Source organism: Arachis hypogaea, chromosome 13 (assembly GCF_003086295.3).
Source record: "Arachis hypogaea cultivar Tifrunner chromosome 13, arahy.Tifrunner.gnm2.J5K5, whole genome shotgun sequence".
Classification (NCBI taxonomy): domain Eukaryota; kingdom Viridiplantae; phylum Streptophyta; class Magnoliopsida; order Fabales; family Fabaceae; genus Arachis; species Arachis hypogaea.
Genome location: NC_092048.1, coordinates 80,307,867 through 80,379,955, shown reverse-complemented (window position 1 = coordinate 80,379,955; position 72,089 = coordinate 80,307,867). Strand labels below are relative to the sequence as shown.

General features: G+C 38.8%; 4 non-coding genes across 4 annotated transcripts; 2 read left to right on the top strand and 2 right to left on the bottom strand.

The window, feature by feature from the left end:
• Positions 1-3,166: 3,166 nt before the first annotated feature.
• On the bottom strand, positions 3,167-3,270 carry LOC112738501 (small nucleolar RNA R71). The gene has a single exon (XR_003169459.1). It is a non-coding gene; the product is annotated as a small nucleolar RNA R71 (small nucleolar RNA).
• Positions 3,271-16,941: 13,671 nt separating this feature from the next.
• On the top strand, positions 16,942-17,049 carry LOC112739157 (small nucleolar RNA R71). The gene has a single exon (XR_003170095.1). It is a non-coding gene; the product is annotated as a small nucleolar RNA R71 (small nucleolar RNA).
• A 25,139-nt stretch (positions 17,050-42,188) lies between these two features.
• Positions 42,189-42,295, top strand: LOC112739244 (small nucleolar RNA R71). The gene has a single exon (XR_003170179.1). It is a non-coding gene; the product is annotated as a small nucleolar RNA R71 (small nucleolar RNA).
• Positions 42,296-49,054: 6,759 nt separating this feature from the next.
• Positions 49,055-49,162, bottom strand: LOC112739621 (small nucleolar RNA R71). The gene has a single exon (XR_003170553.1). It is a non-coding gene; the product is annotated as a small nucleolar RNA R71 (small nucleolar RNA).
• Positions 49,163-72,089: the final 22,927 nt, after the last annotated feature.

Sequence of the window (72,089 nt, the reverse complement as noted above, 5' to 3'; positions counted from 1 at the left end):
TCATTAAAATTTCAAAAATAAAAAAAATATCTTCCCCTTTTTCTCTCTCAAAAATTCAAAAATTAGATTTGACTTTTTCAAAAATTTTTAAAATCCAATTGTTTCTTATGAGTCAAATCAAATTTTCAATTTAAAAATCTTATCTTTTTTAAAATCCTTTTCAAAAATCAAATCTTTTTCATTTTTCTCATTTAATTTCAAAAATTCCAAAAAATATTTTTCAAAAATCTTTTTCTTATCTTTATCTCCTAATTTTCGAAAATAACATCATCAATTAATGTTTTGATTCAAAAATTTAAAGTTTGTTACATGCTTGTTAAGAAAGATTCAAACTTTGAGTTCTTGTGAATCAAGTCATTAATTATGATTTTAAAAATCAAATCTTTTTCAAAACTAATTTCAATCATATCTTTTCAAAAATATCTCTTTATCTTATCTTTTTCAAAATTTGATTTTAAAATATCCTTTCTAACTTCTTATCTTCTTATCTTTTCAAAATTGATTTTCAAATTTGTTTCAACTAACTAACTAACTTTTGTTTGTTTCTTAGCTTTTTCAAAACTACCTAACTAACTCCCTCTCTCTCTAATTTTCGAAAATATCTTCCCTCTTTTTCAAAATTTCTTTTTAATTAACTAATTATTTTAATTTTTTATTTTAATTCTCGAAAATTACTAACCTTTTTCAAAAACTATTTTCGAAAATCACTAACTCTTTTTCAAAAATTATTTTCGAAAATTCTCTCTCTCTTATCTCCTTCTATTTATTTATTCATCTACTAACACTTCATCTCACCCAAATTCGAACCCCCTCTTCCATCTGTGTTCGATTTTTTTCTTCTTTTTTTCTTCTACTCACACAGGGACCTCTATACTGTGGTAAAAAGGACCCCTATTTATTATTATTATTATTATTCTGTCCCTCTTTTTCATATGAGCAGGAGCAAGGACAAGAATATTCTTGTTGAAGCAGATTCAGAACCTGAAAGGACTCTGAAGAGGAAACTAAAAGAAGCTAAATTACAACAATCCAGCAAGCACCTTTCAGAAATTTTTGAACAGGAAGAGGAGATGGCAGCCGAAAATAATAATAATGCAAGGAGGATGCTTGGTGACTTTACTTAACCTAATTCCAATTTACATGGAAGAAGCATCTCCATTCTTGCCATTGGAGCAAACAATTTTGAGCTTAAACCTCAATTAGTTTTTCTGATGCAGCAGAACTGCAAGTTTCATGGACTTCTGATGTTTGAACTTTTGTTGATATAGAATTTTCCTCAAATGAATGAATCCTCGTTGCAAGTATAGTTCTACACCAACAAAGAGTCCTCACATGCAAAAATATTGGTTGTCACATGTAACAAACCCCAATGAAAATTAACCGGAGTATTAAGACTCCGGGTCGTCTCACAAGGAGTTGCAATGAAGTGCTTAATTATTGGCTATGAAAATGCAAGGGGGGTTGATTTGATATTTGACAAGAAAATATAAATGACAAGAAGAGTAAATCAAGCAATTAACTAAAGAAAGCAATTAATAAAGAGAGACATTCATGGCAAGGGTTGAGATCATAGGCTTTCTATCCTAGTCATGCATGATTAACTCGTCTTATTTAGTCAACTCCAACAAATTAGGAGAATGTCAAACAAGATTAACCAATCATGTCATAATAATAAACAAGAATTTATCTCATTACGTCAACTCCAACAAAAAGGGAGAAAGTCTAACGAGACTAGCTAATCTCAATCCAAAAGTCCTAACCAACTTACTAATTAAACTAGCAAAAGATTAGCGTCAATGGAAATAATCTTCCATAAGTCCTAATCAACTCACTAATTAAATTAGCAAAAGATTAGCGTCAATGGAAACAATACTAGCTAACAACTCTAGATCACCAACATGAGTTAGGTTTTCATGACTCAAGATTGCCTAATTACTCTTTCCAAGCCAAGAATGCTCAAAATCTACTCTAACATCCTACCAAGCATTTTATCAAACACTTGGTAGGCATAAAAGTAAAGCATAGTAAATTGATGACAAGAGTAAAATCTAACAATAATTGAATGTAAGAAATCAAAAATAACAATCAAAGGAAATAAGATCTAAATGAATTACTTCAAATTACACTAAAAGAAAATAGGATGAACAAAAGTAGATCTACAAACAAAGTAGAAGAAAGTAATAACAACAATGGAAGTATGATAAATGTTACAACAAGGACTTAAGAAGAAGGAGTAGAAGGAAACATGAATTAAAACTTAGATCTAAGAACTAAACCTAATCCTAATCCTAATTCTAGAGAGAAATGAGAGCTTCTCTCTCTAGAAACTAAACTAAAGCATAACGAAACTAGACTATGAATAAGTGTGTTGACTCCCCTTCAATCCTTGGCTTGAATAGCATCAGAAATGAGTTGGGTTGGGCTCAAAGTGCTTCAGAAATCGCTGGGGGCGATTTCATCTTTAGTGGGCCGAGCAGCATCGGCGCGTGCGCGCCCCTATACTCGAAGCAACATATGGCAAATTTTATATCATTTCAAAGCCCCGGATGTTAGCTTTCCAACGCAACTAAAACCGCCTCATTTGGACCTCTATGGCTCAAGTTATGGTCGTTTGAGTGCGAAGAGGTAAGGCTTGACAGCTTTACGGTTCCTTCATTTCTTCATGAGTTCTCCCACTTTGAATGCTTTTCTCCTCACTTCTTCCATCCAATACTTGCCTTATAAACCTGAAATTACTCAACAAACACATTAAGACATCGAATGGAATTAAAGTGGATTAAAATCATCAATTTTAGGGCCTGAAAAGCATGTTTTCACATTTAAGCACAATTCAAGGGAGAATTACAAAACCATGCTATTTTATTGAATAAATGTGAGAAAAGGTGATAAAATCCCCCAAAATAAGCACAAGATAAATCACAAAATCGGGGTTTATCAACTTCCATCTGAAGATCCTTTTCAGTTCTTAACTGAATTCTTGCAGATATGTGATACTGTTAAGACTAATGGAGTAGATCCTGAAGTCTACAGGCTCATGCTTTTCCCTTTTGCTGTGAGAGACAGAGCTATAATATGGTTGGACTCTCAACCTAAGGATAGCCTGAACTCTTGGGATAAGCTGGTTAAGCCTTTCTTAGCCAAGTTATTTCCTCCTCAAAAGCTGAGTAAGCTTAGAGTGGATGTTCAGACCTTCAGACAGAAAGAAGGTGAATCCCTCTATGAAGCTTGGGAGAGATACAAAGAACTGACCAAAAAGTGTCCTTCTGACATACTTTCAGAATGGACCATCCTGGATATACTTTATGATGGTCTGTCTGAATTGGCTAAAATATCATTGGATACTTATGCAGGTGGATCCATTCACCTAAAGAAAACGCCTGCAGAAGCTCAAGAACTCATTGACATGGTTGCTAATAACCAATTCATGTACACTTCTGAGAGGAATCCTGTGAGTAATGGGACGTCTATGAAGAAGGGAGTTATTGAAATTGATACTCTGAATGCCATATTGGCTCAGAATAAAATATTGACTCAGCAAGTCAATATGATTTCTCAAAGTCTGAATGGAATGCAAGCTGCATCCAACAGTGCTCAAGAGGCATCTTCTGAAGAAGAAGCTTATGATCCAGAGAACCCTGCAATAGTAGAGGTAAATTACTTAGGTGAACCTTATGGAAACACCTATAACTCATCATAGGGAAATCATCCAAATATCTCATGGAAGGATCAAAAGCCTCAACAAGGCTTTAATAATGGTAGAAGAAATAGGTTTAACAATAGTAAACCTTTTCCATCATCCACTCAGCAACAGACAGAGAACTCTGAACAAAATACTTCTAATTTAGCAAATTTAGTCTCTGATCTATCAAAGGCCACTGTGAGTTTCATGAATGAAACAAGGTCCTCTATTAGAAATTCGGAAGCACAAGTGGGCCAGCTGAGTAAAAGGATCACTGAAATCCCTCCTAGCACTCTCCCAAGCAATACAGAAGAAAATCCAAAAGGAGAGTGCAAGGCCATTGATATAACCAAAATGGCCGAACCCAAAGAGGGAGAGGAGGACGTGAATCCCAAGGAAGAAGACCTCCTGGGACGTCCAGTGATCAATAAGGAGCTTCCCTCTGAGGAACCAAAGGAATATGAGGCTCATCTAGAGACCATAGAGATTCTATTAAACCTCTTTATGCCATTCATGAGCTCTGATGAGTATTCCTCTTCTGAAGAGAATGAGGATGTTACTGAAGAGCAAGTTACCAAGTACCTTGGTGCAATCATGAAGCTGAATGCCAAACTATTTGGTATTGAGACTTGGGAAGATGAACCTCCCTTGTTCACTAATGAACTGAGTGATCTGGATCCACTGACATTGCCTCAGAAGAGACAGGATCCTGGAAAGTTCTTAATACCTGTACCATAGGCACCATGACCTTTGAGAAGGCTCTATGTGACCTTGGGTCAGGGATAAACCTCATGCCCCTCTCTGTAATAGAGAAACTGGGAATCTATGGGGTGCAAGCTACTAAAATCTCATTAGAGATGGCAGACAATTCAAGAAAAGGTTGAAGGCCTTTACATCCCTGCTGATTTCATAGTTCTAGATACTGGGAAGGATGAGGATGAATTCATCATCCTTGGAAGACCCTTCCTAGCCACAGCAAGAGCTGTGATTGATGTTGACAGAAGTGAATTAGTCCTTCAATTGAATGGGGACTCCCTTGTGTTTACAACTCAAGGTTATCCTTCTGTAAACATAGAGAGGAAGCATAAAAAGCTTCTCTCAAAACAAAGTCAACCAGAGTCCCCACAGTCAAACTCTAAGTTTGGTGTTGGGAGGTCACAACCAAACTCTAAGTTTGGTGTTGAACTCCCATATCCAAACTCTAAGTTTGGTGTTGGGAAGTCTCAACAATGCTCTGAACATCTGTGAGGCTCCATGAGAGCCCCCTGTCAAGCTATTGACATTAAAGAAGCGTTTGTTGGGAGGCAACCCAATTTTTATTTAATTATATTTTTATTAGTTATATGTCTTTATAGGTACATGATCATGTGGATCCACAAAATAAATAAAAAAATTGAGAACGAAATAAAAAATAGAAGAAGAAAAATCACACCCTGGAGGAAGACCTTACTGGCGTTTAAACGCCAGTAAGAAGTATCTGGCTGGCTTTCAACACCAGAACAGAGCATGGTTCTGGCGCTGAATGCCCAAAATGGGCAGCATCTGGGCGTTTGAACGCCAGAATTGCACCCTGGAGAAGAGCTGGCACTGAACGCCTAGAACAAGCATGGTTCTGGCGTTGAACAACAAATGGGCGTTCAACACCCAGAACAAGCACCAATCTGGCGCTGAACGCCCAGAGTTGTGTGCAAGGGCATTTTGCATGCCTAATTTGGTGCAAGGTTGTAAATCCTTGAACACCTCAGGATCTGTGGACGCCACAGGATCCCCACCTACCTCCACGCACTTCTTCTCACCCCTCTTTCACACAACACAACCCTCTCTTCCCCTTCTTGGCCAAAACACATCTCTCTCTCCCTCTCCTCCATTTCTTCTTCTTCTTTATCTCTTCTTTCTTCTCTTGCTCGAGGGCAAGCAATATTCTAAGTTTGGTGTGGTAAAAGCATAAGCTTTTTGTTTTTCCATTACCATTGATGGCACCCAAGACCGGAGAATCCTCTAGAAAAGGGAAAGGAAAGACAAAATCTTCCACCTCCGAGTCATGGGAGATGGAAAGATTCATCTCCAAAGCTCATCAAGACCACTTCTATGATGTTGTGGCCAAGAAGAAGGTGATCCCCGAGGTCTCTTTCAAGCTCAAGAAGAATGAGTATCCGGAGATCCGACATGAAATCCAAAGAAGAGGTTGGGAAGTTCTAACAAACCCCATCCAACAAGTCGGCATCCTAATGGTTCAAGAGTTCTATGCCAATGCATGGATCACTAGGAACCATGATCAAAGTAAGAATCCAAACCCAAAGAATTATATTACAATGGTTCGGGGGAAATACTTAGATTTTAGTCCGGAAAATGTGAGGTTGGCTTTTAACTTGATTATGATGCAAGGAGATGCACGCCCCTACACTAGAAGGGTCAACTTTAATCAAAGGTTGGACCAAGTCCTCATGGACATATGTGTGGAAGGAGCTCAATGGAAGATTGACTCCAAAGGCAAGCCGGTTCAACTAAGAAGACTGGACCTCAAGCCTGTGGCTAGAGGATGGTTGGAGTTCATCCAACGCTCCATCATCCCCACTAGCAACCGATCTGAAGTTACTGTGGATCGGGCCATCAAGATCCATAGCATCATGATTGGAGAGGAAGTAGAAGTTCATGAAGTCATCTCCCTTGAACTCTACAAAATAGCCGAAAAGCCCTCTCCTTGGGCAAGGCTAGCTTTTCCTCATCTTATTTGCCATGTATGTTACTCAGCTGGAGCTTCCATAGAAGGAGACATTCCCATTGAGGAAGAGAAGCCCATCACTAAGAAAAGGATGGAGCAAGCAAGAGAGCCCATTCATGGATCTCAAGAGACGCATGAAGCTCATCACCATGAGATCCCGGAGATGCGTCAAATGCATTTTCCTCAACAAAACTATTGGGAGCAAATCAACACCTCCCTAGGAGAATTAAGTTCCAACATGGGACAACTAAGGGTGGAACATCAAGAGCACTCCATCATCCTTCATGAAATAAGAGAATATCAAAAAGCAATGAGGGAGGAGCAACAAAGACAAGGAAGAGACATAGAAGAGCTCAAGGACATCATTGGTTCCTCAAGAAGGAAACGCCACCATCACTAAGGTGGACTCATTCCTTGTTCTTACATTCTCTGTTTTTCGTTTTCTCTATGTTAAGTGCTTATCCATGTTTGTGTCTTCATTACATGATCATTAGTATTTAGTAACTTTGTCTTAAAGTTATGAATGTCCTATGAATCCATCACCTCTCTTAAATAAAACTGTTTTAATTCAAAAGAACAAGAAGTACATGAGTTTCGAATTTATCCTTGAACTTAGTTTAGTTATATTAATGTGGTGACAATGCTTCTTGTTTTCTGAATGAATGCCTGAACAGTGCATATGTCTTTTGAAGTTGTTGTTTTAGAATGTTAAATATGTTGGCTCTTGAAAGAATGATGACAAGGAGACATGTTATTTGATAATTTGAAAAATCATAAAAATGATTCTTGAAGCAAGAAAAAGCAGCAAAGAACAAAGCTTGCAGAAAAAAAAAAGAAAAAAAATGGCAAAAAAAAAAATATAGAAAAAGAAAAAGCAAGCAGAAAAAGCCAAAAGCTCTTAAAACCAAGAGGCAAGAGCAAAAAGCCAGTAACCCTTAAAACCAAAAGGCAAGGGTACTAAAAAGGATCCCAAGGCTTTGAGCATCAGTGGATAGGAGGGCCTAAAGGAATAAAATCCTGGCCTAAGCGGCTAAACCAAGCTGTCCCTAACCATGTGCTTGTGGCGTGAAGGTGTCAAGTGAAAACTTGAGACTGAGCGGTTAAAGTCAAGGTCCAAAGAAAAAGAAGAGTGTGCTTAAGAACCCTGGACACCTCTAATTGGGGACTTTAGCAAAGCTGAGTCACAATCTGAAAAGGTTCACCCAATTATGTGTCTGTGGCATTTATGTATCCGGTGGTAACACTAGAAAACAAAGTGCTTAGGGCCACGGCCAAGACTCATAAAACAGCTGTGTTCAAGAATCATCATACTGAACTAGGAGAATCAATAACACTATCTGAACTCTGAGTTCCTATAGATGCCAATCATTCTGAACTTCAATGGATAAAGTGAGATGCCAAAACTATTCAAGAGGCAAAAAGCTACAAGTCCCGCTCATTTAATTGGAGCTATGTTTCATTGATAGTTTGGAATTTATAGTATATTCTCTTCTTTTTATCCTATTTGATTTTCAGTTGCTTGGGGACAAGCAACAATTTAAGTTTGGTGTTGTGATGAGCGGATAATTTATACGCTTTTTGGCATTGTTTTTAGTATGTTTTTAGTAGAATCTGGTTACTTTTAGGGATGTTTTCATTAGTTTTTATGTTAAATTCACATTTTTGGACTTTACTATGAGTTTGTGTGTTTTTCTGTGATTTCAGGTATTTTTTGGTTGAAATTGAGGGACTTGAGCAAAAATCAGATTCAGAGGTAGAAGAAGGATTGCTGATGCTGTTGGATTCTGACCTCCCTGCACTGAAAGTGGATTTTCTAGAGCTACAGAACTCAAAATGGCACGCTTCCAATTGCGTTGGAAATCAGACATTCAGGGCTTTCCAGCAATGTATAATGGTCCATACTTTGGCCGAGTTTAAATGATGTAAAAGGGCGTTGAACGCCAGTTCTACGCTGCTGTCTGGAGTTAAACGTCAGAAACAAGTCACAAACTAGAGTTGAACGCCAGAAATACGTTACAACCTGGCGTTCAACTTCAGAAAGAGCCTTTGCACGTGTAACATTCAAGCTCAGCCCAAGCACACACCAAGTGGGCCCCGGAAGTGGATTTATGCATCAATTACTTACTTCTGTAAACCCTAGTAACTAGTTTAGTATAAATAGGACTGTTTACTATTGTATTAGACATCTTGGGACGTCTGGTTCTTAGATCATGTTGCTGGCCATTCGGCCATGCCTGAACCTTTCACTTATGTATTTTCAACGGTAGAGTTTCTACACTTCATAGATTAAGGTGTGGAGCTCTGCTGTTCCTCAAAGATTAATGCAAAGTACTACTATTTTTCTATTCAATTCAACTTATTTCGCTTCTAAGATATTCATTCGCACTTCAACCTGAATGTGATGAACGTGACAATCATCATCATTCCCTATGAACGCATACCTGACAACCACTTCCGTTCTACCTTAGATTGAATGAGTATCTCTTGGATCTCTTAATCAGAGTCTTCGTGGTATAAGCTAGATTGATGGCAGCATTCATGAGAGTCCGGAAAGTCTAAACCTTGTCTGTGGTATTCCGAGTAGGACTCTAGGATTGAATGACTCTGACGAACTTCAAACTCGCGAGTGCTGGGCGTAGTGACAGACGCAAAAGGAGGGTGAATCCTATTCCAGTATGATCGAGAACCTCAGATGATTAGCCGTGCTGTGACAGAGCATTTGGTCCATTTTCACAAGAGGATGGGATGCAGCCATTGACAAGGGTGATGCGTCCAGACGATTAGCCATGCAGTGACAGCGCATCGGACCATTTTCCAGAGAGAATTAAAAGTAGCCATTGACAACGGTGATTGATGGACGGAAAACTGTCTCTCAACAAATCTCCCTTCGGCAAGTGTACCGAATTTGTCGTCAAGTAAAAACTCACAATAGAGTGAGGTCGAATCCCACAGGGATTGATTGATCAAGCAACTTTAATTAGAAGAATGTTCTAGTTGAGCGAATCCAGAATTTGGGTTGAGAGTTGCAGAAAATAAAATGGCGGGAATGTAAATAACAGAAAAGTAAATGCTAGAATTAAAGGACTGGAAGTAAATGACTGAAAATAAATTGGAGAATTGTAAATGGGAATAGGAGATTTGCTCATAAAAGTAAATGGCAGAAATTAAAGAGAATGGGTAAGATCAGAGATGGGGAGTTCATTGGGCTTAGGAGATGTTGCAATTCTCCGGATCAAGTTCATTTTCATCTCTTCCTCAATCAATGCACTCATTGATCTCCTTGGCAATCTTAATTGATTGAATTACAATTTCTTGTAATTCAATCTCTCAAATCTTGATCAATAGCCAATTCCTTGGTCAATTGCTCATGAAAAGAGATGAAGTATGGTCACTGATTATACCACATGCATTTCCCAAATCAAGTATTGAGAGGGTTATAGTCACATACCCATCCAAACCCAATTTGGTCCAGCATGAGAAAGCATTTCTAGCTTGATCTCTTCATTCCTCTTTCAAGGTTCAGAAGAGATCGAAGTTTGAATAGCTTCTTTTCCAAGATAACTACTCAATTGGATGAAGATCGAAAGCTTTCAAGTGAAATCAAGAGAAAAGATAGAAGAAGAATAATGAAAAATCCATCAAATTGCAATAGAGCTTCCTAACCCAATGAAAGGGGTTTAGTTGTTCATAGCTCTAGAAAATGAAAACAAAGATGGAGAATACATCATAAGACTAGAAATTGCAGAGAAGGTAAAATACAGAGAGTAGTTCTCTTTTCCAACTTTCAGAACCCCCCCCCTTTTAACAATTCAAAGCTACTCCTATATATATTACTTCTCTCAGCTTCTAGTTGGCTCTTCAAGTCTTGGGCCTTTGGATCTTGAGTTTGAAGCAGTTCTCTTCTTTATTTGGGCTTGGCTTTACTTGCAGAGAGAAAATGTGAAGTGGGCAGAGACTTTAGCTCAGGACGTTAGGGGTGTTAACGTTTAGTGAAAATAGAAGTTCGAGAACGTTAGTGACAATCAACTTTCTCACTAACGTTACTAAGTAAAAGCCACGTTAACTTCAACGTTAGTGGCATAAACGTTGCCAATAACTTTGAAAAGCCCCCTTTGTTCCCACGTTAGAGCCCACGTTAACTTAGTTAACGTGGCTTTTTAACGTGGGCTTGCCATCCTTCGAGAACGTTAGTGACACTCAACATTGTCACTAACGTTCCAAGGTGCCCCTATGTCTCACGTTAGAGTCCATGTTAACTAGGTTAACGTGGCTTCTAACGTGGCCATGCTTAGCCATCCCCAATGTTAGTGACAATGTTTAGTGTTACTAACGTTGGCCATTCTTTCACTCATCAACGTTAGCTTCCACGTTGACTAAGTTAACGTGGAAGTTAACGTGGCTCCTTGGGGGGTTATGTGGTTGCTTCCAACGTTAGTGACAATGTTGGGTGTCACTAACGTTGTCGACCACTCTTGCTTCTTACGTGGTATATTTCTCCTTAGGCCAATGTTAGTGACAATGTTGAATGTCACTAACGCTAGCGTTCCTTCCCCTTTTTAACATTAGAGGCCACGTTAACTAAGTTAACGTGGACTCTAACGTGGCCACTTATGAGCATTTGCCAACGTTAGTGACAATGTTCAGTGTCACTAACGTTGGCTCAACTTCCCTTCTCCACGTTAGAGTTCACATTAACATAGTTAACGTGACTCTTAACGTGGTCAATGATGGCTTTGAGAGCGTTATTGGCAATCACTTTTCTCATTAACTTTACAAGTTACCTCCCATTCCTTGCTTCCTTTGGTCCTGAAATCAAGCAATAGAGCGCATCAAAGTTCTAGTCCAAGTCATGGGCAATGCAACATACAATTTGTCACTAAACTTATGCAAAACCCTCATGAAATAATGTAAAATGCACAATGTATGCTTGAATCAAGGTGTAAGTGAATATCTACCCAAAACTAGCTTATTTCCTAAGAAAATGCATGAAACTAACCTAAAAACAGTAAAGAAAAGGTCAGTGAAACTGGCCAAGATGCCCTGGCATCACAACACCAAACTTAAAGCTTGCTTGTCCCTAAGCAAGTACTGGAACAAGAGAATGATGAATGGAATGCCAAGAGCAATGAGTCATTCTTGTGGAAGTCATATCACTGATTTTATGGTGGTTTCATGCATAGCAACTTAGGTTCATTCCTGGCTTTCAGACCTTTATCATGTCTTAAAACACTCACTTTGCTTACATCCCATGAGACTTTTATTCATTGATCCCTTTATTGTCATTTTAGAGGTTATTGGTGTTCTTAGGCTAACTGCTCTGTAAGGGGGCAACTTTTTAAGATAAGCTTTCAGCCAACACTCCCGAACCAGTTGGTTCAAGGTGCTAGGTGTTGAAGCACCCCTAAGGACTTACTCCCTCAAGTCTCTCCCCCATACATACACACCATAGGCATATAGTTCATTTATTTTCCTTCTTGAGACCTTAGTGTCCAGCACCTCTTTGGGTTACTAAATGCTCTGTGGTGAGGGTTACTCTTGATAATGGACTTTCAGCTGATAATCCCGGGTTAGTTAACCCAAGTTACCAGGTGATAAAGCACCCCTAAGAGCTTATTCATCCAAGTAGATCCCTCACACAGGAACACCACAGACACATATCTTAAGATCAAAACCATTGGTGCCTAGCCTTATTGCTTACTCTTTTTCTTTTGTTTTTCCACTTTCATTATTCTTTTCTCTTTCTCTTATTAGGATCTTGTCATATACTTAGTCTCATGAGTATATTCAAAGTAAATTATTCAGGCCAGATAGTTGTCATCCCACCTTATGGTTGAACCAACTTAGCTAACTTATGATCATACCACAAACTCATGAATGTACTCCATAGTGTGAACTCCACTCTGGTCTTTTGAAACATAAACATTCTCTCTTCATTTGATTAAAAGGGACAAGCATACAAGTAAGTAAAGTAAGGATGCAGTGACATAAAGACTAGCACACAGAGACTTTCTTCAATAGCAAAAACTTAAAAGACATAATTGAAAAAGGTTTAAACATAACATGGAAGCAAGTTCTATTTCATACAAGATCTTCCTTATTTAAAGCATAGAAAACATGGACCAAAAAGAACTCCACCACCTGTCATTCATGTGGATGCCCATGCTCCCATCCTTGCTTGTCCTCATTGTGTCTCTCTTGAGTGCTTGTACTTCCACTTCCCTTGCCTTTTCCAAGCAGCTTCTTCCAGAAACCACCATCTTCCATCTTCTTCTTGAGTGTCTCCTTTTGCTGTTTCACTTTCCTCTCTTCTTGTTCTACAAAATCTTTTTGGACCTCATCATATGTAGGGATGGCATAGTGTAGCTGATGCATATTACTGGTCATGTAGTTCAACTTGGCTTGAGTGTTCACATAGAACTCCTCCCTATGTAGTTTCCTTCCTTCATTGAGTACACTGAACTCATTGAAAGTTTTCATTTGGGCTATCTGCCACTGGTTGAGTTCTTGCAAGTGCTTCTCTTGAAGCTCTTTCCTCTCATTCACTTGGTTGATGGCTTGAGTGAGCCGGGAGTAGTGTTCCTGCTGCTGCTCCATTTGTTGTTTTTGCCATGCTTCCTGTTGGCTCAGCCAGTTGGTTTGAAGGTTCAGTATTTGCTCTTGTCCTTCCATATGTCTCATCCCCAGATCCTCAATGGCTCTTAGAAGGTGATTCATGTTCAAGTTAGCTGGATCATAATACTCTCCTTGTTGATATTCCTCCTGATGAAGTTCCTCTTGGTGAACTCTTTCTTTTGCTTTTGGTTTCCTTATTTGTGGCCTTCTTTGTTGCTGAGTAGGTGTAGTATAAACCAATCACTCGAGTGTAACTGGCCTCCTTGGGTTCACCCAGTCTGGGTTGCTGTCCTCAAATACTACCTTGGCCTTGTTGCATAAGCGGAAAATGGTGCTGGGGTACCAAAGCCTGGCACCTGAATCAACCTTCTCAGCCGAATCTTGAATCCCCTCGGCGATGAGCTCATTCACATTGATTTCCCCACCTTGTATTAAGCAATGCACCATAGTATCTCGATTGATGTTTACCTCTGAATTATTTGCAGCTGGTAGAATGGACCTCCTTACGAGTTCAAACCACCCCTTGGCTTCAGGGCTCAAGTTTCCCCTCTTGATGAACTTGGGTCTCCCATCTGTGTACCTCTCCCAGTCAGCTGCTATAACATAGATGTCTGACACTATCTCTGAGAGCTCATCATTATCAGGGCTTCTACTTATCCTTGCCTGATAACTGTCCTCATCAAAATGAGGTGATTTCAGGTGAAGAACTCTTGTTATGGCATTTGGGCTGAAGTCCACCTCCTTTCCTCTCACGTAACTTTTGAAGGTTGGGGCCTTGGTTTTATCTTCTCTTACTACATTTGCATAAAATTCTTTGATGAGGTTTCCATTGATCTTCCCCTCTGGACTTGTGAGCAATTGCCACCCCCTCTATTCGATTTTCTCTAGAATTTGTGGTAACTCATTTGCATTGATTTGGAAGATTAACTCTGGCAATATCTTTCTGGCCCTTATCCGTTCGAATTCACGTTCATGAAAGGAAGTTTTGAATTTCTTCTCATCGAAAGGAACACTCTCCATGGGTTCCTTCCTCTTTTGCCTCTTTGAGCTTGATGATGCCATGAATTTAGTTGCTGTTTTGAGGGGGGGTTGGAGGATACGGATAGATGAGGAATAGGTTGGCTAGGACAGAGTGTGATGAAGGGGGTTGAGCAAGCCGAAAGTATGAAGTGTGGAGAGTGGGAATTTGAGTGTGAGGAATGACCATATACTAAGGTTCACTTATATAGGGAGATCATGAGTGGATGGAAGGTGTGGATTGTAAGGATTTTTGCTTGATGGACGGTCGGGGTTGTGTATGAAGGAAGGACAAGGATCATCACTTAATGAGAGTGATTGGTTCGGTCTTCAAGGATCTTCCTTCTCCAATGTTGCAAGGCAACGTTTCCCCATGCGTTCCCTCTTGAGACATGTGTGTAGTGCTCTTTATTAAGTGGCGGACTCTCCCACCATTTAATTGTCCAATCCATCCCTTTTTATGCTTCTTTTCTTTTCCTATAATGATTTAAAATAAGGAAATTAATATCATAAAAATCAAACTCTACGGCTAGAATAATAAAGAGAAGAAAAAGAGTTTGTTTATTTATGAATTTCAACTAACTAACTACTTGTGTATCCTTATGCATTTTGGTGGCACCATGGGGTGACACCAAACTTAGTTTGAAGCAATGTGATGAAAAGTTTTGTTCAAAGCTCCCAAGACTAGCATGCATCTTGGTTTGCTTTGAACACCAAACTTGTTCTTCACTATATACTGCATGATAAAGATTTCACCAAGTGTTTGTCAAGTTTGAGTTGAAATTCATAAACATTGATTTATCCATTATTTTAAAAACATATAAAACATGGGTTGCCTCCCATGAAGTGCTTCTTTAGTGTCACTAGCTTGACGTTTTTCCCTCATCAGGGTGGTTGGTAGTGCTTAAAGTCCTCCCCCCTTGCTGTGGACTTATATCCATTGGTTGGATCAATGATCTCCACATGTTCCAGGGAAAGAACTCTGTTGATAGTGAAGACCTTAGGTAACTATGATGGTACAGTGGGGAGATTAGGGGGAATATCTGGGAAGTAGGCTGAGACAACTCTATCCCCTGGAGAGAAGTCTTCTGTAGGGATATTCTTGTTCCTCCACCTCCTTGGTACCTTCTTCTTTGTTTCTTTTGAGGTTGCCTTCCCCTTGGTGACCTCTTTTTCTAAAGGAGTTATGATGCTGTCTTTACCTGCCTCTAGAGGTTTAGGTTCCTCCAATTTTTTCTTGAGCTGTGGCAATTACTGTTTTTCTTGTTTATCAATTAAGGAGATCTCAGAATGAACTGGCTGTGCTTCAGTGCTTGTCTCCTCCTTCAGTGTCTCATTATCATTTGTGCTTAGTTCCTTGTCCTCTTGATCTGTTTCTTGTGAGAGTTTGAAAACATTGAAGCTGAGTCGTTCATCATGGATTCTCAATATTAGCTCCCCTTTCTCTACATCGATAAGTGCTCTGGCCGTAGCTAGGAATGGTCTTCCCAATATGATTGGGTGAGTGTGACTCACTTCCATATCCAGGATGACAAAGTCTGTTGGGAGAAAGTATTTCCCAGCCTTTAGCAAAACATTTTCCACCACTCCTATTGGTTGCTTTTGAGTTTTGTCAGCCAGTCTGATGATTACATCTGTGGGCATCATCTCATTGATCTGCAGCCTCTTCACCAGGGATAAGGGCAGTAAGTTGATGCTGGCCCCCAAATCACAAAGTGCTTTATCGAACATAATTTCACCTATGGCACAAGGGATGTGAAAACTCCCTGGGTCTCTTCTTTTTGTAGGCAACTCAGGTTGAATAAGGGCACTACATTCCTTGTTCATCACTATAGTCTGGCCTCCTTTGAGTGAGCTTTTCCTGGGAAGAAGTTCCTTCATATACTTGATGAATGCAGGCATTTGTTGAATTGCCTTGATGAATGGTATGTTTACATGCAGAGATGCAAACAAGTCTAGGAACCTTGAGTATATTCTCTTTCCTACAGCACCATTGAGCAGTTGAGGGAAGGGAGCATAGAGCTTCAGCAACTCTTGTTGTGAAATTTCTGGTCCTTGGTGATTTCTATCCTCCTCCTTTGTTGAGTTGTCTTCAGGTTGTTTGCAAAGTTTTCCTTGCTTGTCTTCAGTCTCTTGATCACTCGTAGTGACCATTTTGCAATCTTCCCATCTTACTTTCTTTGCTTCTCCCTTGGGGTTTTTCTCCGTGTCACTTGGGAAGCTATCGGTGGGTTTAGAAATCTTCTCAGCTAAATATCCCACCTGGAATTCCAGCTTCCTAATGGTCTCTCCCTGGTTCTTAATATTGGCTCACACTTCCTCTTTGAACATCTTATTTTCTTGAATCTCTTGGCATATTCCTTCAAGTAGGGCTTCAATCTTAGAGAGCTTGTCATCAATTGATGGATGATTCGGAGCAGATGTGTTATTTTGGTTTTGATAAGCATATGAAGAAGTGTTGTTGTGGGGGTGGGTGTTGAGACGTCCTCTGTGTTATTTTGCTTCTCTGTGTGGAGTATGGATCATAGTTTTTCCTTGGTGAATTCCCAATGTAGTTGGCCTGCTCCTGACTCCCCTCTGCTTCTTCATTCACTCCTTCTTGGGTTGTTGCTGAAGTTGAGATTGCTGCTACTTGGTTCATCTCCATCTTCTTGGTGAGGTTAGCCAGCTGCTAGGTAATGAGATTATTTTGGGCCAACAGAGCATCTACATTGTTTAGCTCCATTACTCCTCTTGTGTTCCCTCTTTCGGAAGCATAGAAGTAGTCGTTCTCTGCTACTGTTTCAATAACATCTATGGCTTCCTCAATAGTCTTCTTTTTGTTCAAAGATCCTCCGGATGAATGGTCTACGGCCTTCTTTGACTCATAAGAGAGCCCTTCATAGAAAATGTGCAGCTGCACCCATTCGTTAAACATGTCTGGTGGGCACCTCCTTGTTAGGTCTTTAAACCTCTCCCATGCTTCATATAGAGTCTCACCATCTTGTTGCCTGAAATTTTGGACCTCAGCTCTCAGCCTATTGATTCGTTGAGGAGGGTAAAATCTTGCTAGGAATTTGTTCACCACGTCTTCCCATGCTGTCAAGCTTTCCCTTGGGAAAGATTCCAACCACTTGGCTGCCTTGTTCCTAAGTGAGAATCGAAATAAGAGCAGTCTATAGGCGTCAGGATGAACACCATTAGACTTCACTGTGTCACATATTCTCAGGAAGGTGGTTAAATATTGATTGGGGTCTTCTTGAACACCTCCTCCAAACGAACAGTTGTTCTGAACAAGGGTGATGAGCTATGGTTTAAGTTCAAAGTTGTTGGCATGGATTGTTGGCTTTTGGATGCTACTTCCACAATTGCCTGGGTTTGGATTGATGTAAGAGCCCAAAACTCTTCTATCCTTCCCAGCATGATTTGCTATACCTCCTCCCCCATGGTTGTGATCCTCTTCTTCATGATGGTTTTCCATGTTGTCTTCCATGTTTGGTTCAAATAATTCCTCTTCTTCCATAGCACCAACCACTTTCTTTCCTCTTGCCTCCCTCCTTAATCTAAGGAAGGTCCTCTCAGGTTCAGAATCGAAGGAAGTTGAAGCCCCGCTTCTTCTCTCTGTCATACAACCATCAAGTGCAAGCAAGAAAAGATAGGTGCAGAAAGTATTTTTGTTAGAATTACTGTTAGTTGTGGGTAATGCAATATATCAAACAGTTAGTGGGTTAGCAAACAGAATTAAAAATAACAAAGAAAAACAAAAGAGTAGATGGGGAAGGGAAGAAGTTTAACTAAAACAGAAAGTAAATCACTCAAACAAAAAATGAAATTCACAAAATAAAAATGCTCAATCTAGTGATCTTCCAATTTAATCATTGTTGATGCACAATCAATCCCCGACAACGGCGCCATAAACTTGATGTACGGAAAACTGTCTCTCAACAAATCTCCCTTCGGCAAGTGTACCAAATTTGTCGTCAAGTAAAAACTCACAATAGAGTGAGGTCGAATCCCACAGGGATTGATTGATCAAGCAACTTTAATTAGAAGAATGTTCTAGTTGAGCGAACCCAGAATTTGGGTTGAGAGTTGCAGAAAATAAAATGGCGGGAATGTAAATAACAGAAAAGTAAATGCTAGAATTAAAGGACTGGAAGTAAATGACTGAAAATAAATTGCAGAATTGTAAATGGGAATGGGGGATTTGCTCATAAAAGTAAATGGCAAAAATTAAAGAGAATGGGTAAGATCAGAGATGGGGAGTTCATTGGGCTTAGGAGATGTTGCAATTCTCCGGATCAAGTTCATTTTCATCTCATCCTCAATCAATGCACTCATTGATCTCCTTGGCAATCTTAATTGATTGAATTACAATTTCTTGCAATTCAATCTCTCAAATCTTGATCAATAGCCAATTCCTTGGTTAATTGCTCATGAGAAGAGATGAAGTATGGTCACTGATTATACCACATGCATTTCCCAAATCAAGTATTGAGAGGGTTATAGTCACATACCCATCCAAACCCAATTTGGTCCAGCATGAGAAAGTATTTCTAGCTTGATCTCTTCATTCCTCTTTCAAGGTTCAGAAGAGATCCAAGTTTGAATAGCTTCTTTTCCAAGATAACTACTCAATTGGATGAAGATCGAAAGCTTTCAAGTGAAATCAAGAGAAAAGATAGAAGAAGAATAATGAAAAATCCATCAAATTGCAACAGAGCTTCCTAACCCAATGAAAGGGGTTTAGTTGTTCATAGCTCTAGAAAATGAAAACAAAGATGGAGAATACATCAGCTTTTGAGGAGGAAAGAACTTGGCTAAGAAAGCCGTGACCAGCTTATCCCAAGAGTTCAGGCTATCTTTGGGTTGAGAGTCCAACCACACTCTAGCTCTGTCTCTCACAGCAAATAGGAAAAGCATAAGCCTGTAGACCTCAGGATCAACCCTATTGGTCTTAACAGTATCACAGATCTGCAGAAATTCAGTTAAAAACTGAAAAGGATCTTCGGATGGATGTCCATGAAACTTGTAGTTCTATTGCATCAGAGAAACTAATTGAGGTTTATGCTCAAAATTGTTTGCTCCAATGGCAGGAATTGAGATGCTTCTTCCATGTAAATTGGAATTAGGTGCAGTAAAGTCACCAAGCATCCTCCTTGCATTATTATTATTTTCGGCTGCCATCTCCTCTTCCTGTTCGAAAATTCCTGTAAGGTTGTCTCTGGATTGTTGTATTTTAGCTTCTCTTAGTTTCCTTTTCAGAGTCCTATCAGGTTCAGGATCTGCTTCAACAAGAATCTTCTTGTCCTTGCTCCTGCTCATATGAAAAAGAAGAAAATAGAAAATAATAGGGATCCTCTTTGCCACAGTAGAGAGAGGTTCCTTTGTGTGAGTAGAAGAAGAAAAGAATGTAATGTAAAGAAGAGAAGAGGAAAAATTCGAACACAGAGAGGGAGGTGGTGTTCAAATTTTTGGATGGGAGAGAAGTTCGAAATTTAATTAAAATAAAAATTAAAATTGAAAGTTAGATTTCGAAAATTAAAGTTGAAATTAAATTAAAATTAAAATAATTAGTTAATTAAAAAGAAATTTTGAAAAAGGAGAGAGGAAATTTTCGAAAATAAGAGAGAGATGATTAGTTAGGTAGTTTTGAAAAAGATATGATTGAAACAAAAAGATAAGATTGATTGAAAAAGTTTTGAAATTTGTTTTTGAAAAAGATATGATTGAAATTTAAAAAGATATAATTGAAAGAAAAAGATAAGATTTGAAAATCAATTTTAAAAAGATAAGAAGTTAGAAAAGATTTTGAAATTGAATTTGAAAAAGATATGACTGAAATTTTAATTTGAAAAAGATTTGAAAAGAAAATTAAAAAGATTTGATTTTGAAAATTAAAGTTGATTACTTGAGTAACAAGAAACTAAAAGATATGATTCTAGAGTTTAAAGATTGAATTTTTCTTAATAAGCAAGTAACAACTTGAAATTTTTCAATCAATCATATTAAATGTTAGTAAAGATTTTGAAAATTAAGAAATAAAATAAAAAAGATTTTGAAAATCAAATTTAAAAAGTTTTTGAAAATATGAAGGTAAAATGAAAAAGATTTGATTTTTGAAAAAGATTTTGAAAAGATAAGATTTTTAAATTGAAAATTTGATTTGATTCATAAGAAACAATTAAATTTAAAAACTTTTTGACTAAATCAAATCATATTTTCGAAAATTTTGAGTAAAATAAGGAAAAGATATATATTTTTTTTATTTTTGAATTTTTAATGAAGAAAGAGAAAAACATGAAAAAGACTCATAACATAAAAATTATGAATCAAAACACACAATGCCTGCAAGAACACTATGATTGTCAAGATGAACACCAAGAACACTTTGAAGATCAAGATGAACATCAAGACTTATTTTTGAAAATTTTTAATGAAAGAAAAACATGCAAGACACCAAACTTAGAAATTTTCAAACTTTAGAAACTAACAACACTACAAGAAAACACGTTTTTTGCCACGCTTTTAAAGCGTGGCGAAAAGCTTAAAAAAGCGTGGCGATAGCTTTTCGCCACGCTTTTTGAGCTACCGCCACCCTTATGAAAGGGTGACCTATCAAAGGGTGGCGGTTGCTCTATCGCCACGCTTTTTGCAGCCTATTGCCACGTTTTTTGTTTGCCACACTTTTTTACAAACTGCCACTTGTAAAAGCGTGGCTATGGGTGGGAAATACGGCCACGCTTTTAAAGCGTGGCGATAGGCATAGATATGGCCACGCTGTAAAAGCGTGGCAATAGGGTAGATCTGGCCACGCTTTTCAAGCGTGACAGTAGACCAGATATGGCCACGCTATAAAAGCGTGGCGATAGGGTAGATTTGGCCACGCTTTTCAAGCGTGACAGTAGACCAGATATGGCCACGCTTTTAAAGCGTGGCGAAAGCGTGGTAGTAGAGGAGATTTGGCCACGCTTGAAAAACGTGGCGAAAAAGCTTAGATATAGCCACGCTTTCTAAGCGTGGCAATAAACAGAGATATGGCCATATATGGCCTCATTTTTAAAGGGTGGCGAAAAAGATGGCCAGTAACCTAATTCCCTTTTTAATCTCCATAAATATATAAAACCTAGTATGAATTCATAGATAATTTTATAATTTAGTCAATAACCAATTATCAAGTAATCCAACTTCCATAAAATTGTCACCAAAATAAGTGTGTGATCACATAACAACATACACTAACAAAATACCAAAAGTGAAAATCATAACTACTCATGAATTCCTAATACATGAATTAGAATTCCTAACAACATACACTAAAAATGCATATGAAAAACAAGAAAAGACACAAAACAAGAAAATATAAAGATCAAACAAGAATACTGGCCAAGAACAACTTGAAGATCATGAAGAATGCAATGCATGAAATTTTCGAAGATAATTTTTAGAAAATTATAAAGAAGCAATTGACACCAAACTTAAAACTTGACTCAAGACTCAAACAAGAGACACAAAAATATTTTTGATTTTAAAATTTTGTAAAGTTTTCTTTTTTTTTTGAAAATTAATTGGGAAAAATGAAAAGGAAGAATTTTTTTTTGTATTTTTCGAAAATAAGAAATAAAAAGCATAAAAATAAAATAAAATTACCTAACCTGAGCAACAAGATGAACCGTCAGTTGTCCAAACTCGAACAATCCCCGGCAACGGCGCCAAAAACTTGGTGTGCGAAATCGTGATCATTCCATTCCTTGGTAACGGCGCTAAAAACTCAATACGCACGTTCATGATCTTATATCTGTTTCACAACTTCGTACAACTAACCAGCAAGTGCACTGGGTCGTCCAAGTAAGAAACCTTACGTGAGTAAGGGTCGATCCCACAGAGATTGTCGGCTTGAAGCAAGCTATGGTCACCTTGTAAATCTCAGTCAGGTGGATTACATTGTATTAAGAAATTATAGTGGATGAAAATAAATAAAATATAAAATAGGATCGTGGTACTTATGTAATTCATTGGTGAGAATTTTAGATAAGTGTGTAGAGATGCTTTCGTTGCTCTGATCTCTGCTTTCCTGCTGTCTTCATCCAATCCTTCCTACTCCTTTCCATGGCAAGCTTTATGTACGGCATCACCATTGTCAATGGCTACATCCCATCCTCCTGTGAAAATGGTCCAATGCGCTGTCACTGCATGGCTAATCATCTGGAGGTTCTCGATCATACTAGAATAGGATTCACCCTCCTTTTGTGTCTGTCACTACGCCCAATACTCGCGAGTTTGAAGTTCGTCACAGCCATCCCTTCCCGGATCCTACTCGGAATACAACAGACAAGATTTAGACTTTCTGGATCTCAGGAATGGCCATCCATGGGTTCTAACTTATACCACGAAGACACTAGTAACTCGGACTCGTCCCCTATATTAGATATCCAAGAGATATCCATTCAGTCTAAGGTAGAACGGAAGTGGTTGTCAGGCACGCGTTCATAAGTTGAGAATGATGATGACTGTCACAATCATCACATCCATCATATTGAAGTGCGAATGAATATCTTAGAAGCGGAATACGTTGAATTGAATAGAAAAACAGTAGTACTTTGCATTAATTCTTGAGGAACAGCAGAGCTCCACACCTTAAGCTATGGTGTGTAGAAACTCTACCATTTAAAATACATAAGTGATAAGGTCCAGGCATGGCCGAATGGCCAGCCACCCTAAAGGTCTAAGATAGCATAAAACTAATCAAAGATCCTCTACAAAGATAGTAAAAAGTCTTATTTATACTAAACTAGTTACTAGGGTTTACAGAAATGAGTAAATGATGCAGAAATCTACTTCCAGGGCCCACTTGGTGTGTGCTTGGGCTGAGCTTAAAGTTTACACGTGGAGAGGTCATTCTTGGAGTTGAACGCTAGTTTGTAACGTGTTTCTGGCGTTGAACTCCACTTTGCAACTTGTTTCTGGCGCTGAACGCCAGACTACAACATGGAACTGGAGTTCAACGCCAGTTTGCGTCATCTAAACTCAGGCAAAGTATGGACTATTATATATTTCTGGAAAGCTCTGGATGTCTACTTTCCAACTTAATTGAAAGCGTGCCATTTGGAGTTCTGTAGCTCCAGAAAATCTACTTTGAGTGCAGGGAGGTCAGAATCCATCAACATCTGCAGTCCTTCTTCAACCTCTGAATATGATTTTTGCTCAGGTCCCTCAATTTCAGCCAGAAAATACCTCAAATCACAGAAAAACACACAAACTCATAGTAAAGTCCAGAAATGTGAATTTTAATTAAAAACTAATAAAAATATAATGAAAACTAATCAAATCATACTAAAAACATACTAAAAACAATGCCAAAAAGCGTATAAATTATCCGCTCATCATCATCTCTGCGTGTTCCCTGGCTCTAATATGCTTTTTTGGGCCGAATACTGGGTCAAAACAAGGCCCAAAATCACCCCCAGCGAATTCCACAGATTCTGCAGATCGCGTACGTCACGCGATCGCGTTATCCAGCGTTTTGCCTTGCCACGCGTGCGCGTCGTCCTCGCCTTCACGTCACTTGTGCAGTTTCCAATCCGCACGGTCGCGTGAGCCATGCGTCCGCGTCACTTCTCGCTGGTCATCTCCTTAATTTCTTGTGTTCCTTCCATTTTTGCAAGCTTCCTTTCTAATCTCCAAGTCATTTATGCCCTATAAAGCCTGAAACACTTAACACACAGATCACGGCATCGAATGGAATAAAGGAAAATTAAAATACAAAACTAAAAGTCTCTATGAAGGAAGTTTTCACCCATGAAGTATTTTTAGGGAGGAATTATAAATGCATGCTAATCATATGAATAAGTGGGTAAAGATTTGATAAAACCGCACAATTAAGCACAATATAAACCATAAAATAATGGTTTATCAACCTCCCCACACTTAGATATTAGCATGTCCTCATGCTTAGTTGAAGGAGATTAAATAAATGAGAAGGAACATGTAAAACTCATGCAATGCAATGCAACCTATATTTGTGAATGCAACTATATGATTTTTGTCCACTTGGTCAAAAGTAAATAAGCTCTTCAAGACAGTCACGGATCAAATTCCACTAATTCAATTCTTATACAGTAAGAACAGATAAAAATGCAATAAGGTAGCTCATGAAAGCAGGGAACATAGAATTTAAGCATTGAACCCTCACTGATGATGTATGTATGTTCTAATCTCTCTAGTGTATAGGGTAATCACTCTATCCTTCTCTAATCATGCTTTCTAGTTTTTGTTTTTCACCTAACCAATCAACAACATTTAATATACCAATGGAAACATCATGAGGTGTTTTCAAGGTTGTAACGGGGCCAAGGTAAGGGTACGGGCATATATATGGCTAAGTAAGATTATAAATTGAATCTTTAATTAACCCAAGCTTTCACCTAACACACATATATAAATTCTATATAACTTAAATTTCATACCTAGCTACCCAAAATTTCTCTTTCACATTCCATGCTCATGTATCAACTTTTATTTTAAGGTTATCATATATGCATTGATCCTTGAATTTTTAACTTAGCATTGGGGTAATTTTGTCCCCTTATTTATTTATTGACTATTTTTGGATTTTTTTTAAACATAAACATAAAAATAAACATAGGTTATCAATGCACATAGATTTTTTATTCTTATAGTTTCACATGAGTAGGTACCCAAATTTCCATTATATCATCATGACACATTCCCTCATTATCTTTTGTTCCCACAATTTCTCATACTTAATTAACACACACAATTCTATCTTAAGCCAACCAAGGATTCAATTGGGATATATAATTGTTTTTCCGCTTAAGGCTAGTAATGTGGTAAAATGCAGAACAAATGGGATTTAAAGGCTCAAAGTGGCTAATAAAGGTAATTGAAAGGGTAGCTTAATTTGGATAAGTGAGCTAAACAAATAATGGCCTCAATCATATGGCAGGCATATAAATATATTAAACATTGGACATATAGGATGAAACAAAATTTAGATTACAATCATAGAGAAGTAAACACACAAAAATAAAATAATTATGGTTAAATAATGTAACCATGTATAAAGGCTCAAATCTCACAGGTTGTGTGTTCTTTAGCTCAAAAACCATGTTCCAAATATAACATCAAGCAAATTTAATATAAAAGTTTAGATTAAAATTAGTGAAATTTGTTCTAAAAATAGGGTCTTAGAAGAAATTACTGTCTTTTCAATCAAGTAGAACATGCATGTAACTAATCTATTACTATGCAATTTATCTTATTCTATAAAAGAAAAACTAACTAAATATCCTATTTTATTGGTGTTAGGGAAGAGAAATTACCTCCGGAAGTCAGGTACTGACCGACCTCCCCACACATAAGGCTGGTAGCAGTATCTCCACAGTCGGGACCGTCATGGCTCCATGTGCTGGTAAAGGAAGTGGAGTCCGGGGTGTGTGAGTCCTTGAAATTTTCCATAATCAGCTCCTTGAGGTATGTGAATTGGCACTTGTTACGGCACTCTCTAAGCTTTGCTTTCTGTTCCTGCCGATCCAACCTTTCAAGAATCTGATGGAGCAGTTGGTTGGTTGTAGGTGCTTGTAGTGTTGAAGGAGGAATGTCTTCAGCCGGTTCAGTAGGCTGGCTTGTAGTGACTGCTGGAGGTCTGATATATTTCCCGTTAGGGACATACTGATCATCCCGTGGAAGCATGGCTTTGGTGTCCCCAGCTCTGTAGGAGATTCTGGCTACTGAGACAAGATCTGAGACCAGGGCGGGAAAGGGTAAGTTGCCCGCAATTTGTACGTGTCCCATAGCATTCTGGATGTGTCTTGGTAGGTTCAGAGGTTGATCTGTAAGGATGCACCATAGTAGAACGGCCATGTCTGCAGTAAAGGAGGACTCGTGAGTGCTCGGAAAGACGTAATGGGACATAATCTGTGCCCATGCGTGAGCCTCCAAGGTAAGTGCAGAAGCCAATATTCCCTTAGGATGGGAACGATGGTATCCGTAGATCCATCTGCTGCCAGGTAGGGCGATAACTCTGAGAACAGCGTCCCAGTCAAATTGGTACATCTGGCGCTTGAGTGCGGCTTCTTGAAATGCGTCCAATCCTTCTGGAGCAGGGGGAAGATCTAAAGCTCATTGAATGGCCTCCTCTGTAATGGGGACTTGCTTCTGTCGGACATAGACAGACTGCAGGGTTGGCAGGTGGAAATTGGAGTAGAACTCAACTACCCAGGAAAGATTAACCTGCCGTGGTTATCTCTGTAGGAAACCCCATTGTCTTCGTTCGATTTGCGGCTCAACAAAGGTAGCAATATTGGGCGGGAGGATAAGAAGGTATTCGTTGTTGTAACTCTGTTCTGCCAGGATGGGGAACATCTGCTCACAGTAGCGATTGGGAAATCGCGCAGTGTCCTTTGCTGGGAAGGCTTTCTCTTTTTCATCAACCTTTATAATCCTCTTAATTCTTTTTGTTGAGGGCTTTACTACAGTTGAAGAAGGCTCTACCACTAATGCTCTTTTTGTTCCTCTCCTTGCTGGTGGTTTGGGAGTAGCTTTCTCTTTTCCTTTCTTGGTGGCCATCCTGAAAAGGGAAAAAAGAAAGTAACTTTGAATTCAAAGGGATAGAGTAAGGAAGAGGATGGTATAGGTGATAATCAATGCACAGGAAAGAAGGATGTCGTTAACACAAGGTCATGACTACATGTGAAAAGTTCATCAAATGAAATAAAGTAAGTGCATTTTTTTGGTAATTAGATGCAAGATGTTTATTGGCATGCTGGCAAAGGCATGAGTAGCATAGATCAAGAATTAATTACTTAAATATGTTATCACTCGTAAAAAACTGGCCATCACATTTGTATTGACAATTATCTTCAATGAATAAAATATGAAAGGGTTTTGTGAAAAACAGGCATTAGAATAGTAGAATGGAATAATCTAGAAAAATGCATAATGCCATATGGGTTTTTTCACAAACATATAGCATGCATGATGAATAAGCTATTGAAATTGTTAAATTGAACATGCAAGCAACCCTTAAAAGTTAATATATAATTGCCAAACAATTTTGCAACAATCCACAAGCATATAATAAAAACAATGACCCAAATAAATTTCTAAAACCAATTAAAAGAAAAAGAAAGAAAAAGAAAACATGGATAAGGAAAGTAAAAAGAAAAAAAAAAGTAGAAAACATTAAAATAAGAAGGATAATAAAAAAGTAAGGAAGGAAGAAGAAAAGAAAAACCTTGATAATGGTGGTGAGAGAGAAAGTAGAAAGTGAGAAAGAAGGAAGTAGGAAGGAAAGGGGAAGAAAATAATGAGGAGGGAAAAGAAAAAGTAGGATTTGGGGAAGAGAAAGATGATATTTGGCAAATTAGGATAAGCTGTGCGGCACAAGCGACGCGGACGTGTGGGGTACGCGTTCGCACGGATGGCGCTTAAATGAATCGACGCGGTCGCGTCGGTCACGCAGACGCGTGACACGTTTTGTGCTACTGGCGCGAGGGCAGCCTCGCGCTCGCACAACTCTCTGTTCAGAACTCGTTATTTCCAAATTCCAAGGTGACGCAGTCACGTGGTTGACGCGATCGCGTGAGTGGCTATTATTGGGATATGACGCAGACCATGCGTCCGCGTGGTAAGGCTTGTGCGTCTAGCACCAGTCCAGCACCACTTTAGCACAACTTTCGGTCGTGCACCCTTTCTTACGTCAATTTTCAGGCCACGCGTCCGCGTGGGTGATGCGGACGCGTGGGAGGCATGTTTCCCATGTGACACGGACGCGTCAGCAACGCAGTCACGTGGGGTGATTTGTGCCAAAGGCACGCCTCCAGCCACGCTCCTGCGTGATTCTCTTTTCGATTTATTTGCTTTCGTACTATCCTGCGACGCGGACGCGTCGGCGACGCTGTCGCGTCGCGACCCAATCTTTCTTTTTTTTTATGCAAAATGCAGATGAAGATGCAAACTAAATGTGCTAATATCGAGAAGAGTTATTGAAAAACAAAACTTAAGAAGAAGGAAAGGAACGATCATACCATGGTGGGTTGTCTCCCACCTAGCACTTTGCTTTAACGTCCGTAAGTTGGACGCTCCACTAGCTCAGTCTTCAGCTATAGGTGGATCTTCCAAGAGGAAGAACTCGAGTTCCTTGTTTTTCTTCAGCTTCTCGCCATGATATAGCTTTAAATGATGTCCATTAACTTTGATGAATTCAGAGCTTGAAGGATGACTTAGGTGAAAAACTCCGTACGACTCAGCCTTCTCTACTCTATATAGACCTTCCTATCTTGATCTCAACTTGCCTGGCATTAGCCTCAGTCTAGATTTGTAAAGGAGGACTAAGTTCCCAGGTTGGAACTCTCTCCTCTTGATGAGCTTATCATGTACAGCCTTCATCTTTTCCTTGTACAACCTTGAGTTCTCATAAGCTTCTAAGCGAAGGCTTTCCAATTCTTGCAGTAGTTGCAACTTCTTTCAGCTCCGGCTTTCTCAAATCCCATGTTGCAGTCCTTTACTGCCCAAAAGGCTTTGTGCTCTACTTCAACTGGGAGGTGACAGGCTTTTCCATAAACTAAGCAGAAGGGGCTCATCCCAATGGGTGTCTTGTATGCAGTTCTGTATGCCCAGAGTGGATCTTGTAGCCTGGTGCTCCAGTCTCTTCAATGAGGTTTGACTATCTTCTGCAATATACGCTTTATCTCTCTGTTTGACACCTCGGCTTGCCCATTAGTCTGAGGGTGGTAGGCTGTTGCTACTTTATGAATTATCCCATGCTTCTTCAGTAATCCTGTTAGTCTCCTGTTACAAAAATGGGTGCCTTGATCGCTCACGATTGCTCGTGGTGATCCAAAGCGACAAATAATATGGTTTCTAACAAAGGAAACAATAGTGTTAGCATCATCAGTGTGGGTAGGAATTGCTTCCACCCATTTAGAAACGTAATCTACCGCTAACAATATATAAAAGTAACCATTAGAATTTGGAAATGGACCCATGAAGTTAATGCCCCAAACATCAAAAATTTCACAGAAAAGCATAATTTGTTGAGGCATCTCATCCCTCTTAGATATATTACCAAATTTTTGGCATGGAAAACAAGATTTACAAAATTCAGTAGTGTCTCTAAAGAGAGTAGGCCACCAGAATCCACAGTCTAAAATTTTTCTAGCTATTCTTTGAGGGCCAAAATGTCCTCCACTCTCAGATGAGTGGCAGGCCTGCAAAATGGACTGGAATTCTGATTGAGGCACACACCGTCTAGTTACCTGGTCAGCGCCATATCTCCATAAATACGGTTCAACCCATATATAATATTTAAACTCGCTTTTCAGCTTGTCTCTTTGATGCTTAGTAAAGTTTGGAGGAAAAGTGCGGCTAACTAGATAATTAGCTACAAGTGCATACCAAGGGACTACCTCAGGTACTTCTTGTAGGTTATCAAAAGGGAAATTATCAGCTATAGGAGTGGAGTTATCCGTAATGTGCTCAAGGCGACTCAAGTGGTCTGCCACTAGATTCTGGTTACCACTCCTATCCTTAATTTCTAAATCAAATTCTTGTAGTAGCAGTATCCAACGTATAAGACTTGGTTTGGATTCTTTTTTAGCTAATAAATACTTTAGAGCTGCGTGGTCCGAGTACACTACTACTTTCGTACCAAGTAAATAGGCTCGGAATTTATCCAGAGCAAAAACAATAGCAAGAAGCTCTTTCTCAGTAGTAGTGAAATTAGACTGAGCGGTGTCTAAAGTCTTAGACGCATAAGCAATTACAAAGGGGTCCTCACCTTCACGTTGAGCCAGCGCTGCTCCTACTGCATGGTTGGAAGCATCGCACATGATCTCAAATGGCTGGCTCCAGTCAGGTCCTCTCAGAATTGGAGCTTGAGTCAGGGCAGTCTTCAGCTTATCAAACATGTGTTTGCAATCCTCACTGAACTCGAACTCAATATCTTTCTGCAGTAGTCTGGATAAGGGAAGTGCTACCTTACTAAAGTCCTTAATGAGTCTCCGGTAAAAACCTGCATGGCCAAGGAACGAACAGACTTCCCTCACAGAGGAGGGGTAAGGTAAACTAGAAATAACATCCACCTTTGCCGGATCTACAGAAATTCCAGTATTGGACACAACATGTCCTAGTACAATACCTTGTCTTACCATAAAGTGACACTTTTTAAAATTCAATACAAGGTTTGTACTGACACATCTATCTAATACTCTAGATAAACTATCCAAGCAAAGGCTAAATGAATCACCATAAACGCTAAAATCATCCATAAAAACCTCCATACAGTCCTCAATAAGGTTAGAGAAAGGACTCATCATACACCTTTGGAAAGTAGCTGGTGCATTGCACAAGCCAAAGGGCATTCTCTTGTAAGCATAAGTCACAAAAGGACATGTAAAAGTGGTCTTCTCATGAACTTCAGGAGCTATATGAATCTGGAAATAACCTGTGTAACCATGTAAAAAGAAATATTGTGATTTACCTGACAGGCGATCCAGCATTTGATCAATGAATGGAAGAGGATATTGGTCCTTACGAGTGGCCTGGTTTAGGCGCCTGTAATCAATGCAGACCCTCCAGGCGTTCTGTACTCTGGTTACTATGAGCTTCCATGCTCATTCTTCACTGTAGTGACTCCAGAATTCTTGGGCACCATTTGTACTGGGCTTACCCATTCACTGTCTGAGATGGGGTAGATGATATTTGCCTCCAGTAGTCTGGTCACTTCCTTCTTAACAACCTCTAAGAGAGTGGGGTTCAGTCTTCTCTGGGGTTGACGAACAGGCCTTGCTCCCTCTTCTAAAAATATTCTATGTTCACAAACTTGAGGGTTGATGCCTACTATGTCTGCCAAACTCCACCCAATTGCCTTCTTGTGCCTCCTCAGCACACTGAATAACTGCTCTTCTTGTTGAGAAGTGAGTTCCCTTGCAATGATAACTGAAAACTTCTTCTTGTCCTCAAGGTAAGCATATTTGAGGTGTGGAGGGAGGGGTTTCAATTCTAACTTCTGCTCATGGTCAGGCTCTAGATTGTTTGGAGCTGGTGACAATGGTAAAGTACTTTCATTGTCCCTAGAAAGTGTCCCCACACTCGGACCTTGTCCTATGTACTTCTCTTCGAACTCCTCCTGGTGAACTTCAGCCACAGTTTCATCTATGATGTCACACTGGAAGATAGAATGATCTTCCGGAGGGTGCTTCATAACTCTATTTAGATTGAAGCTTACTACTCAGCCGTCTATTTCAAAAGAGTATGTTCCTGAAAAAGCATCCAATTTGAACTTCGAGGTCCTCAGGAATGGTCTTCCGAGTAGGATTGATGATGGCTTCTCTGAGTCATTTTGGGGCATCTCTATGATATAAAAATCAATGGGAAATATGAGCCCCTCAATGCCCACTAATACATCTTCAGCAACTCCAACCACTGTAATAATGCTTTTATCTACTAACACAAAACGAGCTGCCGACCTTTTTAAGGGAGGGAGCCTCAAAATATCACATATAGACAAAGGCATTATACTCACACATGCTCCTAAATCACACATGCAGTCAGAAAATACCACACCACCAATAGTACAATTAATCATACATGGACCTGGATCACTACACTTTTCAGGTATACCTCCCATTAAAGTAGATATAGAACTACCTAAAGGAATGGTTTCTAATTCATTAATTTTGTCTTTATGTATACATAAATCTTTTAGAAACTTTGCGTATTTAGGTACCTGCTGAATAACATCAAAAAGGGGAACAGTTACCTCAACCTTTTTGAATATTTCTACCATTTTGGGATCAGGTTCCAACTGCCTCCTGGGCTTCCTTGCATGTTGTGAAAATGGAATAGGAATAGCGTTTTCTGCAGTGTCTGCGCCCTTTGGTGCTTCTTCCTGTGATTGAGCTTCTTCTTCTTCAGCCATGTCCTGTATGTCCTCTTCCTCCTCAACATCTTCTATTTCCACTACCTCTTCAGCTGAGGCGTGTTCTGGTTGGTTTGGCTCCTCCTGATTCCTCTCTTGCAATGTGGTTCCGGACCTTAGGGTGATGGCATTGATGCCACCCTTTGGATTGGGTAATGGTTGAGAGGTGATTCCACTGGAGCTCAAAGGCTGGTTATTGGAGTTATTCAGTGATCCAATCTGTGAGACAAGAGCTTGCAAGGTAGAGTTTAGACCATTTAGAGTAGAAGTAAGGTTGTTTTCCATGGCCTGCTGTCTCTGATCAATAGATTGTAGTAACTCATCATTAGAAGATGAAGAGGGATAAGTGATCTGAGAGGTCTGCTGTTGGTTATTCTGTGGTCTTTGGGATTGCCTCAGGTGAGGTGCTCTGTAAGGCTGGTTCTGGTTCTCCTGCCTATTGTTGTTATTATTCCACCTCTGATTTTCCAGATTATCTCTGCCTCCTCTGTTATAGTTGTCCCTCCAACTCTGATTAGAATTATCTCTACAACCTTGGTTGGAATTGTCCTGCCATCCTTGGTTGTAACTGCCACCTTGATTGTATCCTTGATTGGGGCGGTCATAGAAGTTATGAGTGGCTGCCACAATGTTGTCTTCCTTCTGAAGCTTCGGACATTCATCAGTATAATTGCTATAATCAGCACAGATCCCGTATACTCTTTGTGGAACCAACTATTGGCTTTGTTGTGGTGGAGAAGGTTGAGCTTGCTGAGCTTGTTGTTGATTCAACTGCATCTGCCTCAGTAAGTTGGTCATCCCGCATAAACTCTGAGTCAGAGAAGTAGTCTCTTTGTTAGAAGATACCTCTGCAACAGCTTTTGACCAGCTTTGTTTCTGCCTGTGATTCCGAGTATATTCAGCTAAGTCGCTGATCAATTGCCATGCCTCATCAGTGGTCTTGTACTTTTTCATAGACCCATTGCTGACACTTTCCAATGTGGTCTTATCTTGAGGCCTCATGCCCTGTGTGACGTAGCCGAGCAATACTATCTTGTCAATCATATGGTGTGGGCATGCTTCCAGAAGATTGTTAAAGCGCTCCTAATATTCATAGAGAGTCTCGAATTCGTCCTGGACAATCATGGAAATGTCTTTCCTCAGTTTATCAGCAACTTTAGCTGGAAAGAAATTTTCCAAAAATTCTCTTCTAAGTGTATCCCAGTCAAAAACAGTTGCTGCGGGTTGAGTGTAGTACCACTCTCTCACCTTTCCCTCAAGAGAGAACGGAAAAGCTTTCAACAAAATAGAAGTTTCATCTGCACCATCACGCCTGACAGTAGAACAGGCTGCTTGGAAATCTCTAAGGTGCTTGATAGGCTTTTGAGCAGGTAAGCCATGAAACTTAGGCATCAAGTTGAGCAGTGCAGTCTTTATTTCAAAATCTGTAGCCACCGCTGGGTGATGCGCTTGAAACGGTTGCATTGTGAAATCAGGGGCTCCAGCCTCCTGGATAGTAATTCTCCTAGGTGCTACCATGTCACCTGCATGTAAATCAACCGAATCAGCAGAAAGGGAGCTTGTTTCTTCCTCAAGTGACGCTTCAGATTCGCCCTCAGAGAAGACTAATCGACACCAAGCTTGTGATGCACAGAAACTTGTCTCTCAACAAATTTTCTTCGGCAAGTATACCAAATTGTCGTCAAGTAAAAACTCAAAGTAGAATGAGGTCGAATCCCACAGGGATTGATTGGTCAAGCAACTTTAATTGGAAGAATGTTCTAGTTGAGCTAAGCAGAAAGTCAGTTGAGAATTGCAGGAAATTAAATGGCAGGAAAGTAAATAGCAGAAAATAAATGACGGGAAGTAAATTGAAGAATCTTAAATGGAAAGGGAAGTTTAGCAAGAAAGTAAATGGCAATAAGTAAAGAAAATGGGTAAGATCAGAAATGGGGAATTCATTGGGCTTAGGAGATGTTGCATTCTCCGGATCAAGTTCAATTTCATCTCTTCCTCAATCAATGCATTCATTGATCTCCTTGGCAATCTTAAGTGATTGAATTCCAATTCCTTAGTAATTCAATCTCTCAAATCAGATCAATAGCCAATTCCTTGGTCTAATTGCTCATGAGAAGAGATGAAGTGTGGTCACTGATTATACCACATGTATTTCCAAATCAAAGTATTGGGAGAATTATATGTCACCATATCCGCCCAAACCCCAATTTGGTCCAACATGAGAAAACATTTCTAGCATGATCTCTTCATCCCTTTTCCAAGGTTCAGAAGAGATCCAAGTATGAATAGCTTCTTTTCCAAGATAACTACTCAATTGGATGAAGATTGAAAGCTTTCTAGTAAAATAAAGAGAAAAGAAAGAAGAAGGATTATGAAAACTATTATTGATCCATCAAATTACAACAGAGCTCCCTAACCCAATGAAAGGGGTTTAGTTGTTCATAGCTCTGGGAATGGAAAGCAAAGATGGAGAGTACATTCTGAATGTTAAACTAGAAGTGCAGAGAAAGTAAAATACAGAGAGTAATTCTAATAATGCCAAAAGCTCTCTTTTCTAGTTCAAAGCTCTCCCTATTTATACTACTCTTCTGATCTTCTAGTTGGCTCTTCAAGTCTTGGATATGGGCCTTTGGATCTTGAGTTGAAGCAGTTATCTTCTTCAAAGGGCTCAGCTTTACATGCAGAGAAAGTGTGAAGTAGGCAAGGACTTTAGCTTAGGCCGTTAGTGGTGTTAACGTTAAGTGAAAATGTGGGGTTGAGAACGTTAACTTCAACGTTAGTAGCACTAACGTGACCACTAACGTTGACCCTTGGCCCTTCGCAAATGTTACTGGGGTTTACCTTTTTCAATAACGTTGAGAGTACCCCTTTCTCCCTACGTTAGAGTTCACGTTAGAATAGTTAACGTGGCCTTTAACGTAGGCTTGCCAAATCTTCGAGAGTGTTAGTGACACTTACCTTTGTCACTAACGCTTCAGAATGCCCCTACTTTCCACGTTAGAGTTCACGTTAACTAATTTAACGTGACTTCTAACGTGGTATTGATAGCCATCTCCAACGTTAGTTACAAAGGTGAGTGTCACTAACGTTGGCTCATCATCCCTCTTCTCCACGTTAGCTTCCACGTTAATGTAATTAATGTGGCAACTAACGTGGCTCATAATGGCTCAATCCAACGTTAGTGACAAAGGTGAGTGTCACTAACGTTGGTGATTCTTTCTCCCTCCACGTTAGAGTCCACGTTAACTAGGTTAACGTGGCTTTTAACGTAGCCAATATGGGCTTAGTCCAATGTTAGTGAAAAAGGTGAGTGTCACTAACCTTGGCATCATCTTCTTCTTCCACGTTAGAGCTCACGTTAACTAAGTTAACGTGGCTCTTAACGTGGCCAATTGCCCCTTTTGGAACGTTAGTGGCACTTACTTTTACCACTAACGTTGGAGTTCTACTTCTCTTCCACGTTAGCTTCCATGTTAACATAGTTAACGTGGAAACTAACATGGGCTATGATGGCTCACGAAGGCGTTATTGGCAATCACTTTTCTCATTAACGTTGCAAACTAGCCTTCATTCCACGTTAGTGGTCACGTTAGCTAGACTAACATGGCTACTAACGTGGTTCTTCCTTGCTTCCTTTATCCTGAAATCAAGCAATAAATTGCATCAAAACTCTGATCCATGTTGTGAGACATGCATCATTCAATTTGTCCTTTAATTCATGCATAATTCTCATGAAATCATGTAAAATTCACAATGTTTGCTTGAATCAAGATGTAAGTGATTATTTACCCAAAACATGCTTATTTCCTAATAAAATGCATGAAACTACCTTAAAACCATAAAGAAAAGGTCAGTGAAAGTGGCCAAAATGCCCTGGCATCACAACACCAAACTTAAAGCTTGCTTGTTCCTAAGCAAGTACTGGAACAAGAGAATGATGAATGAAATGACAAGAGGAATGAATCATTATTGTGGAAGTCATGTTCTTGGTTTTATGGGGTTTCATGCATAGCAACTTAGGTTCATTCCTTTACTGGCTTTCAGACCTTTATCATGCCTTGGAATACTCACTTGATTTCACCCTTTGAGACTTTTATTTATTGATCCCTTTGTCTTTCCAAGGTTTATTTCTTCCTTAGGCTAAGTGTTCTGTGAGGGGGCGACTCTTTAAGATAAGCTTTCAGCCAACACTCCCGAACCAGTTGGTTCAAGGTGCTAGGTGTTGAAACACCCCTAAGGACTTAATCCCTCAAGTCTCTCTCCCCCCATACATGCACACCACAGGCACATGATTTGTTATTTTCTTTCCTTGAGGTCTTGGTGTCCAGCACCTCTTTGGGTTACTAAATGTTCTATAGCAAGGTTGCTCTTGATAGTGGATTTTCAGTTGATAATCTCGGGTTAGTTAACCCAAGTTACCAAGTGATGAAGCACTCCTAAGAACTTATTCATCCAAGCAGATCCTTGGTACAAGAGCACCACAGACACATCCCTCAAGATTCAAGCCCTTGGTGCCTAGCCTTATTCTTTATTAACTTTTCTTTCTTTTTCAACTCTTATTGTTCTTTTCCTTTTTCTTATTAGGATCTTATTATTTAGCTAGTCTCATGGGGTGTGTTTCAAGCATATGATTCAAGATAGATAGTTGCCTTCCCACCTTGTTGGTGAACCAACTTAGCTAAGTGATTACTACACCACAAATTTAAGGACCTACTCCACAACTTGAACATCACTCTGGTCTTTCATAACATCTCTTTTTATTGGACTTAAAAGGACAAGCATACAATAAGCAAGATGAAAATGAAAAAAGGCAACTTGACTAGCAAGCATAAACCTAAGCAAAAACAAACATCAAATTCTAGTCCATTAAGCTTAAAGAGTGACTATTAATCAAGGGCACATTCAGACTTCCAAATTGATTATTTCCAAGCATATGGAATCAAGTAACAATACAACCTTTTGGTGATGCCTTCCAGCTACCCATTTGTTGTCATCCTCCATAGCTTCTGCATCTTTCCTCGCTTCCTTGGATGATGGTGCACTATTTTTCCAAAAGATTGATTGAATCCCTGCAAAGTTATTGGAAGTTGCTTGTCCCCAAAGCACTTGAGAGATAGTTAGTATGCATGTATGCTTGTGCATTTCAGAACTTAACTTGGTGTGTGAACACCAAACTTAGTTCCTTGCTTAATACAGCAGGTTGAATGCATGCAGAAAATCTCATGTGATGTTATCAGCAAGACAACTAGAAACTAACTACTGTTAAGTGGTTCCCCTGATTGGTTGGATCTAGCAATTTGCCCTTGAAGGAGTGTAGTGTGATTCTAACTGAAATCTTTGGTGGAACACAAACTTAGAATTACACACTCACTCTTGTATTGTTTTGGTGTGTAACACCAAACTTAGCTCCTCACAATACGGGGGAAACTACTTGTGATTTTTATTAAAATGCAAATGAAAAGAGAACTACCTTAGGTTGGGTTGCCTCCCAACGAAGCGCTCTTTTAGCGTCGCTAGCTCGACGATTCCTCCATTACTTGAGGTGATACTTCACTTTGGGGTTTTTCCCCATGTTGCCCATGTAGTGTTTGAGCCTCTGTCCGTTAACAGTGAACTTCCTCTTTGAACTTTCCTCCATGATTTCTAAGTGCCCATACGGCGAGACCTTTGTGACAAGAAAGGGTCTTGACCACCTTGATTTGAGTTTCCCAGGGAAGAGTCTTAATTTGGAATTGTAGAGGAGCACTTTCTGTCCTTCTTCGAAGCTTCTGGGTGTTAAATGGAGGTCATGCCTTCTCTTTGCCTTTTCATTATAAATCTTGGCATTTTCATAGGCTTGAGATCTGAACTCCTCCATTTCTTGTAGCTGCAAGACCCTCTTTTCACCAGCAGCAGTGCTATCAAAATTTAGCAGCTTGAGAGCCTAGAGAGCTTTGTGTTCCAACTCCATTGGTAGATGACAAGCCTTTCCATACACCAGTTGGTATGGGGACATCCCGATTGGTGTTTTGAATGCCGTTCTGTATGCCCAAAGAGCATCATCCAGCTTCTTCGACCAATCCTTCCTTGATGCTTCCACAGTCTTTTCCAGAATCCTTTTTAGCTCTCTGTTAGATATCTCAGTTTGCCCACTTGTTTGGGGGTGGTAAGGCGTGGAAATCTTGTGTTTCACTCTGTATCGTAGGAGGAGAGCTTCTAGTGGTCTGTTACAAAAATGCCTCCCTCCATCACTGATGAGTGCTCGTGGAACTCCGAACCGGCTAAAGATATTCTTTCTGAGGAAGTTCATGACCACCTTGTTATCATTCGTTGGGGTTGCAATAGCCTCTACCCACTTGGAAACGTAATCCACTGCTACCAAGATGTACTTGTTTGAATATGAGGTTGGGAAAGGTCCCATGAAATCGATTCCCCACACATCAAACAGTTCCAGTTCTAAGATGAAATTTTGTGGCATCTCATTTCTTTTGGGTAAGTTTCCAGCTCTTTGACATTCATTACAATTCTTTACCAGTTCTTTGGCATCCTTGAAAAGGGTGGGCCAAAAGAATCCGCTTTGTAATACCTTGGCTGCAGTTCTGTCCCCACTAAAATGGCCTCCATAGCATGAGCTGTGGCAGTTCCACAAGACCTCTCGTCCCTCTTCTTTCGAGATACATCTTCTCAGAATTCCATCTGAACACTTCTTGAAGAGATATGGTTCATCCCAGACAAAATACTTTGCGTCATTGATGAGCTTTCTTTTCTGGTGTTTGTTGATGTCTGGATGTAAAGCCCCAGTTGCCTTAAAATTGGCAATATCTGCAAACCAGGGTGCTCTGTGAATCGTCATCAATTGCTCATCTAGGAAGAACTCATTTACATTTGTATCATGTGTTCCTCCTTTATCATGAGGGATTCTGGATACGTGATCTGCTACCTTGTTCTCCACTCCGTTCTTGTCTTTGATTTCAATATTGAATTCCTGCAACAATAAGATCCATCTTATTAGTCTTGGTTTTGATTCTTGCTTGGCAAACAAATATTTAAGTGCTGTGTGATCTGTGAAGACAATCACTTTGGCACCAATGAGGTATGATCTAAACTTGTCAATTGCAAAAACTATTGCCAGCAACTCCTTTTCAGTAGTGGTATAGTTTCTTTGGGTATCATTGAGGACTTTGCTGGCATAGTATATCACATGGACCAGGTTATCTTTCCTCTGTCCTAACACTGCCCCAATTGCGAAATCAGATGCATCGCACATCAGTTCAAATGGTAGGTTCCAGTCAGGTGGGGAAATGATAGGGGCAGAGGACAACCTCTTTTTCAAGTTTTCAAATGCCAGCATGCACTTTTCATCAAAGATAAATGGTGTATCAGATACAAAGAGATTGCTTAAGGGCTTGGCTATCTTTGAAAAATCCTTAATAAACCTTCTGTAAAAGCCAGCATACCCTAGAAAACTCCTAATTGCCTTGACATCACTTGGTGGAGGTAATTTTTCAATGAGTTCCACCTTGGCTCTGTCCACTTCAATGCCTTGGTTAGAAACCTTATGACCAAGAACTATTCCTCCTGTCACCATAAAGTGACATTTCTCCCAGTTCAAGACCAAATTAGTTTCTTAACATCTTTTTAATACCAGGGCTAGGTGATTTAGGCAACTAGGGAAGGACTTTCCAAATACCGAGAAATCATTCATAAAAACTTCAATGAATTTCTCTATCATATCTGATATGATAGAAAGCATGCAGCATTGGAAAGTCGCAGGTGCATTACATAGCCTAAATGGCATGCGCCTGTAGGCGAACACTCCATATGGGCATGTGAATGAGGTTTTCTCTTGGTCTCTCGGATCAACCACTATTTGATTGTATCCTGAATAACCATCGAGAAAACAGTAATATACGTGTCCTGCAAGTCTTTCCAGCATCTGATCCATGAATGGAAGGGGGAAATGATCTTTTCTTGTAGCTTCATTCAGTTCTCTGTAGTCTATGCACATCCGCCATCCTGTGACGGTCTTGGTGGGGATCAGTTCGTTCTTCTCATTGGGGACTACAGTGATTCCTCCCTTTATTGGCACAACATGCACGGGGCTGACCTAGGGGCTGTCTGAGATCGGGTAGATTACCCCTTCCTGCCATAGCTTCATAACTTCTTTCTGTACCACTTCCTTCATGACTGGATTCAGCCTCCTTTGGGGTTGAATGGATGGTTTGGCATCATCTTCCAACAATATCTTATGTATGCATATAGCCGAACTGATTCCTTTCAGGTCAGCGAGGGTCCATCCAATGGCATCCTTATGCTTTCGCAACACTTGGAGTAGTTCCTCTTCCTGCCTGTGGCTGAGGGCTGAGTTAATGATCACTGGGTAACTTTCATTCTCCCCTAAGTATGCATATTTGAGGGTGGGTGGCAGGGTTTTGAGTTCAAGTTTAGGTGCTTCCTTTCCTTCACTCTTCCCTTCTAATGTGCCTTGAATGTGAACCTCTGCTGCTGTAACCTCTTCGCTTGAAGCTGACTCTTCTTCTGTCAACCCCTCAAATTCTTCCTCTACGAGAGTATCTTGTGCTAAATCTTCTAGTGAATCCAACCTCATACACTCTCCCATTGGTTCTTGTGGGTAACTCATGGCTTTGAATACATTGAATATCATCTTCTCATTGTGTAACCTCATTGTCAGTTCACCTTTCTGGACATCAATGATAGCTCCAGCAGTGGCTAGGAATGGTCTGCTCAGAATGATAGAAGCTTTGGCTCCTTCCTTCATATCCAACACCACAAAGTCTGCTGGGAAGATAAAGTCTCCTACCTTCACTAGCAAGTCTTCTACTATGCCGTGAGGAAACTTGAATGATCGATCTGCCAGTTGTAGGGCCATTTTTGTTGGCTTGGCCTCCTCAATTTTCATTTTTTTCATCATGGCTACTGACATCAAATTTATGCTGGCTCCTAAATCACACGGAGCCTTCTCCACCGTGATCTCTCCTATAATACAGGGGATCTGAAAGCTCCCAGGATCCTTCAATTTCTCGGGTAGCTTGTGCTGAATGATGGCACTACATTCCTCGGTTAGTATCACCGTTTCGTTGTTCTTCCAACTTATCTTTTTGGTCATCAATTCCTTCAAGAACTTGGCATAGAGCGGCATTTGCTCTATTACTTCAGCAAAGGGTATGTTAATCTGTAGTTTCTTGAAGATTTCTAGAAACCTTGAGAATTGGCTGTCATCCCCCTTTTTCCTCAATTGCTGAGGATATGGGACTCTTGGAACATATGGCTTCAGCTCTTCTCCCTTTTTACGTGAATTGGAGATGGGAACTTGAACTTCCTCTTATTCCTCCTTCCTTTCATTTGGGTCCTCCTCTTGTGGTTTCTTGGAGGTCTCCTTCAACTCCTTACCACTTCTGAGGGTGATAGCTTGACACTCCTTCCTTGGGTTTGGCTCAATGTTGCTACCAAGGTTATGAACAGGAGTTTGCTGGAGTAGGTAACCAACTTGTGTCTCAAGTTTCTTGATGGCAGCCTCTTGATTCTGCATGTTGGATCGCACCTCTTCTCGGAACATCTTACTTTCTTGAATCTCCTTACATATGCTCCCGACTAGGGTCTCAATCTTTGAGAGTCTATCCTCGGATGGTGATGGTGAGTTGAGATTGGAGGGATGAGAATGGCTAGTTTGGTTTTGATATGGATGTTAAAAAGGGTTGTTAGGTGGGTGCTGATATAGTCTCTGTGTGGCATGTTGGTGAGCTGTGTTGTTGGGGTCGGGACGTCTCTGATCTTGGCCTTGGTCTTGTTGATTTCCCCACCCAAAGTTTGGGTGGTTTCTCCAACCAGGATTATATGTTTTGGAGTATGGGTCATGGTTCTGCCTAGGTGAACTCCCAATGTAGTTGGCTTGTTCCTGATCACCCTCTGCTTCTTCATTCACTCCTTCTTGGGTTGCTGCTGAAGTGGTGATTGCTGCTACTTGATTCCTCTCCATCTTCTTGGTGAGGTCAGCTAATTGCTTGGTAATCATCTTATTTTGAGCTAGCAGTGCATCCACATTGTTCAGCTCCATCACTCTTCTAGTATTGCCTCTTTCAGAAGCATAGAAGTAGTCATTCTCTGCTACAGTCTCAATGACATCTATGGCTTCTTCAATGGTCTTCTTCTTGTTCAGAGATCCCCCGGATCAGTGGTCTACTGCCTTCTTTGATTCATACGAAAGGCCTTCATAGAAAATGTGCAACTGCACCCATTCATTGAACATATCTGGCGGGCATCTTCTTGTCAAGTCTTTAAACCTCTCCCATGCTTTATATAGAGTCTCACCATCCTGCTGCCTGAATGTTTGTACCTCAACTCTCAACCTGTTGATCCGTTGAGGAGGATAGAATCTTGCCAAGAACTTGTTCACCACATCTTCCCAGGTTGCTAAACTCTCCTTTGGAAAGGATTCCAGCCATTTAGATGCTTTGTCCTTGAGTGAGAAGAGAAACAGAAGTAGTCTATAGGTGTCAGGATGAACACCATTAGACTTCACAGTATCGCATATCCTCAGGAAGGTGGTTAGATGTTGATTGGGGTCTTCTTGGACACTTCCTCCGAATGAACAATTGTTCTGAACAAGGGTGATGTGCTGTGGCTTTAGTTCAAAGTTGTTGGCATGTATGGTTGGCCTTTGGATGCTACTTCCACAGTTTCCTGGGTTTCGGTTGATGTAAGAACCCAGAACTCTTCTCTCTTGTCCAGCCTGATGCGCTGGACCTTCTCTACCATGGTTGTGAGCCTCTTCTTCATGATGGTTCTCCATATTCTCCTCCATGTCTGGTTCAAAGTACTCTTCCTCTTCTTCAGTACCAACTACTCTCTTTCCTCTTGCTTCCCTCCTTAATCTAAGGAAGGTCCTCTTAGGTTCAGAATCAAAGGAAGTTGAAGCCCCGCTTCTTCTACCTGTCATACAACCAACAAAGTAAAAGCAAGAGAGATAGATGCAGACAAAGCAAAAGCAAGGGTTTAGGGTTTAGGGTTTAGGATTTAGTGTGAGTGATGCAATATATCAAACAGTTAGTGGGTTAGTGACTGAATTGTAAACAACTAAGAAAATGGGTAGGGGAAAGGGAAGGAAATAGCTAAACAGAAAGTAAATTACTCAAATGAACTTAAATCAAACAAAATAAAAACAAATGCTCAATCTAGTTATCCACCAATTTAATCATTGTTGATACAAAATCAATCCCTGGCAACGGCGCCATAAACTTGATGCACGGAAACTTGTCTCTCAACAAATTTCCTTCGGCAAGTATACCGAATTGTCGTCAAGTAAAAACTCACAATAGAGTGAGGTCGAATCCCACAGGGATTGATTGGTCAAGCAACTTTAATTGGAAGAATGTTCTAGTTGAGCTAAGCAGAAAGTGAGTTGAGAATTGCAGGAAATTAAATGGCGGGAAAGTAAATAGCAGAAAATAAATGACGGGAAGTAAATTGTAGAATCTTAAATGGGAAGGGAGGTTTAGCATGAAAGTAAATGGCAATAAGTAAAGAGAATGGGTAAGATCAGAAATGGGGAATTCATTGGGCTTAGGAGATGTTGTATTCTCCGGATCAAGTTCATTTTCATCTCTTCCTCAATCAATGCATTCATTGATCTCCTTGGCAATCTTAAGTGATTGAATTCCAATTCCTTGGTAATTCAATCTTTCAAATCAGATCAATAGCCAATTCCTTGGTCTAATTGCTCATGAGAAGAGATGAAGTGTGGTTACTGATTATACCACATGTATTTCCAAATCAAAGTATTAGGAGAATTATATGTCACCATATCCGCCCAAACCCCAATTCGGTCCAAGATGAGAAAACATTTCTAGCATGATCTCTTCATCCCTTTTCCAAGGTTCAGAAGAGGTCCATGTACGAATAGCTTCTTTTCCAAGATAACTACTCAATTGGATGAAGATTGAAAGCTTTCTAGTAAAATAAAGAGAAAAGAAAGAAGAAGGATTATGAAAACTATTATTGATCCATCAAATTACAACAGAGCTCCCTAACCCAATGAAAGGGGTTTAGTTGTTCATAGCTCTGGGAATGGAAAGCAAAGATGGAGAGCACATTCTGAAAGTTAAACTAGAAGTGTAGAGAAAGTAAAATACAGAGAGTAATTCTAATAATGCCAAAAGCTCTTTTTTCTAGTTCAAAGCTCTCCCTATTTATACTACTCTTCTGATCTTCTAGTTGGCTCTTCAAGTCTTGGATATGGGCCTTTGGATCTTGAGTTAAAGCAGTTATCTTCTTCAGTGGGCTCAGCTTTACTTGCAGAGAAATTGTGAAGTAGGCAGGGACTTTAGCTTAGGGCGTTAGTGGTAGCAACGTTAAGTGAAAATGGGGGGTTGAGAACGTTAACTTCAACGTTAGTGGCACTAATGTTGACCCTTGGCCCTTCGCAAACGTTACTGGGGTTTACCTTTTTCAATAACGTTGAGAGTACCCCTTTCTCCCTACGTTAGAGTTCACGTTAGAATAGTTAACATGGCCTTTAACGTAGGCTTGCCAAATCTTCGAGAGCGTTAGTGACACTTACCTTTGTCACTAACGCTTCAGAACGCCCCTACTTCCCACGTTAAAGTTCACGTTAACTAATTTAACGTGACTTCTAACGTGGCATTGATAGCCATCTCCAACGTTAGTGACAAAGGTGAGTGTCACTTATGTTGGCTCATCATCCCTCTTCTCCACGTTAGCTTCAACGTTAATGTAATTAACGTGGCAACTAACGTGGCTCATAGTGGCTCAATCCAACGTTAGTGACAAAGGTGAGTGTCACTAACGTTGGTGATTCTTGCTCCCTCCACGTTAGAGTCCACGTTAACTAGGTTAACGTGGCTTTTAACGTAGCCAATATGGGCTTAGTCAAATATTAGTGACAAAGGTGAGTGTCACTAACGTTGGCATCATCTTCTTCTTCCACGTTAGAGCTCACGTTAACTAAGTTAACGTGGATCTTAACGTGGCCAATTGCCCCTTTTGGAACGTTAGTGGCACTTACTTTTACCACTAACGTTGGAGTTCTACTTCTCTTCCACGTTAGCTTCCATGTTAACTATAGTTAACGTGGCAACTAACGTAGACTATGATGGCTTACGAAGGCGTTATTGGCAATCACTTTTCTCATTAACGTTGCAAGCTAGCCTTCATTCCATGTTAGTGGTCACGTTAGCTAGACTAACGTGGCTGCTAACGTGGTTCTTCCTTGCTTCCTTTATCCTGAAATCAAGCAATAAAGTGCATCAAAGCTCTGATCCAAGTTATGAGACATGCGTCATTCAATTTGTCCTTTAATTCATGTATAATTCTCACAAAATCATGTAAAATTCACAATGTTTGCTTGAATCAAGATGTAAGTGATTATTTACCCAAAACTTGCTTATTTCCTAAGAAAATGCATGAAACTACCTTAAAACCATAAAGAAAAGGTCAGTGAAACTGGCCAAAATGCCCTGGCATCAGCTTGCCTTATTTGTGAGATAGTTCTTTCAATCTCAGGATAAAAAAAATTTTTTTCTTCTTTTTCGTTTTTCCCAAAATAATTTTCGAAAAAAAAACCAACAAAATTAACAAAATCATAAAAACCAAAAATTTTTATATTTCTTGTTTGAGTTTAGTGTCAATTTTTAAGTTTGGTGTTGACGTGGCAGAAATTGGCGAGTCAAGAAATTTTTATAAGAGATACGTTGCAAGTACAGTTCTTAACCAACCAAAAATCCACTTATCAATTTAGAAGGGTTGTCACAAAATTAAAATTAAAATACTGGGAGTATGAATCCCAGGTCGTCTCCCAACGAGTTGTAGAAAGACGTGCTATTTTATTAATCAGATGTTTTCAAAAATGGTTTGAGTTGATAAACAGGAAATTAAATTAGAGAATTTATGTAATTTTAAGTAAAAACCTTGACCGGGAGTAGATTAGTTGGATGCCCTATTCTTGTTGGAGTACTCTCAAGATTAATTGATGATTGAAGGTTGTTCTGCTTAGTTATCCCTTACTAGGTAGAGGAAAGTCAAGCAAGTTGGAAAGCTATTTCTATTCACAAGTTCCAATCCTCTCCCTTGGAATGGATTAGTGTCAGTGACTAGAGGATAAGCTAACAATAAACCCAATTACAATTTTTCTCTTGAGCATTCCAACTCAAGGTCCTCCTTTCAATCAACTCCCAATCAAGTTATGGAACTACTCGCTCATTATGAATGTAAACTTCACAAAATAATAAAGAGAAATAAAGAAAGACATGATAGATAATAATAAAAAAGATCAATTAAAAATAAAAATAGTTTTTATATTAATAAATTCTAAAAATAATCCAATAGTAATCTAAATAAATTAAGGACATGGAAGAGTAAGAGGCAAATAAGGAAAACAAACTAGAGTAATGAAGTATTGGCGGAGGTAATAACTCTTCTCAATATCCCAGTCCAAGAAGCAAATAAAATCAAAATCCTAAGAACTATGAATGTGTAGAGAGAAAACCTATAGGTGGAGTAAAATCAGATCTAAAACTAAAATTATGCGGAATGAATATTGTCCTCTCGTCTCTGCATGTTCCCTGGCTCAAATCTGCTTTTCTGGGCCGAAAATTGGGTCAAAACAGGGCTAAAAATCGCCCCCAGCGAATTCTGCAGATTCTGCAGATCGCACACGTCACGCGATCGCGTCATTTAGTTCGCGTCATCCAGCATTTTGCCTTGCCACACGTGCCGTCGTCCACGCCTTCACGTCACTTGTGCAGTTTCTAATCCGCGCGGTCGCGTGAGCCATGCGTCCGCGTCACTTCTCGCTGGTCATCTCCTTAATTTCTTGTGTTCCTTCCATTTTTTCAAGTTTCCTTTCTAATCTCCAAGTCATTTATGCTTATAAAGCCTGAAACACTTAACACACAGATCACGGCATCGAATGGAATAAAGGAGAATTAAAATACAAAATTAAAAGTCTCTAGGAAGCAAGTTTTCACCCAAGAAGTATTTTTAGGGAGGAATTATAAATGCATGCTAATCATATGAATAAGTGGGTAAAGATTTGATAAAACCGCACAATTAAGCACAATATAAACCATAAAATAATGGTTTATCAGGTGTCAATTGCATTCTTTTATTTTTCTTAAAAATTTTCGAAAAATTAATGCATGGTGTTCTTCATGATCTTCAGGTTGTTCTTGATGATTTTCCTTATTTGATTTTTGCATTTTTATGTTTTGTGTCTTTTCTTGTTTTTCATATGCATTTTAGAATCATTGGTGTCTAAATATTGAAAACTTCTAAGTTTGGTGTCTTGCATATTTTTCTTTTCTTAAAAATTTTCAAAAATAAGTTCTTGATATTCATCTTGATCTTCAAAGTATTCTTGGTATTCATCTTAACATTCAAAGTGTTCTTGCATGCATTTTTTGTTTGGATTCATAATTTTTATGTCTTGTGTCATTTGTGTGTTTTTCTCTCTCATCATTAAAAATTCAAAAATAAAAAATATGTTTCCCTTATTTCACTTATAAATTTCGAATATTTGAGTTGACTTTTTCAAAAAATTTTCAAAATTTAGTTGTTTCTTATGAGTCAATTAAAATTTTCAATTTAAAAATCCTATCTTTGCAAATCTTTTTCAAAATCAAATCTTTTTTAATTTCCTTTTTATATTTTCGAATTCTTGCTTAAATTTTTTCAAAATCTTTTTCATTTTTCCTTTAATTCTTTTCAAAAATTTTAAAAATTAATTTCCAAATTCTTTTCCTTATTTTGCTTCATAATTATCGAAATTACTACTAGCATTTAATGTTTTGATTCAAAAATTTTTTCAAGTTGTTACTTGCCTATTAAGAAAGGTTCAATATTTAAATTTTAAAATCATATCTTTTAGTTTCTTATTAGTCAAGTAATCAACTTTAATTTTCAAAATCAAATCTTTTTAATTTCCTCTTCAATCATATCTTTTAAATCATATCTTTTTTCAAATTAATTGCAATCATATCTTCTCAATCATATCTTTTTCAAAATAATTTTCAATCATATCTTTTTGATTGCTAATTTCAAAATCTTTTTAAAAATCAAATCTTTTTAATTTCCTTTTCAAATCTTTTTCAAAATAATTTCAATCATTTCAATCATATCTTTTTCAAAAATCCATTTTCAAAATCTTTTCTAACTTCCTATCTTTTCAAATTTGATTTTCAAATCTTTTTTTTCAATTAACTACCTGACTTTTTGTTTGATTTTAAAAATTTTCTATTTCAATCATATCTTTTTCAAAACTACCTAACTAATTTTCTCTCTCTAATTTTCGAAAACTCCTTCCCCCTTTTTCAAAATTCTTTTTAATTAACTAATTGTTTTAAATTTTAATTTAATTTAATTGTTCTTTTTTAATCTTTGAATTCTAATTAATATTTAAAATAAAAACAAAAATATTTTTATTTTATTTTAATTAATTTTCAAATTTTTCTCTTCTCCTTCTTCTATTCTCCTCTTCTGCTACTCACATAAGGGAATCTCTATATTGTGACATAGAGGATTCCATACTTTCTTGTTCTCTTCTCTTTCATATGAGCAGGAATAAGGACAAAGGCATTCTTGTTGAAGCTGATCCTGAACCTGAAAGGACTCTTGAAGAGAAAGCTCAAAGAAGCTAAAGTACAACTCTCTATAGAGGACCTAACAGAACTTTTTTAAACAAGAAGAAGACATGACAGCCGAAAACAACAACAATGCCAACAATGCAAGAAAGGTGCTTGGTGACTTTACTGCACCCACTCCCGACTTCTATGGGAGAAGCATCTCAATCCCTGCCATTGGAGCAAACAACTTTGAGCTTAAGCCTCAATTAGTTTCTCTGATGCAACAGAATTGCAAGTTTCATGGACTTCTATTGGAAGATCCTCATCAGTTCTTAGCTGAATTTTTGCAAATCTGTGACACTGTCAAGACCAATGGGGTTGATCCCGAGGTCTACAAGCTTATGCTTTTTCCCTTTGCTATAAGAGACAGAGCTAGAACATGGTTGGATTCACAGCTTAAAGAAAGCCTGAACTCTTGGGAAAAGCTAGTCAATGCCTTCTTGGCAAAGTTCTTTCCACCTCAAAAATTGAGCAAGCTTAGAGTGGAAGTCCAAACCTTCAGACAGAAGGAAGGTGAATCCCTCTATGAAGCTTGGGAAAGATACAAACAATTGATCAGAAGGTGTCCTTCTGACATGCTTTCAGAATGGAGCATCATAGGTATCTTCTATGATGGTCTATCTGAACTGTCCAAGATGTCATTGGACAGCTCTGCTGGAGGATCTCTTCATCTGAAGAAGACGCCTGCGGAAGCTCAAGAACTCATTAAAATGGTTACAAATAACCAATTCATGTACACTTCTGAAAGGAATCCTGTGAATAATGGGATAAGTCAGAAGAAATGAGTTCTTGAAATTGATACTCTGAATGCCATATTGGCTCAGAACAAAATATTGACTCAACAAGTCAATATAATTTCTCAAAGTCTGTCTAGAATGCAAGCAGCAACAGGCAGTACCAAAGAAGCTTCATCTGAAGAAGAAGCTTATGATCCTGAGAACCCAGCAATGGAAGAGGTGAATTACATGGGAGAACACTATGGAAACACCTATAATCCTTCATGGAGAAATCATCCAAACCTCTCATAGAAGGATCAACAGAGGCCTCAATAAGGCTTCAACAACAATAATGGTGGAAGAAATAGGTTTAGCAATAGCAAGCCCTTTCCATCATCTTCTCAGTAACAGACAGAGAATTCTAAGTAGAGTCACTCTGACTTAGCAACTGTAGTCTCTGATCTAATTAAAAGCACTCAAAGTTTTATGACTGAAACAAGGAGAGTGCAAGGCCATTAACATGACCCACACGGCCGAACCTGGAGAGGAGGAAGAGGCAGTAATCTCCACTGATGAAGACCTCACTGGACGTCCACTGGCCTCCAAGGAGTTCCCTAATGAGGAGCCATGGGAATCTGAGGCTTACACTGAGACCATAGAGATTCCATTGAATTTACTTTTGACATTTATGAGCTCTGATGAATATTCATCCTCTGAAGAGGATGAAGATGTTACTGAAGAACAAGTTGCTAAGTACCTTGGAGCAATCATGAAGTTAAATGCCAAGCTATTTGGTAATGAGACTTGGGAGGATGAACCCCCCCTTGCTCACCAAAGAACTGGATAACTTGACTAGGCAGAAATTACCTATAAAGAGACAAGATCCTGGAAAGTTCTCAATACCTTGTACCATAGGCACCATGACCTTTGAGAAGGCTCTGTGTGACCTAGGGTCAAGCATAAACCTCATGCCCCTCTTTGTAATGGAAAAGCTAGGGATCATTGAGGTACAAGCTGCAAGAATCTCACTAGAGATGGCAGACAATTCAAGGAAATAGGCTTATGGACTTGTAGAGGATGTCTTGGTAAAGGTTGAAGACCACTACATCCCTGCTGATTTCATAGTCCTAGACACTGGGAAGTGTATGGATGAATCCATCATCCTTGGCAAACCCTTCCTAGCCATAGCAAAAGCTGTGATTGATATTGACAGAGGAGAATTGGTCCTTCAAGTGAATGAGGACTCCCTTGTGTTTAAAGCTCAAGGATCTCCCTCTGTAACCATGGAGAGGAAGCATGAAAATCTTCTCTCACTACAGAGTCAAACAAAATTCCCACATTCAAACTCTAAGTTTAGTGTTGGGAGGCCACAACCAAACTCTAAGATTGGTGTTGAGAGGCTATCATCATGCTCTGAGTATCTGTGAGGCTCCATGAGAGCCCACTGTCAAGCTACTGATATTAAAGAAGCGCTTGTTGGGAGGCAATCCAATTTTACTTATCTATGTTAGATTTCTATTTTCTATTGTTATTTTATATTTTCTGTAGGTAGATGATCATGTGAAGTCACAAAAACAATTGAAAAGGCAAAAACAAACTAAAAAATAGAATGAAAAATAGCACACCCTGGAGGAGAAGGCTAATGGCATTTAAACGCCAGTAAGGGCAACAGAATGGGTGTTAAACGCACAGTCTGGCACCATTCTGGGCGTTTAACACCAGAAATGGACCCCAGACTGGTGTTGAACGCCAGAAAAGGGCAAGAAGCTGGCGTTAAACTCCATAAATGGGCAGCAACCTGGCGTTTAACGCCAGGACTGGCAGCAGAGGGTGTTTTACACGCCTCATTGGTACAGGGATGAGAATTCCTTGACACCTCAGGATCTGTGGACCCCACAAGATCCCCACCAACTTCAACTCACTCTCTCTCTTCTTCACACCTTTTCATAATACTCTTCCCCAAATACCCTTCACCAATCACCTCAATACCTCTTCCCCAAAAACCCCTCACCTATCAAATCCTACCCTCTTCTCCATAAACCCTTCACCAATCCACATCCATCCATCATAAACCCCACCTACCTCACCATTCAAATTCAAACCACTTCCCCTCCCAAACCCACCCATACATGGCCGAACCATACCATCTCCCCACTCCTATATAAACCCATCTTCACCCCTTCATTTTCACACATCTTAAACACTACTTCTCCCCCTTGGCCGAAACACTAACCCCCCTCCATCTCCTCTATTTCTTCTTCCTCTAGTCGCTTCCTTCTTCTTTTGCTCGAAGACAAGCAAACCTTCTAAGTTTAGTGTGGTAAAAGCGTTGCTTTTTGTTTTTCCATAACCATTTATGGCACCAAAGGCCAGAGAAAACTCTAGAAAGAGGAAAGGGAAGGCAAAAGCTTCTACCTCTGAGTCATGGGAGATGGAGAGATTCATCTCAAAGGTCCATCAAGACCACTTCTATGAAGTTGTGGACAAGACTCCTCATTGAAGAGGACAAGCCCATCACTAAGAAAAGGATGGAGTAAACAAGAGATCCCACTCATGGACAAGAGCATGAGGAAATTCCTCATCATGAAATCCCTAAGATGCCTCAAGGGATTCATTTTCCTCCACAAAACTATTGGAAGCAAATTAACACCTACATAGGAGAATTAAGTTCCAATATGGGACAACTAAGGGTAGAGCACCAAGAGCGTTCCATCCTCCTTCATGAAATTAGAGAAGATCAAAGAGTCATGAGAGAGGAGCAACAAAGTCAAGGAAGAGACATTAAGGAGCTCAAGCACTCCATAAGATCTTCAAGAGGAAGAACTAGTCGCCATCACTAAGGTGGACCCGTTCTTTAATTTTCTTGTTCCTTATTTTTCTGTTTTTTGAAATTTTATGCTTTATGTTTATCTATGTTTGTGTCTTTATTACATGATCATTTATGCCTTAAAGCTATAAATATGAATCCATCACCTTTCTTAAATGAAAAATATTTTTAATTGAAAAAGAAAAAAAAGTACATGAATTTTGAATTTTAAAATAGTTTAATTATTTTGATGTGGTGGCAATACTTTTGTTCTTCTGAATAAATGCTTGAACAGTGCATATTTTTTATATTGTTGTTTATGAATGTTAAAATTGTTGGCTCTTGAAAGAATGGTGGAAAAGGAGAAATATTATTTGATAATCTGAAAAATCATAAAATTGATTCTTGAAGCAAGAAAAAATAGTGAAAAGCTTGCGAAAAAAAAATGGCAAAAAAAAAGAAAAAAAGAAAAAAAAAAGAGAAAGAAAGAAAAAGAAAAAGCAAGCAGAAAAAGCCAATAGCCCTTAAACCAAAAGGCAAGGGTGAAATAAAAAAGGATCCAAGGCTTTGAGCATCAGTGGATAGGAGGGCCCACAGGAATAAAATCCTGGCCTAAGCAGCTAAACCAAGCTGTCCCTAACCATGTGCTTGTGGCGAGAAGGTGTCAAGTGAAAACTAGAGACTGAGCAGTTAAAGTCGTGGTCCAAAGCAAAAAGAGTGTGCTTAAGAGCTCTGGACACCTCTAATTAGGGACTCTAGCAAAGTTGAGTCACAATCTGAAAAGGTTCACCCAGTTATGTGTCTGTGGCATTTATGTATCCGGTGGTAATACTGGAAAACAAAATGCTTAGGGTCACGGCTAAGACTCATAAAGTAACTGTGTTCAAGAATCAACATACTTAACTAGGAGAATCAATAACACTATCTGAATTCTGAGTTCGTATAGATGTCAATCATTCCGAACTTCAAGGGATAAAGTGAGATGCCAAAACTGTTCAGAAGAAAAAAGCTAATAGCCCCGCTCATCTAATTAAGACTGATCTTCATAGATGTTTTTGGAATTTATTGTATATTCTCTTCTTTTTATCCTACTTTGTTTTTAGTTGCTTGGGGACAAGCAACAATTTAAGTTTGGTGTTGTGATGAGCGGATAATTTATATGCTTTTTGGCATTGTTTTTAGTATGTTTTTAGTATATTTTAGTTAGTTTTTATTATGTTTTTATTAGTTTTTAAATAAAAATCACATTTCTGGACTTTACTATGAGTTTGTGTGTTTTTCTATGATTTCAGGTATTTTCTGGCTGAAATTGAGAGACCTGAGCAAAAATCTTATTCAGAGGCTGAAAAGAACTGCAGATGCTGTTGGATTCTGACCTCCCTGCACTCGAAGTGGATTTTCTAGAGCTATAGAAGCCCAATTGGCGCGCTCTCAATGTGTTGGAAAGTAGACATCCTGGGCTTTCCAGCAATATATAATAATCCATACTTTGCCCGATATTTGATGGCCCAAACCGGCGTTCTAAGTCAGCACAAAAATTCTGACGTCAAAAGGCCAGAACTGGCATAAAAACTGGAGTTAAATGCCCAAACTGGCACAAAAGCTGGCGTTTAACTCCAAGAAAAGTCTCTACACATGAAAGCTTCAATGCTCAGCCCAAGCACACACCAAGTGGGCCCGGAAGAAGATTTCTGTAACCCTAGGCTACTAGTTTTCTATAAATATGACCTTTTGCTATTGTATTTTCATACTTTGATAGACCTTTTCACGTTTGGGGGCTGGCCTTACGGCCATGCCTAGACCATTTTGTTCTTATGTATTTTCAACGGTAGAGTTTCTACACCCCATAGATTAAGGTGTGGAGCTTTGCTGTTCCTCATGAATTAATGCAAAGTACTATTGTTTTTCTATTCAACTCAAGTCTATTTCTTCTCCAAGATATTCATTCACAGTCAAGAACATGATGAATGTGATGATTATGTGACATTCACCACCATTCTCACCTATGAATGCGTGCCTGACAACCACTTCGTTCTACATGCAATCAAGCTTGAATATGTATCTCTTTCGTTTCTAATCTAAGATTAGAACCTTCGGGGCATAGGCTAAAATAATTGGCGGCCATTCCTGAGGTCCAAAAAGTCTAAACCTTGTTTGTGATATTCCGAGTAGGATCTGGGAAGGGATGACTGTGACGAGCTTCAAACTCGCGAGTGTTGGGCGTGTGACAGATGCAAAAGGATCAATGGATCCTATTCCAACATGATCAAGAACTGACAAAGGATTAGCCGTGCGGTGACAGCGCATTTGGAACATTTTCACTGAGAGGACGAGAAGTAGCCATTGACAACGGTGATGCCCAACATAAAGCTTGCCATGGAAAGGAGTATGAGTGATTGGATGAAGACAATAGAAAAGCAGAGGTTCAGAAGGAACAAAGCATCTCCATACGCTTATCTGAAAATTCCTACGAATGAATTACATAAGTATCTCTATCTTATTTTATGTTTTATTCATATTTTAATTATCAATTCTCCATAACCACTTGAATCTGCCTGACTGAGATTTATAAGATGACCATAGCTTGCTTCATGCCGACAATCTCCATGGGATCGACCCTTACTCACGTAAGGTTTATTACTTGGACGACCCAGTGCACTTGCTGGTTAGTTGTGCGGAGTTATGACAAAGAGTTGAGATTACAATTGTGCATACTAAGTTGTTGGCGATATTGATGATCACAATTTCGTGCACCAATAACCACCCACCTGAAGAAGACCTAGACACCCTGGACTCCACTTCATTTACCAGCACAGGGAGCCATGACGGTCCCGATTATGGAGATGCTGCTACCAGCCCCCCTTTGTTCCTGACTGATGGCACCGAAGACGGTGCCAAGCTTTAAGTATGGGAAGGTCGGTCAGTACCTGACTTCCGGAGGTAATTTCTCTTTCTTAACACCAATAAATTAGTAATTTTTCTTTTTTTAGGATAGGATAGATAGCATAGTAATAGGTAGTTGCATGCATGTTCTATTTGGTTGAAAAATAATATGTTTCTTTTCAAGACTTTATTTTGAAAAATTTCACTAATTTAAATCAAAATCTTTGTGTTAAACTTGTTTGAAGATTGTATTTGGAACATGAATTATAGCGAAGAACACACAACCCGTGAGACTTGAGCTTAATTACATGGTTACACTATTTAACCATAAAAATTTTATTCTTGTGTGTTTGCTTCTCTATGGCTGTAATCTATATTTTGTCCCATCCTATATTTCCAATGTTTAATGTGTTATATGCATGCATATGATTGAGGCCATTAATTGATTATTAACTCACTTATCCCAAATAGCCTACCCTTTCAATTACCTTTGTTAGCCACTTTGAGCCTTTCTATCCCATTTGTTCTATATTTTACCACGTCACTAGCCTTAAGCGGAAAAACAAATCAACTATCCCAAAATTGAATCTTTGGTTAGCTTAAGATCGAAATTGTGTGTCAATAAATTGTGGGAAAGCTGTGGGAACATGGGTTAACAAGGGAATGTGTCATGTTTTTACAAATTGATAAAATATTGGGAATTTGGGTACCTACTCATGTGAAACTAGAAAAATTAAAAATCCAGGTGCATTGATAAAGTTATTTTTACTTTTACTTTAAAAAAAATCCAAAAATATTCAAGTAATTAAATAATTAAATAAATGTATAACGGGACAAAATTACCACAATGTTAAGTTTAATGAAAAATCAATGCATGTGTGAAACAAAGTTAAGAGAAAAGTTGATGCATGAGTATATGATACAAAAGTGGGAAAATTTTGGGTAGCTAGGCATGATTTAAAAGTATATAGAGTATGTATAGGTGAAGGCTTAGGTTGATCAAGGATTCAATTTATAGCTCACGTAGCCATATATATACTATCACCTTTACCTTGGCCCCATTACAACCTTAAAAAGACCTCATGATGTTTGCATTAGTACATTAAATACTTGTTGATTGGTTAGGTGAAGAACAAAATCTAGAAAGCATGATTAGAGAAGAGTAGAGTGATTACCCTATACACTAGAGTGACTAGAGTGCATATACACCATCAGTAAGGGTTCAATGCTTGATTCTATGTTCTCTGCTTTCATGAGCTGTCTTCTTACAAGTTTACTTGTTTTTACTGTATAATTTGAATTAGTGGAATTTGATTTATATATTCCTTGAAGAACTTATTTACTTTCAACCAAGTAGGCAAAATCGTTCTAGCGTATACTTGCATTCATAGATTGCATTGCATTGCATGAGTCTTACTTTTCCCTACTCATTTATTTTATCTCCTTGAGCTAAGCATACGGACATGCTAATGTTTAAGTGTGGGGAAGTTGATAAACCACTATTTTATGGTTTATCTTATGTTTAATTGAGTGGTTTCATCAAGTCTTTACCCACTTATTCATATGATTTGCATGATTTTATAATCCCTTCCTAGTTTTGTTTTATGATTGAAAACGTGCTTCCTAGAGATCTTTAATTTGTGTATTTTAATTCTCCTTTATACTATTTGATGCCGTGATCCGTGTGTTAAGTGTTTCAGGCTTTATAGGGCAGGAATGGCGTAGAGAATGGAGAGGAAGCTTGCAAAAATGGAAGGAACACAAGAAACTAAGGAGATGATCAGCGAGCACCGACGCGCACGCATGGCTCACGCAAGTGAGCGGAATGGAGAAATTTACAGCGACGCGTGTGCGTGCTTAACGCGTACGCATGGATTGTAGTCTGCACAAAAGACGCGCACGTGTGGATGACGCGTATGCGTGACAAGGAAATTCGCCAAATGACGCGCACACACGACTGACGCGTACGCATGACATGCGCGATCTGCAGAAATAACAGAAAATGCTGGGGGCAATTTCGGGCCACGTTTTGACCCATTTTTCGGCCCAGAAACACAGAATAAAGCCACAGAACATGCAGAGACTCAACATATATTCACATATTCTCATTAGGATAGTTTTAGGATTTTTAGATCTAAATCTAGAGAGAAATCACTCTTCCTTTAGGTTTTCTTTAAATTCACAGTTTCATAGTCTATTGCTTTTGCTTTTGGATATTGAAGAGTCATCACCTCCGTTGAAGATACTATTCTAGTTTGTTTTCTTACTTCTTTTATTTATTCCATATTCTTAATTCTTGTTTAGAGTTACAATTAGATTATTTTCATGGATTGTTAATGAAAAGGTTACTTTTACTTTTAATTAATTTGAATCTGTATTTTATTTAAATTATCATGTCTCTTTTCTATTCCAAACTCCCAATAACAAAGATGGTATCCATGTCAAGAAAGTAGATTCCCTACCTGACATCGGGATTGATTAAGAGGAGACACTTGAGTTGGAATGCTCAAGTGGTTAGTTAAATTGGAAGTTGTTGGCTAATTCTGCATTTACAAACGCTAGACCTTCCCAAGGGAGAGGACTAGGATTTGTGAATAAGAGTTAGCTCAATCACTTGACTTTCCTTTATTTAGTAAGGGTTAACTAAGTGAAAATAACAACCTCTTTATACTACACTTGAGAGAATCCCAACAAGCTAAGGATAGAACTTCGAATTAATCATTCCCCCAGTCAAGGCTTTTTATTTTGAATAATATAAATCCCTTTTAATTTTCATTGTACTTAATTACAATTATTTCTTTTCTGTCATTGAACTCTCAAAATTCTCAGAAAACTCCGTATTAATAACGTAGCACCCTTTTTAGCAACCCGTTGGGAGACGACCTGGGACTCATACTCCTAGTATTTTTATTCTAAATTTTTGTGACAACCTTTCTAAATTGATGAGGCGGATTTTTGCTGGTTAAGAGCTATACTCGCAACGCTGTTCTATTATATTATAATCTCTTAATTGTTCTAACTTCTGCCATGCATCAACAAGCAACAATTTAAGTTTTGTGTTGTGATGAGCGGATAATTTATACCCTTTTTGGCATTGTTTTTACATAGTTTTTAGTATGTTTTTGTTACTTTTTATTATATTTTTATTAGTTTTTATGCAAAAGTCATATTTTTGGACTTTACTATGAGTTTGTGTGTTTTTCTGTAATTTCAGGTATTTTCTGGCTGAAATTGAGGGACCTGAGCAAAAGTCTGATTTAGAGGCTGAGAAAGGACTGCAGATGCTGTTGGATTCTAACCCTCCTGTACGCGAAATTGATTATTTCGAGCTACAGAAGCCCAAATGGCGCGCTCTCAATTGCGTTGAAAAGTAGACATCTTGGGCTTTCTAGCAATGTTTAATAGTTCATACTTTTCCCGAGATTTGATGGCCCAAACTGGCATCTAAACGCCAGCTAGAGACCCTTTTCTGGCTAAAACGCCAGAACTAGCACCAGAACTGGAGTTAAACGCCTAAACTGGCATCCAAGCTGGCGTTTAACTCTAGAAATAGCCTATGCATGTGTAAAGCTCAATGCTCAGCCCAAGCACACACCAAGTGGACCCCGGAAGTGAATTTCTGCACTATTTGCAATTAGTTACTTATTTTCTGTAAATCCTAGCAACTAGTTTAGTATAAATAGCACTTTTACTATTGTATTCGTAGACTTTGATGGTTGGAAACCCTCTTTTCATTTTATGTTCATAATTGGGAGGCTGGCCATTCGGCCATGCCTAGACATTTTTCTCTTATGTATTTTTTACGGTGGAGTTTCTACACCTCATAGATTAAGGTGCGGAGCTCTGCTGTTCTTCATGAATTAATGCAAGTACTATTGTTTCTCTTTTAATTCACGCTTAATTCTTCTCCAAGATATACTCTCGTACTTAATTCAGTGAAGTCAAAATGAAGGGGTGACCAGTGACAATCACCCACTATCTTCGTTACTCGCTTAGCCAAGATCCGCGTGCCTGACAACCACAATCGGTCTACATGATGTTCAACGTAGTGATTGGACGACATCCAAAGTATATTCTCTTGGGTCTCTAATCCATGGACTGAGTTCGTGAGATTAGGATCTTCGTGGTATAGGCTAGAACCAATTGGCAGCATTCTTGAGATCCGGAAAGTCTAAACCTTGTCTGTGGTATTCCGAGTAGGATCTAGGAAGGGATGACTATGACGAGCTTCAAACTAGCGAATGTTGGGCGCAGTGATAGTGTGCAAAAGGATAGAGATATCCTATTCCGACGCTAGTGAGAACCAACAGATAATTAGCCGTGCGGTAGCTGTACCTGGTATTTTTCATCCGAGACGAGAAATCCGACAGTTGCTTAGCCGTGCAGAAACCGTACCTGGTATTTTTCATCTGAGAGGATCATACAGTTTGCCGTGGAAGGGAGCACGCATGATTGGAAGAAGACAATTGGAAAGCAAAGGTTCAGAAGCAATAAAGCATCTCCAAACGCTTATCTGAAATTCTCACCAATGGATTACATAAGTATCTTTATTTTATTTTATGTTTTATTTATCTTTTAATTATCAAAACCCCATATCCATTTGAGTCCGCCTGACTAAGATTTACAAGATGACCATAGCTTGCTTCAAGCCGACAATCTCTGTGGGATTGACCCTTACTCATATAATGTATTACTTGGACGACCCAGTGCACTTGCTGGTTAGTTGTGCGGAGTTGTGAAAAGTGTGATCACAATTTCGTGCACTAGTAGGCAACTCACATGTGGGTTAGAAACTCGGTTATCCAAAGAAACGGATTTAACATTGTAAGTATAGTCCTAACCCGATGAATTGGCCCCTCAAATCAAATTGGAAATTCACAAGATATGTCACAAGCAAAACCAAATTAAAACCGAGAGTATTAGACTCTCGAGTCGTCTCCCTAGGAGCACTTTAGAACAATGAGTGTGCAATTCCAGTTGTAGTGATCAACAGGTTGTGAATGTAGAAATGAACATATAAAGCCATAAAAGAACATGCAAAATTGTAATGATTGAACTAATTAAGAAATTAAAGAACCGACTATGCAATATAAACAAGTATAGTATAAAAGAAATCAACATATAAAGGTATAAAAGATTGAAAGCGTCAAAAAGAGTCTTGGCTTGGAGTGAGCTAAGGGTCCTTTCCTTTTTAGAACCACAACTATGACAATTATGATGGATTAGTCTCACTTGATCAACCCTCACATCGGAAAGTAAGTTAAATGAGCATAAGTGTCCTTAACCCACAAATCCTAAATTTCTTGCTAATTGCATTAGCAACAACTTAGCGTTAGTAGGAACAAGAACAATTAACAATCTAAGAATTGAAACTAAATGTTGGAAATTCCAACTCTAGGAACCCAATTTCTCACTTTACCCAAGCCAAGAACCAAAAATTTAGCCTAAAACCATGTTTGACATTTTGTCAAACACTTGGTGGGCAAAAAGCTTAAACATGGAGAAAATAAGAAAAGGCTTGAAACTAAAAGCAACAATTGAACTCAATCAACAAGAATAACACAAGAAAGCATGTAACAAGCATCAAACATCAAATTCATCAACCAGAAATTGAAATTGCAAGAGAGAAGAAAAATTGAACTATAACTTGAATCAGAAGAAAGAGTAATGACAATGTAACTATAAAGAGTAATAACAAGAGAATACTTACAATGAAAGCTTGCAAAATCCAATATCAAAAATGGATAACTGAGAATAGATGGTGGTGCGACCATTGAGAATGCTTTCCTACGGTACAGATCCACACTTTATTTCTGTAAGGCAGAGGGGTTATTTCGTGCTACAGAAGTACCGCAACCACCTGTTCCATTTCTGTAGTGGCAGAGGGGTTATTTCCTGTATATAGAAGGTGTGTCGGCATACATCCCTATAATGGTAGATGTGTTATTTCCTGCGTGCAGTGGACCCTGTGGTGGCAGAGGGGTTATTTTCTGTACACAAGGGTATAGCGAACAGGAAAGCCTTACCCGTTTCAGCTGATTCGGGTTACGTCGGGAGCGGGTAGAAACCGATAAATGTGCTCATTACCTGCACTAGGGCTAGACATGCATCATACTTAGTTGTGCATTTTCTCTATTATGATTGTTGCATGAATATATGCGTTCCTTGTTTGTATTCTATTCTCTGTGTTTGTGTTCGTGTTATTTTCTTGTATTCTTCTGTTTGTGTTCTGCTATCTATTTTCTCTATCTTCTCTATTTATCTGTATTTTCTATTTATTGCTTCTCTGTAATCTGTTATTAGTCTGCTAAACAACATAGAATTAATGAACGTAACTAATAACCCCGGCCCTACTAAGAACTCTCCAGTTCTTACCCCTTCTCTCTCCCTTCCCCCTTCAGATGGAAGCATGAGTACCCTTCCGTAGTTCGCTAACGACCGTTTGCAAAAAGGATTCCACTCTAGGTAGTCTTTTGAGTCTAGGGTGAATCTCATTCTCTGTTTATATGTATATACTGTGAGACCAGCCATCGTCTGCACCCCGTTTGTACGTGAACTTTAACCTAAATCCTGTGTACGAGACTCCTGTTGTGTGGCTACTTGATGCGGTACCAGAGAGACGTCATATGGCAATGTCTGATCGTGCGGAGGAGTAGCAGATGATGTTCTACCTTTTGATGACGATCCACCTGACTTGAGTTTTGAAGACTTAGAACGTATTTTCCCTCGCTTTAGAAGTTTAGAGGGACTAAGTGAGTATAGAGTCTAGGCTAGCCTAGGTGCCAGCTTAGGGACCTCTTGAACAGGTCAGGACCTGGGATGTTGTATCTATGTATATGTATATAGTTATTATCTAGCTATATCTAGGGGTGTTCTAACTAAAGCTCTAAACTCTAATAAAGGCTGGATAACTGAATGTTGCTAGCTACTTGTGATGTATTTATGTGTGGTTGCTTATAATTGTTTTATCTGTTATCAGTTGTGAGTTGATTACGAATGATTCCGTCTATTAATCCAAACGTTTTAAAAAAAATATACCTTGCAAATTAACTACGCTTTTAACAATGAATCAGGCTCGTATGATAAATAATAGATAATAATTAGGAAGACAAATTGGTAGCGCTCGGTTTCCGGTATGATCTAGACATATTGAAAACTGGGTCGTTACACGCTCGAAGCACTCCACGCGCTCTGCTTGGGTGGCTGTGCGTACGCACAGGTAGCTGTTCGCACGCACACGTCTCTGAGCTCATCTCCTTTGATTTCTCTTGCTTTCTCCACTTTGTATGATCTTCTTCCATTTTCTCCAATCCATTCCTACTTTATATACTCGAAAGCACTTACCAACAACATCAAGGTATCGAATGGAAGGTAAATGAAATAAAAAAGATTCAATTAGGTATAAAAGAGCATATTTTCATGATCAAGCACAATTTGGAAGGAAAGTTCAAAAGCATGCTATTCGAGGGAATAAGTGTGAGTTTATGTGATGAAAATCCATTCAATCCTAACCAAAAATCATCATCAAATATGGATTCATCATATATATATTCAAGAAATAAGAGTAGAGGGTCAAGAGTACAGAATAACAAGCTCCAAACCTAGCCTGCGAAGCTAAGGCTGGTCGAAGAATATTTATATATATATATATATATATATATATATATATATATAACCCGTAATCCAAAATACATATATAAAACCCTAGTTTTCCATACGCCTCTAAGAGGTACAAAAGTATAACCAGTTCTCAGGAGAGTTCTATACATATAACAATATATAAAATATACAAAATAAAGTCCCAAAAGATCCACTTCGCTGCAGACCTCCAGATGCCTAGCGAGATACCTAGCGAGGTGCCTCTCGACTTGCATCTGAAAAATACATGTTCGTATGGAATGAGAACCAGGGGTTCTCAGTACGGTAAAGGTTCCACGTACATAAGATATAAGGTCCCGGAAAAGCCAGAGGCAATCCTAGAACTCTGACACTCAATTTATAAATCTTAAAGAACTAAAACAGAAACCATAGGCGAGTGGTTCCCTAAGGATTCTTAAACTTAACCAAAACCTAACTAAAACCCTTACTCACTCCGTCTTTCCTCTGTTCCTCAAACTCTGGAGAAATCCAATAGATAAACAAGCAGTCAATGGCAAACACAGGTAGAATACAAGTAATACAGATAACAAGTATAATAATTAGCATATCAAAATCACTTAGGCATTCCCAAATAATGCACAAGCAATCCATTCAAACAATATGCATATGATGCATGCCTGTCCTATGGCTGATGAGTCTCGTCTGTCAGTTCTCAAGCTAACCCTACAAGTCCGGCTGGTAAACCCTAGACTGTCTCCCGTCGCGCATCCCCAAGAGTCTAGGCATATCTTTTTCTCACATAAAATTTGCTCTTTGGGGATATCCTTCCCGGGAATTTATACGTGCCCACCCTTACGATGTAGGGTCAACAGAGTATCAAGTCTCTACCTAAAACACGTGGTGGCAAGCCACGGTACTTTACCCAAGAAAATTTGTATCTCTGATAATTGAGTGCATAAGCTAATAAACATTCATAATCATTTATAATCATTGCATAACCATTCTTTACAGCCATGGCATCATATATACTTCATTTTTTTGCATTTTTCATACATAATTCATCATTTTTCAACCTTACTTCACCCCCAAGTTACTGCCTTTTCCTAGCTTCATCTTATTACTAGGCATACTATTAAGATCTACGGTTAGAAGAATGAAAGTAGAGGTTTAGAGGTTCAAAATTAAGCTTTAAAATACAAAATTCATGTTTTCTAAAACAGGGGCCACGCGTACGTATGGGCCACTTGTACGCATGGGCGTGTGTTTTGCCATGCTCGCGTACGCCAGCACCTTGCTCGCGTATGCGAGATACCCAACCCGAATAGGTTGGTTGCATCACGTGCAGGTGGTCGCATACGCAACCCCTTGAAAACCACTACTCGCGTACGCAAGCCCCTTGCTCGCGTACGCAAGCTGTGCAGAATAGCAAAAGTGTTGAATGCTGCAGAATTTTCAATTTTGCAATCCAAACTTTTGACTCACATAACTTTTTTGTTTTAAAACCTTTTTCATCCGTACTTCGAACGACGTAAACTTCACGGACCCAATTTTCATATGAAATAAGTTAGAAACAATTTGGGGCAAAAAAACCAAGTTATGGCTCGCCGAAGTTCGGCCAAAAATAAATTTTACACAAAAATCCTCAACCTCTATTTTCATTAAGAATCAAAGTCAAACCTCAACATTCCATATATATAATCAGCACCACAACACACCATATACAATACCAAAATCTCCACATCCTACCACAATCAATCATACCTCAATTCCTCACTTTAAACAACATGATCATCAACAATCCATCATCTATGCATAATCAATGTTATCAACTTGTCAATCATTAATCAATCACCATTTAGCATTGTATTTCCATTATAACAATGATCACCAACACATGCTCAATCCATATCATCAATTATTATCAAAAGTACTAAACATTTAACATACTTTATCATTTCAACCTATCCTATGGTCATCTATCCTAAGTTTTCACAAAACATTATAAATGAAATACAAGAAACCAAAACCGTACCTTGGCCAATTTTCTCGTATATCCCAAGACAACCCACTTAGGCAAGATTGTAAGCCTCAACACTAAAATTCAGTAACTAGTTCCAACTCCAAGATTCCAAATAAGCATCTAACATTTCCAATTGCTTCATATCACATATATACAAAATTCAATACCCACACACTTAATCAATGAACTCACTATGGGTTGAGAATTTTTACCATACATACGGACCAAATGAACCAAGCCCAATAATTCTCGCAAGCTAAATCGAACCTAAAGTACCAAAACCAACAAAATCTCAACATATATACTAACAAAGTTCGAAATTCAAGGGGTAGAGCAACTGGAGTGAGAGTGAGGCTTATCAATGAAATTGTTTCAATAGATTTGTAGAGCTCGACGTGGTGGTCACGTTGCTGTAAACGGTGCAGTGATCGGAGCTCGGAGTGAGAAGATATGGTGGTTTGATTATGGTGTTAGCATTTTGTTCTCTTCCCCCTTGTCCCTGAGCTTGCTTCAGCATTTGTGCTGAATGGGAGAAGAAGAATGAGTGTTCTTGAAATGTTTTGGGCTGATGGGTTGGGCCTTGCACCTATTTTGGGCCTGGTTCAATCGGTTCGGCGCGTTCGGCCCAATCTTGGGCCAAATTCTTTAAAATTAGTGTCAAAATTCTTATTTTAATTAGCTCTTTCTTTTTAAACTATAAAATTCACATTTCTAATTTCTTTTATTAAAAATTAATTTATTGATTAATTATTCGCTAATTTTACAGGGTTTACATCCTACCCATCTAATTAAGAATTTTGCCCTCGAAATTCAAATTTAGTTACCTGAAAAGAGGTGTGGGTAGTCTTTCCACATATCCAATTCGAGCTCCCAAGTATGTTCTTTGATACTCGCCCGACTCCAACCTACTTTCACCAATGATACTTCCTTTCCACGTAATCGTTTGATGCTTTGTGTGCCATGACAAGAAACGCAAAGGAAAAAGAGATAGAAGAACTACTGGCTGGGGAAAATTGTGTAAGTTCCCAGTTGTCACTATAGCTCTTGGTGTTAGCATTCTAGAGAAGAATTTGTTGAAAGCTGCAACGCGTATCTTATTCCTTGTCTAACATCATTAGAACAGTAAAAATAAGTTATGCTTAACTATTGAAACTGCTTGTTTTATTATTTAATGTTGGTTCAGGCCAGGGCCGGGAGTACTGAGAGCATGGACTGGGATGCAATGGTTATGTAGATGTATAAATCAATATATTCATAAACTATATATATTTTTCTATTGCATGATATACTTGTAATGAATCTTACTCTTACCAAAAGATTCTATAATTATAGAAATAAACAACAAGCATGTCATGAATGGTATGGGTTCAGAAGAATCAGATGTCTAAATATATTAACTTTTTTTAAAAAGATTTTCTAAAATAATACCACTTTTTTTTAAAGTTCACCCATATTTTTTTTTTAAATTTGATGAAGATATAGCAACATTTTAAAAGCGTGGCTGCATGTCCTCTATCGGTACACTTTCAAAGCCTATTCAAAACCAAACCAATGGGAATACTTTAAAAGCATGGCTATATGTCCACATTTTGGCATGCTTTAAAAGCATGGCTACAAGGAAATAAATACGACCATGCTTTTAAGCGTGATAATAGATAAAAATGTGTCAAAAAAGCACACCAATAGATCGAGAAAAGCATGGCGATAGAGCAACCGGCACGCTTATATATGTGAACCTTTCAAAAGCATGCCGATAGCTCAAAAAGCATGGCACAAAGCTATCAGCAGGCATTTTCACACTTTTTGGCACACTTTAAAAGTGTGACAAAAAGTTTATTTTCTTGTAGTGGCGGTTTAATTTATTTTCTTGAATTGGAAGTTCAATGCCCTAGAGACCTCATAGCATGTGGATCCCATCAATGCTCAGCCTAAATACTCATTAAGTGGGATCCAAAAGTGGATTTTAGCACTAAAAAGACTGTTTTACCCTTACTAGTCATTAGTTTAGTATTTAAGGGATTGGATATATATCAATCAGGGAGACTTACACATCATTTACCATAATTTCGTTTGTACCATTGTATTTTCTATCAGTATGAGTTTCTAAACCTCCTAGGTTGAGGGGAGGAGCCCTGCTGAGTCATGTGAATTAATAAAAGTATTACTGTTTCTCTTCGATCTGTGTTTGATTTAATTCTAAGATTTATACTCGTTCTTCAACATGGTGAATAGGATGATCAGTGACAATCAGCTCTGGTCATCATACTAGGACCGCATGCCTAACAACCACCAGTGTCTACTTGGGTTTGTGTGAATACGTGACTAGAAAGCGCAAATCGCCTGCTAGATTATACATCTCTCAGAGGGCTAATCCACGACTTCGTCTGGGACTTCTAGAGACACCAGTTCAGCTAATTTCTAGGGAGATTAGGGTCTCTGTGGTAGAGGCTAGAACCCAAAGGAGCAGCATTTTCTGATCTGGAAGATTCGATCTTGTCTGTGGCATTTTGAGTAGGATCGCCAAGAGAATGAACTGCTAGAGCTTCACCCTCGTTCAGATTAGATAACCACGGCCAATCCTGTTTGATCTGAAGCAGAGGAGATTGATGACCACAGGCAATGGTGTTAATCACATATAGTCTGCCATAGAAAAAATTAGTCACAAGCAAAGAAGACAGTAATACCAGAGTTAATTCAGAAAGACAAAGCAACTCCAATCCTTAACCATATTCGCCTGACTAAAATATTCAATACCCAGGCTTTCTGGCATTGAACGCCAGAGAGGAACCACTCACTGGGGTTCAACGCCCAACCAGGCACACTTTCTGACACTAAACGCCAGTGAAGAACCCCTCACTGGGCGTTCAACGCCCACTAACCCAGGGAAGCTGGCGTTGAACACCAGCATGGGCATCCCTGCTAGGCATTCAACGCCCAGAATACTAGAGGGACTGGCATTTAACACCAGTCAGAGTGGACAGCAAGGGCATTGAACGCCAGTAAAAGCACACCCTTTGAGTGCCCCACTCAACAACCCTCTATCCCATTCCCAAAGGAAATCATAAAGACCATTGAGGTTCCTTTGCATGCACTTTTGTAGCACATGAGTTCTGATGACTACTTATCCTCGGATGAGGATGAGGACACCGGGGAAGAGCAAGTTGCTCGGTACCTAGGAGCTCTTATGAAGATGAATGCCAAGTTATTTGGTACGAAGCCTCTGGAGGAAAAACCTCCACTGCTTACCAAAGAACTCCCTACTTTGGTTCAGCAGAGGCTATCTCAGAAGCTTCCAGATCCTGGACACTTTCTGATTCCTTACACCATAGGCACTATGACCTTTGAAATGGCTCTGTGTGACCTAGGGTCAAGTATAAGCCTCATGCCACTCTCTGTAATGGAGAAGCTGGGAATCCGAGAGGCACAAGAAACAAGGATTACCTTGTATAAGGGTGATGTGACGCCCAAATACACGGGTTTGGATTTTAACACTTAAAGTAGAATTTGTCCGTTGCAAGTATAGTCCAAACCTAACAATTGAACATCAATCAAATAATAAATTCAATACACAGTAACCGAGATGAAGAGTACTTCAACCTCGGGTTGTTCTCCCTAGGATGCAATTGGAAGTGTTTCTGCTTCGATTGTGAGGTAAAGGGGGGTTTTCAAGCTAGAAATGAAAGATTAAAAGAACTAAGAAATAAAAGAACTAAGTAATGAGCAAAATTGAGAATCAATGCAAGTATGAAGTAAGTGAGATCAAAACTAGTAAAAATGCAAAGATATGTAAAAGAGCCTTGACTTGGGGAGAACGACCCAAGAATTACCACTAAATGTCAGATATTATGACTCTAGTATCCTAGGAACTCAAACCACAAGCCAAGGTGGGAAAATCAACTCAAAACTCAAAGTTGGCATTTTCACAAACACCTTGTGTGCATAAAAACAAAACATAAGGAATTGCAAAGGAAAATGAAAAGCAATAACCAACTATGCACAAAATCAACAATAAACATCCAAACAAGCATAAAGGAGGCATAAAACATAAAATTCATTAATCAAAACTTCAAGAACTCAAATTGCAATTATAAACAAAGTAACTTGAACCATAATAAAATGAAAATAAAAGTGCTATAATTAAAGAGGAAATTGAAAGTACTTACAATCAAGATGAGCAAAATCAAAGTTCAAAGCTTCTGTAAAATGCTCCAATGGAGATGGAAATTAAAATGAAACCCTAAGAGAGCAATGCTACACTACTCGTACTCCTACTCCTAATTACCCTATAAAAAATGTAAAAAGTGGCCTTCTACCCTAATGAAAGCTTGTATGTTAATATGTGTTGAATCCCCCTTATATAGCACTCCAAATTCAGCCTCAAGCCTCCAAAATTTGGGCCAAAAGCCCTCAGAAAATGCACAGCACGCGTTTCATTAACAAAATCACGTGCAGGGACCTGTGCGGACGCACAGATGTGTGCGTCCGCACACATGGTTGTTTTGGCTCCTGTGCATACGCACGGGTACTTGTGCGTACGCACGCATAGAAATTTCCACTTGTGCATACGAACGCTAACCTGTGCGCACGCACGCTTGGCTGATGCGGTCTTGTGCATACACACTGATGTGCGAAATTATTGACGGTTTAGAATTTCACAAATGAATTCTCGTTGTAAAGTATAGTTTCCAAACCAATCAATAATCCTTTCATACAAAAATTTTTGGTTGTCACATGTAACAAACCCCAAATAAAAATTAACCGGTGTATTTAGGACTCCGGGTCGTCTCACAAAGAGTTGCAATGAAATGATCAATTATTGGCTATGAAAGGTATAAGGGGTTTTTGGTTGATTAGAGGGGGCAACAAAATAAATGACAAGAAAAGTAAATCATGCAAGTATTTAAAGAAGACAAGTAAATAAGAGAAAGCAATTGATAAAGAGAGAGACATTCATGGCAATGAATTGAGATCATAGGCTTTCCATCCTAGTCATGCAATGATTAATTCGCCTTATTTAGTTAACTCACACATTGGGAGAATGTCAAACAAGACTAATTAATCATGTCACAAATATAAATAAGAATTTATCTCATTACGTCATCTCCAACAAATAGGGAGAAAGTCTAACGAGACTAGCTAATCTCAATCCAAAAGTCCTAATCAACTTACTAATTAAATTAGCAAAAGATTAGTGTCAATGGAAACAATACTAGCTAACAACTCTAAATCACCAACGTAAGTTGGGTTTTCATGACTCAAGATTGCCCAATCACTCTTTCCAAGCCAAGAATGCTCACAATCTACTCTAAGGTCCTTCCAAGCATTTTATCAAATACTTGGAAGGCATAAAAGGAAAGCATGGTAAAATTGCAAAGAATGTAATCTACACTACTCAATTGCAAGGAATTAAACAACAACAAATCCAAATCAACAATAAAGGAACATGAATCATAAATTGCATTGAATCGAAAATAAAAGAACCAAAAAGTGCATCAACAACAAAGTAAGCAATTGCAAGAATGAGATACAAAATTAAAGAGAGAAAGAGTAGAGGAACAAGAAATTGTAAAGGAAAAAGTAAATCAAAGTATGAATTGAACCTAGATCTAAGATGAAAATGTCCTAGTCATAACCTAATTCTAGAGAGAAGAGGGAGCTTCTCTCTCTAGAAAACTAACTAAAGGCTCATGTTGACTAAACTAATTGCTCCCTCTTTGCCCAAGCTTGAATTCTGCATGAAATAGCTTCAGAAATGAGTTGGGTTGGGCCCAAAGTGCTTCAGAAATCGCTGGGGGCGATTTCATCTTTAGTGGGCCGAGCAGCATCGGCGCGCGCGCGCAAAGTGCGCGTGCGCGCCCCTCAGCGCGAAGTAACATATGGCAAAATTTATATCATTTTGAAGCCTCGGATGTTAGCTTTCCAACACAACTGAAATCGTCTCATTTGGACCTCTGTAGCTCAAGTTATGGTCGATTGAGTGCAAAGAGGTCGGACTTGACAGCTTTCCGGTTCCTTCATTTCTTCATTTGTTCTCCCGCTTGCATGCTTTTCTCCTCACTTCTTCCATCCAATAGTTGCCCTATGAACCTGAAATCACTTAACAAATACATCAAGGCATCGAATGGAATTAAAGTGAATTAAAATTACCAATTTTTGGGCCTAAAATGCATGTTTTCACATTTAAGCACAATTCAAGGGAGAATTACAAAACCATGCTATTTTATTGAATAAATGTGGAAAAAGGTGATAAAATCCCCCAAAATAAGCACAAGATAAACCACAAAATCGGGGTTTATCACACACGCTTGCTTGTGCGCACGCACAACTTGCTGTGTGCTTTTCCTTGTTTTTTCACGTGTTCTCCTTTCTACATGCTTTCTTCCACTTTTGCTTAGCCAATCTTGCCAAAATGACCTGAAATCCGAATGGCCTAAAAGTGGAATTAAATTACTCGATTTAAGCATACAAATACATGTTTTCACATTTAAGATCAAATTAGGGATCGAACACAAAAGTATGCTATTTCGGTGCTTAAGTGTGAGTTCATGTGCTAGAATCCATCCAAATTGAGTCAAAATACATCGAAAAATATGGACTCATCAATTCTCCCACACTTAAATAATAGCATGTCCTCATGCTAAACTAACAAGGAAAATAATCAAGAGGGGTTCAACTTATTAAATGCAACTATCTATATGCATGCCAGTATATTATATACTATTTATATATATCTATGTATCTATAGTTTCCTATTAATTTGGTAAAAACAGACAATCAAATTCCAAGCAAGATTATGGACATATAGGGCTAAGCAAAGAATTAATTCAATGCAATCAAAATCTAGAGAATTGATTCAAGTTTCAAAATGAAGCAACTTTCAAGAATGCATGATAAGAGAGGTGGAAACATAGAATTGAGTGATCGAACCCTCACTAGGTGTGTATATACACTGTAAACGCTCGGTGTTTAGGGTTTAATCACTCAAGTTTTCTCTAATCATGCTTTCAAGGATTTACTTTTCATCTTACAATCAACAAGTATTTGATGCATGTATGCAAGTATCATGAGGTCTTTAGAAGGTTGTAATGGGGTTGGGGTAAGGGTAGGATGAGTATTTGATGCATTCTAGCCACCCATTACTTCTTTTCACACACATTCATGCCTTAGTTTCTATTCAAAACACATATGCATTTCTTATTCCAATTTTTTTCTTTTTTTTCTATGAAAAATGCATATGGTTAAAGCAAACTGATACATGAATGTGCACCCATTTTTTTCCCAAATGTTTCAATAATTACCCAAAACAAAATTTTTCTCTACCAATGCTTCCCAAAATTTTCCCCCACACTTAAATGACACACACACCTTAACCTAAGCTAATCAAAGAAGCAATTCAAGGTTATTTATGGTTTTTTGCTCAGGGTTGTGATGTGCTAACAATTAGAACAAAGGGGATTAAAAAGCTCAAAAGGGGTTAACAAGGG